The following is a 72,089-nucleotide window of genomic DNA, read 5'->3' as shown; positions in this document are numbered from 1 at the left end:
TTCAGAATGCATTGTTAAGGTCACGCTCTGAGATTAGTGTCTCTCTTTAGGGCTCCCATCTCTCTCATTCATCGACACAGTGAGGTTACCTTATTCTCCCTGGGTAGTATCTTAGAATTTCCGTGGCAAAGATTCCAGTGAGACAAACACACCTGTGTTTTAATTGTGTGTTTGCTTCAAGAACAGCAAGGAAGAAAAGTTTTTGTTTAACACTCCCAGGGTCAATCATTGGCAAAGGAGAAAAATGATATAAAAGGTGAAAGTTGTTGGCCTTGTAGTCTCGGTATTCACACTGAAAAACAAACAAGAATTGCAGCCAGTTTCCGCCCTCCCCTGCTTTCACTGACCCAACCATAATCTTCGCATTGCAGAGTATTTAATGGCTCATAGTAAACTTGCTGTTGGGAGTCAAGAGGTTGATCTGGCAAAGAGTGTTTGTATCACATGCGAAAACTCTGATCTCAGACACACTGGAGTCGTGAAGAAAGATATATTCCTGAATAACAAAGTCAAAGCAGGGTGAAGAAATGCTAGGGAACACTATTACGAATGGGGAAGTCTTAATTAACTTAGGAAAAATTTTGTCTGGCTTGGTTGGAAAATGGCACAGGCCACTCAATGAAGCATTTATTTAATAGAGAGCTTGTCTAGTGATTAAGAGGATGGACTGAAGAGCTTAAGTGCCAGGTTCAAATCTTGACCATGCCTTTTGGTAGTTGTATGATCCTGGGTAATTTATTAAACCTCTCTCTGCCTCCATTGTCTGTAAAATGGGGATACTCTTAGGGATGTGATGAGGATTTTAAAAAAATAACATACATAAAAGCTTAAAAGAGTACATGACACTAAGCAGTAACTATAGTAATAACTAACTTACTCAATGACTATTAGGTATTAATATTATTATTATTATTTTAATCATGTTTTTCAAGGAATAAAAATATAACAATTTCCATTGAACGTGATTTAATCTTTCCTGGATAAGGCATGCAGAGGCTTGCAATACTTCGGTGGCAACACCATAATTCTGTTAGGGAGTCAACATCGATTTACGCTGGATCTCACTGCATGATAGGAATCAGGACTCTTAAGTCCCTACATCATTCAGTGGTCGTCCAACCAATATAAGGTGAAGCTGTACCTGAAAGTCAATCTACTAATTTATAATGAGTCATAATTTACCACCAAATTGAATGACCTATTTGCTTGATTCCATCAATGTATTCCCTTCTTTTATCAGGAAGCCAGATTAGGATTCTATGGCTGGCTTATGGAACACAGGGAGCTGAGTGATCTCTAGGTCATTTCCATGCATTGGTGGTGACTTACTGAAGTACCTGCATGTACTTGGCAAACATCATAACACTTTCAGCATTCCAGTGAGCTTTATCTTTGCACTGGAGAAGAAGCAATTAAAAATGTCTTACTCTCCAACTCTTCGTTGCTAGATTCCTTTTAGAGCCATGCCTCTCAGGTCCATTGCCATGGCAATTCCTTATCACATGGTTCTCAAATCGGTTAACATTTCAAGTGTACACTGACTAAATTTTCACTTCCTAATAACATCTAAAGGGGCCTCTTAATTCCAGTATTAAAATGCCCCAGAATCACACCCTGAAGTCCTACAATAAAGAGAGTTTTCTTCTCTTCAACGAGTGTCACTTTCTGATGTTTCCTGACTCAGAGCAACCATTTTGGTTGCCATCTGACTTTTTGACTTATCATCTACTGCTCTCTCTATCATAATTGTAAGTACCAACTATCATGTTGCTGGTAAACTCAGAAGTGCCATTTACTAGATAATTTTGGTCAATAAAATGTTAGATAGACTAGATTTACTATATCTTTTAAACTACTAGTCAATAAAATAAAATCCTCTAAGCCAGACCAGAAAATGGCTTCCTAAAGAAACAGATCTATGAAAGTAAAAAGGGGCACTGTGCCATTCTTAAGGTAACTTGGGTGTGTATATTATTCCATTTACGTTGATTTCAGCAAACAAACATCATAAGCTCTATGCCCCCCTTTTTTTTAAAAAAGGTGCCTTACTCCAGAAGATTTTTTTCAAAAAGAATATAGCCAAACTTGGGATTTTAACAATATTTGTATCATAAAGTGTTTCATTTTTTATTAAAATGTATCACACTTGAGAAATGATTGAACAACTGGCTGAAAGTCACAAAAATATTAACTATAACGTGCTCATTTAAATAGAGACAGACGTGCAACCCCACTGGCTGTCAAAAGTTTTCAAAGACAGTTTCTCTGGAGTAAGCAGGGTCCTGTAGACTATGTCCATCTGTCTTCATGAAAGAGCATTTTATACGTTATGGAAGGAGGTGGTCCTGTGAAAACACCACTTGGAATTACTCAGCTCTTGATCATTTGTAGATCTTAGTGGGAAATCAGAACAGCAATGTGCTCAGACAGGAGTCGCCAAGGCCAAGAACGTTTTTTTTTTTTTTAATTTGGATTAATAGGTGGCTGGCATGAACATAAAATCACATTTATTAATGAGGGAACATGTTTTGCTCTTCTCTTTGGATCACTTAATGGGATTGTTCTGGTTTTCTCAAAGCCCTCCTTGGTCTTCCCTCATCCAAGTGAAAGAAATAGAAAAGTAAACTGTACTCCTTATACTTGCCCCTCTGTTCCCAGTTCCTAAATTCCTGGTCTCAGCTCCTGAGGATGCCTACTCTCAACTAAACTCGTAGTGGGGCTCTAAGATGTAAAATCTATGCTCTTGCTTAATTGTCACTGGTGATTTAGAGAAAGTACCATGACTCTAAGGGCAATTGTAAGATGTTTGATGACACAATGCGTGTTATGTTCCTACTATTTCCTTAAACCCAGATCATAGAATTCCAGTGAAGGAAGGGAGCTTAAGTACCAAATTTATCCCTTCCTCATTTTGCATAGAAGTTAAGGCCCAGATAAGTGCTCACTTTTTCTTTAGGAAAAAATGTCTTAATTTAGTGATGTGGAAGTCTGACTTTGCAAAATAAATAAAATATAAAGAGTTTGGTTTTAAGCCTACTGAAAAGCAACCTAGTGTGTTATTTTTCAGAATCTTCTTTGTGGTTATATATAGGTCTTCATTATCTAGGGGCACTCATAAATATTCGATGAGTAATTAAACAAATGAAAGAATGTGTTCCATATCAGTATTACATATAAGTTCATGGGTAATGGTGGTACATAATTCATGAAAATGTGTGAAATAATGTTAAATTTCAGAAGAAAAAGACAAGGTTGTCTGTGTCCAACAATTATAACTGTGTACAAATGTATTTTTGAATGTTACAGAAGCCCCAAAAAGAACGTAAAGTGATGTATGATTTAAGGTTTTCTGAAATGTTATTTAAATTTATGTTACAATGAATTTGGTTTCAGGATTAAGTTCTTCCTTGGCTTAACTGTGTGACCTTTTTTTTTTTCCCACATCTTGCTTTGCATTTTGCTTTACAGGTATGTGATGAGGGAAAATAATCTAACTGGGACAAACTTTGCTCCCTGTTTCTTTTGAGGCATGTAGGAGTAATTCCTGTGCAGAACACAGCTTCCTATGTTCATCTTATATCCATGTTCACCACCAAAGAAATACACGGGTCTGGCTTCCTAGCTGATTCTCTTCCCTGTGAAACTCCCAGGAATGGCTCCTACTACAAGGCATGTCACACATCATTTCTGCTGGGTCAGCTCAGAGCTGTAAGTAGCATGTGAATAAGAGTGCCATCTGTGGTAAACATAACTGATACCTCTATCAGCCCGGATCACTTCCTGGGTACTGCCCACAGGGGGCCAGGTAGTGCTTTCTTCTTATCCCAGGTTCTGTTTATCTCACCTGTTCAAAGACACTTTCGTAGCCAGCTCTCCTCCCAATTCAGATGCTAATCTAGCACGAAAAATAAAATGAGCCTTACTTAAAACGAGCCATAGCTAAGAAGTCTTGTTAAACAAAGCAAAAAGCACTTTGAAAAAATTAGCAATTGGTGGAGAGGAAAGAAATGTTCAGTTTCTGGTTTTTTCTGCTTGTCAGAGGGCTGTCTATGTAATAAGGACGAAATGGGTTTTAGAGGGTAAAGACCCAACAATGCTTGAGAGGTTGGCTGGGGGAACAGCCTCCAAGGCAGAGCCATTCAACTGCCTTCAGTCACTTCCTATTTTTAATATTAAAGGAATATGGAGAGAAACAGGACAGAACATAGTGTTCTGGGAAACCAGTAATCAAATGGCCTAAAGCTAATGTTTACTTTTTGGAATGTTTTAGGAAGGCAATACTTGGAGATGCAGAAAAGAGAAAGAGCACCTAATAATAGCCTTTCAGTGGCGGAAATAGAAAAGCAGCACAGACATGATAATTGAATTTGGTTTGGATGGTCAAAATCTGTGTGATCCTACAGCTGTATTTTCTAAACCAACCGCCTGACTTTTAATACATGTTCTACGTTTTGTTTCCTTTGCCCATTGCTGCATTTGAAAATTGCTAATTACCTTACAAGCCTGTTCAATTTTCCTTTGCTACAATTTTTTTTTTCCTTCCCTCTTACAGATGAAGATGTTTTGCCTTCTTTACTTTTCAGTCCTCAGTTCTCTCACCTAGCCCTCAAAGCAGGTCAACAGGGGATTTGGGTCAAAGCAGATACTGAAGTTATCTTCATGGGAAAAACATGAGAGAAAAATCAATAAATCCAGCTCAATCCCCCAGGATCACGACTTGATGTCTACTTGCACTTTGTCCTTCGTGATTCAACTTGGTGCACACAACAGGCAAACAAAGGAATGGGAGAGTTTTTGTTGCACTTACTTCAGGATTAAGTATCATTTGAATTAAAGCCTGGGTTCCAAAGTGGTAATATAATTCTACTTACATATTCTGAGTTCTTATTCTGTTTTGTGTAAACATTTATTTCCCCAAACCCTTTTTGGAATCTTCCAAGTGAAGAATCTCCATGTGTCCCAGTATATGTTTATTTGACCTTGGGTTGCTATAAAGAGCAGTGCCATGTCCTTGCTATAATTTAATATCACTCTCTAATGTTTATATTATGAGTTCTGGACATCTGGGAGCTCTTAGGATGACTCTGGAATTCGAACAGTAGTCCCATATATGTGGACTTGCATAGACTTGCAATAAAGAAAATAAGAAAATAAAAGATCTGTTATAGTTGGGCTCAGAAAAATTATTAGACTATGTTTGTCTTCTTTACTCTTTGTTTCTTGGTAGCCCAGAATAATAACCTTTGACATTTGAATAAAATGTTCATAAAGTATTTCCAAATATCTTCTCCCATTTGATCTACATAATGAATTAGAGCACTGTCTCTGCAGAACCCTGAGGCTCAGGTAGGGGAACTGAGCTACTCAAGGTAAAATTGCTAATAAGGGGTAGAGCTGGGACAAAGTGCCACTCATTCGCTCCTTCACTCATGTGTTCACCAGTACTTACTGAGCACCAATTATGTACCAGGTACGATGTTAGGTGCTGAAAATAAAACCCAATTCTGGCCCTCAAGGAGTTTATCATCCAGTGGAGATGACAGATATACACTAAAATTAAACAACTATTTAACTGCAGTTGTGATATATACTATGAAGGAAAAGTATAGTGAACAATAGGGGTACAGAACAGGAGATCTGTATTACTCAGTTAATTGCAAGAAACAGGATCTGCTCTAGCTAGACTAAGAAGAAAAGGAGTTTTAGAGAATAAGAAGTTTACAGAAACTTCAGGAGGGACAAGTAAACAAGCTAGGATGGAACCATCAGGAATTAGGGCAGCCAGAAGAAACATCCAGTCTCCTACTGGACGGCTCTAGTGGAAATCTCACTGCTGCCTCCTCTTGTTACTCATCACAAGGTTCCTCTGATGTTAGGGATACTCAAACCCTGACCAGAACCGCAACCACAAAAGGACCAAATGTCTCTGCCGTCGTGCTTGCAGAAAGAGCTAACAAACCCAGTGCCCTTCATCTGCCCCGCCGCAGCCCCTGCCAGCACTGCTTTTCACGGCTCACTTCTGCCAAGTCTGTTGCTGACGCATCTACTCGGCAGAACACAGACTATGTCCAGACCTTGTTGCAAGAGTTTAGAAAATATATTTTTGTTTGCTTGCTTAGCTTTCTAACATTTGTAACATTTCTAACATTACCATGACACCAAAACCAGACAGAGACTACAAAAAAGGAAAATTACAGGCCAATGTCTCTGATGAATATAGATGCAAAAATCCTCAACAAAATATCTGCAACTGAATTCAACAATATATAAAAAGGATCATAAACCATGACCAGGTGGGGCTTATTCCAGGGATGCACGGATGGTTCAATATTCATGAATGTGATACACCACATTAATAAAAGGAAGGATAAAAATCACATTATTATCTCAATAGACACAAAAGAGCATTTGATGAAATTCAATACCAATTCTCATCCAAGTTGGTATAGAGGGAACATATCTCAACAGAATAAAAGCTATTTATGACAGACTCACAGCGAACATCATACTCTTTGTCTTGTTCCTGATTTTAGAGGAAAGGCTTTCAAGTTTTCACCATTGAGTATCACCCCTGAGAGGTTAAAGTGCCAAATGAGGGAGTCAGTCCCTTGCTTTCCCTCAGCCTGCAACTCTCTAAGATAGTTGTTCGAACTAACTTCTAGAATAGCTCACTTTCTCTCAAAAGAGTCTGGCAATGAACTTAGAGATTATCGATACCGTAAGATCACAAAATCCACGAGGAAGAGTGGAAAGACCAATAGAGTAAGACTGAGGAGCGCGGTCACTCTCATGATTAGAATCCACTAATGGTTTCCCACTGACTTTAGGAAGCAATCCAAATGACTTAATTTGTTCCCAAAGTCCTTTCTGACCCCTGTCTACCTCCCTTGATACACTCCGACGGCACTGGGCTTCCTTCAGTAACTTCAGTGCATACAGCTCTGTCCTGCACTGGGACCTTCCAATAGGCTGTCCCCAGCACATGAAATGTTTTTTCCTCCATACCTTCCTCCCTTCGCCTACCTATCTCAAACTCCTCCACATTCTTCCAATGTCGGCTGAGCTCAGCCTGGCGGAAGCCAACCATAACCCCCAAACTGGATTAGGGTTTTGAAGCAGTACTGTGGGTTGGCTGCCTAGCAACCAGCCCAAACCCCACCTAGGGGTCCTTCCTGTATACAAATTTATAATCTTATTCCCCTTTTAAAGAGTTATGGTATATATTAATATCGGGAGAAATTCTACAGCCACAAAAAGGAAAGCAAACATAAACAACAACAGCAAACATGAACTTTAATTTAGTAGTTCTCAAACCTGATTGAAATTGTAAATCTGTATTTCATAGAACATGTAATGATTAACATCTAATGGACATAATTTGATAAATGTTCTTCTGCAATAGGGTAACATTTTACCACAAAATCACAAAATCTTAGTAACTAGAGGAACCTCGGGAGAATCACAACTTAGCCATTTTTTGCAGAGGAGAATATATCCTATTTCCAAGCATGATCAGTTCATTTTGGGGGGAGTAATACATTCCATATTTAACAGTTTTCTCCATCACAACGTTCTCTGTTGGAGTAAACCTAAATGCTTCTTCCTCCTTTTCTCTCTTTCTCTCTCTCTCCCCACCCTCAACCCGACGCATGGAGTTTGGAAACAACTCCATGTGCTGTTGTAACAAAGAGCTCCTTCTTGGGAACAGCAGACATCTCTGGGGATGGCTTACAGGGTACCCCTCTCCTCTGGCAACTACTCCTAAAATATAGGAGCTGATGCCCTGCTGCCATGTCTGTATTGTGTCCCTATTCCTGCTCTTGGTCTCACAATCAATGCAGGGCTGCTCGTAGACCCAACAGATTCTTTCTCCCTGGGGCAAGAGAGACATGCCTGAGAACAGAAGACTTGAGTCTCCTTGACTCAAGTCAGGGCCTTGGAGAGAAGGTTTACGGGTCTTGCCCTTACCCAAAATTGTTTGATTTGATTTGGTTACTTCAGCTTTCTTACTGCATTTAATAAGTTACCCCAGTCCCTGCAAGTACGCTCCCTTTCAGCCAAAGTCAGGTTTTGTTACTTACTTTCCAGAGAACCTGAACTAGTGTGCTGGGAGAGACCCAATATCTTATCTGCCTTCTGGCACTGTACGGTGGAAAATGGAGCAAATATTAGCCAAATTCTCCAACTACCTGCAGAAAAGTACTAGGGGTTTGAGGATCCATCACCAGGAGATTAAGTACAAAATTGGATTCATGCTCTGGTCCTTCCCACTAGCTCACTTCAAGTTACTTACTCCTGCACCCGCTTCCCTCTGGCTTCTAGGGGTCTCGTGCAGGTTTTTGTTTAAATCCACCCAAGAAGAGACTTTATTTTCACTCAGTTCTCTTCTATAAATAGAATGGTCTTATCTAGTCATTTTCTCTTATAATACTTCTTTCCTAACTTTTTAGCCATTTCCACCTTCTCTGAAATTCTCTCCCAGGCACTTCACATCACACTAACTACTTTAGGAAGTGACTTAGTCATGTAGAGATGTGTACGCAGTTCTCCAGTATGGAGTCCAGGAAAGGCCTTAATTTTATCTCAACATCTGGATAGGCGCATTTAACTAAACTATGCATTCTGGAATTGTTCCAAAGCACCTGAGGGTAGTTGCAGTACCTTCGAGGTTTGCAGTAATGCAAAGATTTATATGCAGCATTTACCCCATGCTGGTTCAGAGTGCTATTCTTTTTCATCATTTGATTTATATACCTGCTCCAAGTTTTTTCAATTGTAGATGAAATCTCCGTGTCAGCCTCTGAACACAAGCCGCCCAGAAGACACATCTTGTCTACACAGCCCTGCAGGATCCAGCACAAAGCCAGGCACAGAACTAGGCATAAGGAACTATCTCCAAAATAGTCACTGTATTTGCAAAGACTAAAACATAGCAGCCAGGTACCACTACCCAAGGGTCCTGATGCATTGTGTTATCAAGCATCTTGGGGCTTCACCATTCTCAAAAGAAAAATACATACATTCACACGCATATTAGATACATCCAAAGCTTTATAAGGAGAAATTATAAAAAATCTAAATAATGTTGATGCAGGTTTTTCCAACTCCCATTGTAAAGCTCAGATTTGCCCTTCTGTCCTGGAACGCATCTTCCTTCAGCCACCCCCACAGCCAGACGAAGTGGATTCATGTTTCGGGCAACGCTGGCAGGTCCTGGCCCTGCATTCCCCTCTGTGCCTCTCCATCTGATTCTCACTTCTGATCCTCCACCAGAGTAAACAGAGGAAGCCTCATAATCCTGTCAAGGATTTCATATTTTGAAACTTTGTGGGAAATTACCAGTAGCATTTATTTCGTATTTAAAGCTTGCTTAAGTACCTAAGTGGGAGGAAATTATACAAATAGGACAAGACAAATGGTCAAGGAACTTTGGGGAAATTTTCACTCTTTAATATGAATGGAGCTCGGTCACAGGATGGCTTGGTTGATGGGCTTGGCCAGGTGTCTTCAGTACCATTCATGTGCCGTCCGCATGGCAACCTGAATGCTGGGGTGGGACACTTGCAGCCTCAACCTGCAACCCTTTGTGCAAGGCTGATAGTACTCTGTGCCCTACGTGGAACTTGTGCACTTGTTGGTCTTCCTGACTTGACACTGAGCCCTTTGTAGAAAGGACTGTGAATTCTTTGTATGACTAGTGTCTAGCTTAGGTAGGCATTCAATAATCATTGGTTGAATTTTGGCCTTTTTGGGTATACTCACACGGCTCCATCATTTAGCTTTATTTATTATTTGGAATTGGATTACTGCTTGTGCCACTCAGTAAAGAAAAAACTTCCTCACATGCTATGTGTGCACCAGAATAGCTGCTCTTTTTATCCTTAAGAGCCACTAGGGACTAAGCTGCAGAAAGAGAGAGAGGATCAGATTATGAGTAACAAGCATCCCAGCTGGTGGCTTATACCTGAAAGCTGTTCTTTCATGGTCCATTAGGCTCTGGCCTTGAACTGGTGGCATCTCTTTGATATTAAGGGCGGAACTGAAAAAAATGAAAAAGGAAACTCACCAAGGTTTCCTATGGAAGTGATGTAGTAGAGACAGTCCTGGACTCCCAATTTAACCATTTTTAGGACAGCTATTATATCGAATATATTGAGTGTTTGCTAGGTACCAGGCAAAGGGTTAATCACCTTATAACGATTGTCTCATTTAATCCTAATAAACCTCTGAAATTATTATTATCTTTCTTTTACAGATAAAGTAACTGAGGCTAAGGAAGAATAAGAAATATCTCCAAGGTGGCCCAGTATTATATCTCTATCCCAGAGCTAGGATACAGATGTAAGAATGAACTGCAACACACATGGTTTAAGTCCTGATCCATAAACCTTTTATGGCAAAGGATGGTAACTTATAAGTTATATGATGTTGGCCAGGCAATTTAACCCCTCTGAGACTTAGTTTACCGGAAAAATTTAGAAATGGCAATGTCTATCTCGTAGGATTATTATGAGGCTTAAATGGAATGATAATACAAGAAGGCAGAAGCATGATCCTGGCACACAGAAGGCATTAAATATTTCTTTTTCTCCTCCTTAGGGCTGAACACATCTTAGGCACGCAGAAAACTGACTGAGTGATAAATGTGCTGGCAGGAGACAGAGGTGGCATGATGGTCCTGGTCCCTGTGGAGCTGGCACGGGCATGGAGACGGCTCTTCCTGACGCTTGAGGCAGGGGGCTCCGGTGCACCCACAGGTAGATCAGAGGGTCTATGACTATAGAGCCATCGCTCCACACCTGCCTCGCCCACTCACAAATCCGCTGCTAGGGTAGAATGGATATGTATGTGTAACTAAATGCACGCTCAGGCACGCGCGCGTGTGTGTGTGATACAGTTTTCCATCATTATTGCCAAGACGCCCTCACTGGAGATATTTTATAGCTTTCATGCCACTGAGCTCATTACCACCTTCTGCTAAACATGAATTCTGCACAATTTTTAAAAATTAATTCAAGTTCAAACAGAGGAAAACCCTGATTTCACTTTCACCTTCACCTAGGGACTATGAATGAGTAGACAGGACAAGTTAACCCACTGTTCTGCTATCACCTAGAACTCCCTGGTAGAATAAGCGATTCTTATTTCTTCTGCTCCTGAGGCACTTTTTATCTGCCTCTCTTCTAGTACTTGGTTCTGTTATTGATGATGCTGTGATGATCTTACACTGGTTTCTTCCACTTAACCATTACCTCCTAGAGGGCAGGGAGCCTCTTTGTTTTTCCATTCCCTAGGGCAATACCTACAGATACTTACAGGAACTGTTTGTTGAATGACTAAGTGAAAAAAAAGATAGCTGCAAAGAGTCAATGAAATTCAATGGAAAATGAAAAGGATAGGGAATATGATCTAAGAAAAGATGTGGAACAAAAAAAAAAGATGTGGAACAAGTTAGATAAGCCAAGTGGATACATCTATTGATGTTCTTTGTTCACAGAATCTGATGAAAAGAACACATATCCTAAAGAAGAATTCCTCTTTGCTCTGTACCAAAAAAAATGCCAAAAAATAACTCATGGCTTAGAAAAGCTAATTACAGGCCAGTCACAAATATAGTCGTGGTTTTATAATTCAGACTCACCCTTAAAAGAGGAGACAAAGGAGAGGGAAATTAGGCCTTGAGCCCCTCTCTTGTTATCAAGGAAGAAAAAGGCTGAAATGTTGGTAAATACAGAGGATCTGGGAAGAGTGGAAAATACGTTAAATAAAGGAACCAACTTCTATTCAGGATTTTCGGAGCGATGATTAGACAAATAATTGTAATATTTAAAGCTGTGTGAGGTGTACAGGATGTGGTGCTATGTCCATTTATCTCCTTCCTCTTCCCAGATTCTACAACTCAGAGTGGTGCTAGTTTCTGGAGAGGCCAATACCTGTGGTGAATGTGAGCTGACTCAAGTCTCCAGAGCCTTGGAAGCTGTTGTGGTTTGTTCACGTTGGCTCAGAAACCCAGGCGTAAGGGTGAGTTCTTAGGCCCCAGGTAGGACCCTCTAGGACTAAAGGAAGACACACGGTAGACCAGATGTCCAAACATCATTGCACACAGGCTTGATGTGGGATTGACTGAACTCTCACATGGACTCACATCAAAGGCAAATTCTGAAAGGCAGCTCAAAGCTGAGCAGATCCTAATGTGTCCATATATCTTTGAGATGTGACTCTTCCTCAGCTTTCTGGCAGTCTGCCCAGTTCTCTGAGGGAAACTCAGTTGGCCAGAGTTCACCTGAGTTTATCAGTCTCCCAGGGGAATCTGTTTTCTCTGTGTGCTTCTTTTGTTATTCTGCGGGAACTGGGTCAGCTTTTCAAGAGTGGAAATGTCAGAGGAATAAAGAGGCTCCCTTGAAAAGATCTTTTCCACCACAGAAAGGAAACATCTCAGCATATCCCTTAAATAACAACATACAGTGTGACAGCCTTGCTTCCGACCCAAAGAAAGAAAAGAGGCCGAGAACACTGGGTAACATTTACACACACACCCCTTTGCTTGGGAGACAGCTGGGCTGAGGCTGTGTCATCCCAAACACTGAATTAAAGAAACGGAAACATCAACTCTGTGGAATCTTTTGGATGGCAAACTAGGCTAGAAAGCAGACAAAGGAAGGCTTTCAGCAAAAGCCTAGTTTTTATATTGTAGCACACTTGGAACGTAAGGCTGCTGCCCTGAGAAGCAGGAATCTGTGACTTCTGGGGAGAAGCCCATCCAGGCCGCCATCTCCCGCAGACCCCAGCACAAACAGAAGGTCCCTGTGGAGGGCAGCGAGCTGTGGCTGCACCGGTCCGTCCAGTTGTTCTAGAAAGATGCCACCACTGGTGAGATAGAGTTCGCCATATTCATTGGGCAGTTAGGAAGATAGATAGCGCAACAGTCTGGCTGAAAGAATCCTAGGAGACACTGACCGTGAGTTCACCTGCGCTGTGGGAATGGGCGTTAAAAAGACTTAAGCCCAATTCACAAACTCATATATGCTGAGCTCCTTCCAAATTACAAAACCATTCACAATGCCCCCAAGTTTAGCAGCACCGTCAGCCAAGTATACCATCACCCAAATGATCGACACGGCCGTAATAAGCAGGATCGACGGTTATTAAGAAACAAGGGGAGGGCATGCCAGTGGTGTTGCTTTCAGGGTCTCAGCCAGTGTTTGTTTTTCCTCTTACGAACCTTGATATTTTATGAAATGCAGTATCAGCAAGTCTTCAAAAGCCCCTGTGTGTCAGGATTCTTCTGCTTTGGCAGCAGGGGTTGTACTCAAAAAACTATCCATGTCCACCCACAATGTCCAGTGTAAATACAGTGGAAATGAACACCAAGGTTTCACAGAGCGAGCAAATAAGGGAAAACGAAGGAATCTTAACTCCAACTAAGTTCTCTAGGATAAAAAGGGATTATAGGAGGTCATACCAAACCCTGGCCACACCTGGGAGGCAGATCCGGGATGTCTGTTACAGACCTGTGCCCCCTGGGCTTTTGTATCCTCATTTTAGTACCTCCTTTCAAGGTACCTTCATCATTGCCCATCCTTAATCCAAGTTTTATTAATGATGCATGATGTGCTGTTACCTCAAGAACTGACCCTCTGAGCATCTAAAGAGTATTTCTCAAACCTAGATTCATGTAAGAACTGGCTGAGGAGCTTTTTAAAAGTAAAGATTCTGGGCTACAACTTCACGATGGGGTAGGATCTGTACTTCTCAGAAGGTCTAGATGTTTGGGAAATTTTGCTGAGTAGCAAGGATGCATTAGAATCGTATCAGATCCCGGGACAACAGGAGGGGTGGGACATGGGACAAGGCAGAGGTGATGGTGGTGGTGGTGGTGATGGTGATGTGACGCTTCAAAAAGAATTCCATGTGATTCTGATATGCAATTCTTCTCCTGCAATCCCCCCTCTATTTGAGGGCTACTAGCATTTTGTTTGGGTTAAAGATGCCTTGGACTCCTCCAGACTGCCACTCATGAGCCCCTAGGCTATCACTTTAGGGTCCTAGATGTCACTTTGTAAAATAAGAGCATTTGTCAGTTCAGTGGTTGCCAACTGTCACTGAGCCTCAGAATAAGCGGGGAGTATTTGTAACACACCAGTGCCTGGGCCCCGCCCACCCAGTGTGACCCTCACGTGGGTCCCTGGCTTTGGTTATTTAAAGCTCCCCAGGGGATGCCTCTATGGGCACAGCTCTGGAGCTGACTGCTTATCTGGAGCCCTCCACCAATGATTAGCAGCCCTCCATGTGACGTGTCTGCAAGGCTGTTTTACACGCCACGTGAAGAAGAAAGTAAGCAGCCAGTGCTTCAGTTGCCATTTGAGAAGCTAATGTCAAAAGGAAAACAGCAGTTGCTTTACTGGATGAAGGATGAAGCAACAAGGTGCTGCATGGAGTTTTCTGAGCCACGTTAACATAGTAACGATTCACGAGCAGGGTGGCTTTTCCCAGGCCTTTCTCATAGGATAACTAAGTCATTCTGATTCTAAATCGATTTCTTTTCAGAGAGTGGGTGGGTATCACAACTAAAATTTGTTATCCTGTGTGTGTGTGTGTGTGTGTGTGTGTGTGAGAGAGAGAGAGAGAGAGAGAGAGACAGACAGACAGACAGACAGACAGAGAGAGAGAGAGAGAGAGAGAGAGAGAGAGGGATTGATTTTCTTGCTGCAGAATAAGCTAACTCATAGGGACTAGAGTTCCGGCAGGGCCTTAGTATCTTATGTAGCCGTGGTTTCCTGTTAGGACACTAGCAGAGAGTTACTGAGTCCTTAATATGAGCTGTGCAGGGCTCTAAGTGCTTCAACCACCTCTCTTATTTTCACAACAACTCTATATGGTATATACTACTAATAGTCCCATTTTACAGATGAGGAACCTGAAAATAACATTTTCAGGTTCACATTTAACACATTTAAATAACTTGACCGAAGTTATTTAACTTCGTAAACTCTAGAGGCAGGATTTGCCCTCAGGCATTTTGGCTCCTGAACCTTTATTACTAAAAGAAGATTACTTCCCATGTAATCAGTAGTTCAATATTTGTACTAGAAAGCTGGTAACAAATGCACAATTTGTCATCACTTTCCTATATCTTGCTTACTCTGAGCAGTTTTCAGTAGATGAAAATCCCAAGGCTTTTTAACAACCAGTGTTGTCCTTGATTTTGTGAAGAGTGGAACGAGATGCACCAGCTGTGGTTGAGAACCTTTTGTGCCTGTGTACTTGCAAATTTATCACCACTTTCCTGTTTCTATGTGAAACCTGAACCAGACTGCAGAACAGCTGATCCGCTCTTTGCAGCCTCCTTCACAAATCACACCTGTTTTGGAGGCTGCTGGATCCCGCCTTGGACTCCATCCATCCCAACGTGACTGCTGTGGTGACTCAGCCTTACTGAAATCTGGGTCTTCTGGTTGTACTTCTGCTGCTGGAAAGCCAAGACAAGAAGGTTCACACACCTTTGTTCACTGATGGAAGCTGTGCTGTTACATTATTTTTCAGTTCAGAGAACTTTAGACTTTAAGGAGCAAAGTGACAATACATACACATCCCTTGTTTCATGAGGTTTTGCTCCATTCTTTGCACTGTGGACCCAAACACAGCCAGCGGCAGCACTAAGTGCACAATTATGCATTTCCTTCTTCTTCTTTTTTTTCTTGTTAATGACACCATTCCCTGTATGTCCCATTAAGTTAAAAACTCCATATTATGCACATTATAATTTTAAATCTGCATGTTTTTCTTGTTTTTTTATTGTACAAGTCATAAAATGTGAAGGTGGGTTCTCACTCATACTGAAAGTACTTTTACAGTGTGTAGGGTTGAGCCAGGGTAAGCTGGTTACTGGATGATGTGGGGCGTGGGCTCGCGTGGGCTCGCTCGGTGAGGGGGCAGCTAAAAGAACTTTGCACCATAAAAGTGAATGACAAAAAGTCAAGAGTTAGGCATGTGATTAAGTGTAAACCTTGATGAAATGTGTATTAATTTCTCTCTTGAGTTTAAGCATCATTCAGTGTAGAGAGCAGCTGTAGAAGAAATTCACTTCCTATTACCCCCACATTTGCCACTCTTCCTCCTAAATACAGATCCGCTTCCTAATATATATCCTCAAATGACTGAGAGTTTACTATGTTGGGTAAGTTTATTAGATGCCTTGGAGAGACTTCCCTGGGGAAGAAAACATGTATAAACATATAATCCAGGCAGATATTCCTCATAGCATTGTATAAAGTTTATTGCATATTCTTTGTATATTATATTACATATTACATGTATAGTTATGGCAGAGAAGTAACAGAGGAAAAGTTTACACTTTCCCAATTTGCCTTTATCTTAGGGTTTTTGCATTGGTAATTTCCCCGAATTGGAATGCTATCTTCTCCCTGGAAGTTCGGATCATGGATTCCTCCTCTGCCTTTTAGATCATAGATTAAATGTTATCTCCTCAAAGAGGGCTTCCCACCACCCGATTAAGATGAAAGTACTTATGAGTACTCCTCAACACATTCATTATCCACAATCCGCTATCGCATATCTTGAGTGATCATTTTCTCATTTATTTAATAGTTTATTGTCTGTCTCCACCTTCTAGACTGTAAATTCCAAAAGAACCAAGACCCTGTACATCTTATTTACTCCTGTAACCCAGTTCCTTAAAGAATGAGTGCAAGACTGAATCAGGAAGAAACAGAAAATATGAACAGACCAATCACAAGCACTGAAATTGAAACTGTGATTAAAAATCTTCCAACAAACAAAAGCCCAGGACCAGATGGCTTCACAGGTGAATTCTATCAAACATTTAGAGAAGAGCTAACACCTATCCTTCTCAAACTCTTCCAAAATATAGGAGAGGGAGGAACACTCCCAAACTCATTCTACGAGGCCACCATCACCCTGATACCAAAACCAGACAAGGATGTCACAAAGAAAGAAAACTACAGGCCAGTATCACTGATGAACATAGATGCAAAAATCCTCAACAAGTGAAGCTGAAACTAACATACCATTGTAAAGCAATTATGCTCCAATAAAGATGTTTAAAAAAAAAAAAAAAAAATCCTCAACAAAATACTAGCAAACAGAATCCAACAGCACATTAAACGGATCATACACCATGATCAAGTGGGATTTATTCCAGGAATGCAAGGATTCTTCAATATACGCAAATCAATCAACGTGATACACCATATTAACAAATGGAAGGAGAAAAACCATATGATCATCTCAATCGATTCAGAGAAAGCTTTTGACAAAATTCAACACCCATTTATGATAAAAACCCTGCAGAAAGTAGGCATAGAGGGAACTTTCCTCAACATAATAAAGGCCATATATGACAAACCCACAGCCAACATCGTCCTCAATGGTGAAAAACTGAAAGCATTTCCACTAAGATCAGGAACAAGACAAGGTTGCCCACTCTCACCACTATTATTCAACATAGTTTTGGAAGTTTTAGCCTAGCAATCAGAGAAGAAAAGGAATCCTAATTGGAAAAGTAGAGGTAAAGCTGTCACTGTTTGCAGATGACATGATACTATACATAGAGAACCCTAAAGATGCTACCAGAAAACTACTAGAGCTAATCAATGAATTTGGTAAAGTAGCAGGATACAAAATTAATGCACAGAAATCTCTTGCATTCCTATACATCAATGATGAAAAATCTGAAAGTGAAATCAAGAAAACACTCCCATTTACCACTGCAACAAAAAGAATAAACTACCTAGGAATAAACCTACCTAAGGAGACAAAAGACCTGTATGCAGAAAAGTATAAGACACTGATGAAAGAAATTAAAGATGATACAAATAGATGGAGAGATATACCATGTTCTTGGATTGGAAGAATCAACATTGTGAAAATGACTCTACTATGCAAAGTAATCTACAGATTCAATACAATCCCTATCAAACTACCACTGGCATTTTTCACAGAACTAGAACAAAAAATTTCACAATTTGTATGGAAACACAAAACACCCCGAATAGCCAAAGCAATCTTGAGAACGAAAAACGGAGCTGGAGGAATCAGGCTCCCTGACTTCAGACTATACTACAAAGCTACAGTTATCAAGACAGTATGGTACTGGCATAAAAACAGAAAGATAGATCAATGGAACAGGATAGAAAGCCCAGAGATAAACCCACACACATATGGTCACCTTATCTTCGATAAAGGAGGCAGGAATGTACAGTGGAGAAAGGACAGCCACTTCAATAAGTGGTGCTGGGCAAACTGGACAGGTATATTTAAAAGTATGAGATTAGATCACTCCCTAACACCATACACAAAAATAAGCTTAAAATGTATTAAATACCTAAATGTAAGGCCAGAAACTATCAAACTCTTAGAGGAAAATATAGGCAGGACACTCTATGACATAAATCACAGCCAGATCCTTTTTGACCCACCTCCTAGAGGAATGGAAATGAAAAAAATAAACAAATGGGACCTAATGAAACTTCAAACCTTTTGCACAGCAAAGGAAACCATAAACAAGACCAAAAGACAACCATCAGAATGGGACAAAATATTTGCAAATGAAGCAACTGACAAAGGATTAATCTCCAAAATTTATAAGCAGCTCATGCAGCTTAATAACAAAAAAACAAACAACCCAATCCAAAAATGGGCAGAAGACCTAAATAGACATTTGTTCAAAGAAGATATACAGACTGCCAACAAACACATGAAAGGATGCTCAACATCACTAATCATTAGAGAAATGCAAATCAAAACTACAATGAGGTATCATCTCACACCAGTCAGAATGGCCATCATCAAAAAATCTAGAAACAATAAATGCTGGAGAGGGTGTGGAGAAAAGGGAACCCTCTTGCACTGTTGGTGGGAATGTAAATTGATACAGCCACTGTGGAGAACAGTATGGAGGTTCCTTAAAAAACTACAAATAGAACTACCATATGACCCAGCAATCCCACTACTGGGCATATACCCTGAGAAAACCATAATTCAAAAAGAGTCATGTACCAAAATGTTCATTGCAGCTCTATTTACAATAGCCAGGACATGGAAACAACCTAAGTGTCCATCATCGGATGAACGGCTAAAGAAGATGTGGCACTTATATACAATGGAATATTACTCAGCCATAAAAAGAAACGAAATTGAGCTATTTGCAATGAGGTGGACAGACCTAGAGTCTGTCATACAGAGTGAAGTAAGTCAGAAAGAGAGAGACAAATACCGTATGCTAACACATATATATGGAATTTAAGGGAAAAAACGTCATGAAGAACCTAGGGATAAGACAGGAATAAAGACACAGACCTACTAGAGAATGGACTTGAGGATATGGGGAGGGGGAAGGGTAAGTTGTGACAAAGCGAGAGAGAGGCATGGACATATATACACTACCAAACGTAAAGTAGATAGCTAGTGGAAAGCAGCCGCATAGCACAGGGAAATCAGCTTGGTGCTTTGTGACCACCTAGAGGGGTGGGATAGTGAGGGTGGGAGGGAGGGAGATGCAAGAGGGAAGAGATATGGGAACATATGTATATGTATAACTGATTCATTTTGTTGTAAAGCACAAGCTAACATACCATTGTAAAGCAATTATACTCCAATAAAGATGTTAAAAAAAAAAAAAAGAATGAGTGCCTGGTGTACAGTAAGATCTCATTAAATATTTGCCGGAAGGGAAGGGAAAGGAAGGGAAAGGAAGGGAAGGAAGGAAAGGAGGGAGGGAGGGAGGGAGGGAGGAAGGAAGGAAAGGAGAGGCTGAGAGCTGAGCTTAGATATTAGTGCTGACTTGCACAGTCAGGGCAAACTAAGAGATTTGACTTGAGTTACACCTTAAAAGATGTCAGAGGTGTGGTTTCACGGCTGGTAGGAGAAAGAGAAGCAGATTTTCTAGTCAGAACCTCTGAACAATCAGTTATACTGGAGAGAGTATACCCATTGGGTGTTACCCCAAGTTCAGAAGAGCTGTTACAGGCAGTGGATCTGGGGAAGTGGTAGGTTGAGGGGCTTTGGGAAAAGAAACTCAGGGCTTGTGTGAAATTGTAGGGACCAGTGTGAGATGAGGAAGGGGGTGGATTAGGAAGCAAACTGAAGGAGGGATACAGTGGGTGACTGCTGAATTCCCAAGAGGGTTGGAGGTGGCTCTCAGTTACTTGCCTAACACCATATTGCAAAGCAGATTGACAGACGGACAGAAACTCAGAGTTGTCTACTACAGATTTAGTGGAAAACGGGCTCTCACGTCCCAGGCTGAGAAGAGACTATTCTCTTGTATTCTCTGACAAGACCAGGGTGTGCGCAGGGCCTGCACTCCTCTGATCTCATCTCAGGGGGTCTCCTAATCTTGACGAGCTTCTCGGGGCCTCTTGAATCTCCCTCAGGTCATTTCGTGGCTGCTCCTCCCTTGATTAGCAACTGTTCGAATCCACCCTTTGGAACTCAGGGAAGGTCATGGAGGCTGGAGTCTTGCCTACAAGGAATGGGGGACAAAAAAAGACCTCCATGCCCGGGAGCCCCATAGGGCCCCACTCAGTTTCAGTAGCTCTTGATCATTTGAAAACTGAGGCGGAGAACGGGAAAGCCCTTGAAAGTTTAGATGAACAGTCATGAACTGTTCAAAAATACAGATCTTTACAGAACCTGAGGTTGCTTTCAAACTCTTGTCAGCTCCTTTAGGAACCAGGGGTGGTGGTAGGGACCTGCCATTACGGTTAAAAGGTACATGCTCACAGTGGGGTGGGTTTTTATTTTATTTTTTTTGAATTTTATTTTATTTAGATTTTATACAGCAGGTTCTTATCAGTTATCTATTTGATACATATTAGTGTATGCATGTCAATCCCAATCGCCCAATTCATCCCACCACCCCCACCCCCGCCACTTCCCCCCTTGGTGTCCGTACGTTTGCTCTCTACATCTGTGTCTCTGTTTCTGTGTGGTGGGTTTTTAGAAGTTGTCCTCCTGCTGATTCTCATCTTCAAATCCAGACTTAGCTATTAACTTCTTACCCAAGAAACAGGCCTCCATTTCTTAATCTCTTTGATTCTCAATACTCTCTAAGCAACTGGCCTTCTCCATTGGATTCTGAATTGCCCTCTCCATTGATTCCTCTGTCCCAACTATTTCCTAGCTCATCTGGAACATGAGTCTACCCTGGACCATCATTCAGCTACCAGCAGCTCGGGGATATCCCTTAGAATCTCCCCATGTGTACCCTGACTTGGCTCTTCATCTAAACTTGGCAGTTGAGATAGTCATTCAAGTCACATAGTCACCTGACTGTCAATTCCTTCACACATTTCTTTCTGAACCCAGTTTATTCAGGCTACCGCCATTTATAGAGTCTATTCTTGTTTCCTTTGTCACACTCCCCTGGACACACAGGGGCCTCTTTTGTTAACAATAGCAAATATCAGCATTGTGTCCTGAACCAGTATCGTCCTTTCTTTATCCCTGCTGTGCAAACCCAGGAAGAGAAAGAGGAAAAAGAACTTTCAAAAAATTCATGATCATAGCAGCCGTTTCTCTCCCTTTTTGTTCTAAGTTTGAAGCTTGCTGCTACCTCACTTGGATTAGAATAAAATTATTTACACTAGCTATATTATATCCTCCAAACTAGGCAATGGTAAATGTCATTTGTGACATGAAAAGTTAATTTTGTGTTCTTCTGAAGCTATCTGGCCTGCTAACCATTGTGCAGGGTACCACTGGCACTGGCTCTGGGTGGGGGGAGGGGAAGCCATACTGCCTCCCACGTTTGGGCCTTGGCAGGTTGCACGGTAGTGTGCACAAGGAAACTGAACCACATCTGCATGGCTCACTGCTTATCAGGAGCACACACTGGCTGCCATGCTGTAGGGCAGCAAAGGAAAACAAAACAACAATAAAGGGAGGCCTTTGTCATGGATTAAAAGGGTTTAGAAACATCTGAGCCATGCAGTTTTCGAACACCAACACTGCCAATGACTTTATGACAGAATGTTACAAAATGTGCTAACTGGGTTAGATAGAGTTGGTGGGGCCGCCAACGCTGGTGCTTTGTTAACGGCTTCTTATCTGTGTGAGTGTGTGGATGCACAATTCACGAATAAAGTGACCTTTTGCAGAGTGAGAAGAATAAGGTTAATGACAATTACATATTGCTGCTTGTGATTGCAGCTAAGGGTGTCCCTAAAGACTGTCATTACTGGACAAATTCTTCTTTTTACATGTTGGTTAGTTTCATGTATATTCTCAACGTGTTTCATTAGAAAATTCATCACTGACACTAACAGAAGGGTCCAATCTTTATGCAGAAGTAGAGTAGTTGTTACCTATCTGAATGTGCTTCAGGGCTCAGCAATGATTTCCTCCCATGCCTTCAATTCTATACCAAGCAATTCATTCCTTTGTGTTAATTGATGTCCCACTCCCAAAATTCTTTCTTTAAAAATATAATTATGTGGTCCTCTTCTTTAATTTTGTTACTCAATTTGCCTCTAAGTGTCTCTAGCTGGATTTATTTCAAAATAGAGATACCAATGTCTGTCTCTCAATAATTGATAAAATAATTGGACTGAAAATCAGTAAAGATATTAAAAATTTGAACAACACTATCAACCAACTTGATCTAACTGACATTTGTAGAAAATTCTCAACAAGAGCAGAATAAACATTCTTTTCATGTACACATGGAACACTTACTGTAATGGACTATATTCTGGGCCATAAGACAGGACTCAATAAATATAAAAGAATTCAAGTCATACTATGAGCATTTTCTAATTGCAATGGAATTAAATTAGAAATCATTGACAGAAAGTTCTCTAGAAAATCCTCAAATATTTGGAAATTAAGTAACATATCTCTAAATAATCTAATGGGTCAAAGGAGAAATCACAAGGGAAAGTAGTAATCATTTTGAACTGAATAAAACAAATATACAACATATCAGAACTGGTGAGTGAGATGTCCCTAAAGCAGTAATTAAGGAGAAATTTATAACACTAAATGCCCGTGTTAGAAAAAGAAGAAAGGCCTCAAATGAATGATCTCAGTTTCTTTCTTTAAAAACTAGAAAGAGAAGAACACCTGAAAACCAAAGTAGAAGAAAGGAAATAATAAAGACCAAAGTAGAAATAAAGAAATAGAAAAAGAAAATATAGGGAAAAAGTTAATTAACCCCAAAACTAGATCTTTGAATGAATTTTTTTTAATTGAGAAAGTTCTAACCAGATTTATTGGGCAAAAAGAGTAATGACACAAATTATCAATAATAGGAATGAGAGTTGATATCTATATAGAATCTACAAATATTAAAAGGATAAGAGAATCTTATAAACTATTTTATGTCAATACATTCGACAACTTAGATAAAATGAACAGATTCCTTGAAAGACACAAACTACCAAAGCTCATTTAAGAAAAAAATAGGTAACTTGACTAGTCCTACATGTATTAAATACCTAGAATTTGCAGTTAAAAACCAACTTTCAAAGAAATTCCAGTCCCTATGACTTCACTGGTGAATTTACCAAACATTTAAGGAAGAAATATCACCAATTCCACAAAAGTATTACAGAAAGTTGAGGAAAAGGGACTATTTTTCAACTCATTCTGTGAGGCCAGCATTACCTGGTATCAAAATCAGATAGACATACAAGGGGAAAGAAAAGGTCAATATCATTCATAAACATAAATGCAAAAATTCTAGACAGCGTTTTAGAAAATTGAATCCAACATGTAAAAAGCATCATGATAAAGTGGGGTTTATCCCAGGAATGTAAGGGCAGATTAATATTTAAAACTCAATATAATTCACTGTATTAACAAACCGAAAAAGAAAAACTATAGTGTCTCCTCAATAGACACAGAAAAAGCATTTTACCAAAACCAACATCCATTCCCAATAAGGACTCTTATCAAACTAGAAATAGAAAGTAACTTTCTCAACCTGACAAAGGCCATCTACAAAAAACTTATAGAAAATAGTATACTTAATGGTAAAAGATGAATGTTTTCCCTCTACCATTAGGATCAGTGCAAGGAGGCCTGCTTTACCACCTATATTCATCACTGTAGAATAGAATATTTCTCTATTTTATCTAAGGAAATAAGCAAGAAAAGAAATAAAATCATCCACACTCAGAAGGAAGAAGTAAAATTGTCTTATTCATGGATGATGTGATTGTCTAAATAGGAAATATGATGCGACCTAAAAAAATGTTACTAAGAACTAATAAGTGAGTTTAATAAGGTTGCAGGAGGTAAGATCAATGTACAAAAATCAAATGTATATCTATACTAGCAATGAACAATCTGAAATTGAAATTGAAAACAATCTGAAGGGACAGGTGGCTAAGATAGCTGCCCTGAGCTCACCTCCTTCCATGGGCACACCAAAATTACAACAATTTACAAAGCAACTATTGATGAGAACAACCTGAAGACTAGTAGAAAAGATCTTCTACAACTAAAAATATAAAGAAGGAACCAACCACAACAGGACAGGTAGGAGTGGTGGAGATCTGGTATAGTCAAGACCCACAAACCCAGGTAGGCAACCCACAAATAGGAAGATAAATATAATTGTAGAAGTTCTCCCAAAGGAGCGAGGGGTCTGAGGCCCATAATGGGCTACCCAGCCCAGGGGTCCTTCACTGGGAAGATGAGCTCCCAGAATGTTTGGCTTTGGAGGCTGTGGGGCTTGCTTTCAGGGGAGCTAGAGGGCTATAGGAGATAGAGACACTACTCTCAAAGGGCTCACACAAAATCTCACATGCTCCGAGACCTAGAACAGAAGCAGTAATTTGAAAGAAACCCGGGTCAAACCCACTTGCTGATGTTGGAGAGCCTCCTGAAGATGCAGGAGGCAACTGGAGCTCACCCTGGGGACATAAATGTTGGCAGCAACCATTTCGGGGAGCTCATCCTACTATGAGAACACTGGGGCTGACAAATGCCCTTTTGGAAACCTCCCCTCCAGCTTATTAGACCTGGCCCTGCCCACCAGCTGTTTGGCATCAGATCTGGGATGCCTCAGGCCAAGCAGCTCGCTGGAAGGGGGATACACCCCCACCTGCCAGTAGGACTCCCTGAGCCCCCAGCCACCCTGGGGTCCAGCCCTGCCCACCAGAGGGCCCAGGACCCAGCCCCACTAACCAGCAGGCCAACACCAGATCAGTACCCCAGATCCTGATAGTCAGAAACCCAGGACCTGGCTCCACCCACCAGTGGGCCAGCACCAGCCTTAGGATGCCTTGATAACTGAGCCTGCCTATCACAGGCAAACACCAGCTCTGGGAACACCAAGACCCTGCAACAAGAGACTCTGGGAATCAGCTTTGCCCACCAGTTGGGCCTCACTGGCCCCAGAACCCCCTAGGCCCTGGCCCCAACAATCAATGGGCTGACACCAGTTCCGGGACAACTGGCTCTGCAGCCAGCCACCCTGGGACATGGCTCTGCCAACAAATGGGTCAGCACTAGACACAGGTGCCCCAGGGCTCTGTAGCCAGCTACATCATGACCCAGCCCCGTGTACCAGTAGGCTGGCACCAGGACTAGGACTCCCCTGGTCACGCAGTCAACCATGCCAAGACCTGGCCCAGCCCACCAATGTACAGCAACCTCCACACAAGGCAGGGCCAGGCAATCAACCGGACAGGGAACCAGCCACACCTGCTGTCATATCCATAGTAGTCAGCCTGTCACAACAGAAGGACCCAGGCAACCCACATAGAGGGCACCCCCAGAGCACACAGCTGTGGTGACCAGAGGGGAGTGTGCTGCTGGCCACCATAAGATGCCTCCTAAATAAGGCCACTTCTCCAAGGTCAGGAAATGTAACAAACCTACCAAATATATAGAAATAAAAACAGCAAATGAGGCAAAATGAGGTGATAGAAGAATATGCTCCAAATGAAGGAACAAGATAAAACCCTAGAAAGAGAACAAAGTGAAGCTGAGATAAGAAATCTACTGGATGAAACGCTCAAAGAAGAACTCAGGAGAAGAATGGATGAAGATGGTGAGAAGGTAAACAAAGAGTTATAAAATGTAAAGAAGAACTAGACAGAGTTGAAGAATACAACAACTGAAATTTAAAAATACACTAGAACAAATCAACAGTACCTTAGAAGATACAGAAGAATGGATCAGTGAACTGGAAGACAGAATAGTGGAAATCACTCAAGCTGAGGAGGAAAAAGGAAAAAGGATTTTAAAAATGAAGACGGTTTAAGAAACTTCTGGGACAGCATCAAGCATACTAACACTTGCACTATAGGGGTCACAGACTGAGAAGAGAGAACGTGTTTGAAGACACAAGAGCTAAAAACTTCCCTAGCCTGGGAAAGGAAACAGATATCCAGGTCTAGAAAGCACAGAAAATCCCAAATAGTATCAACCCAAAGAGGATCACACCAAGGTATCTTGTAATTAAAATGGCAAAAATTAAAGAGAAAGAGCAAAATATTGAAAGTAGGTAGGAAAAAGCAACAAGTTACTTACAAAGGAACTCCCATAAGATAATCAGTTGACTTTTCAGCAAAAACTCTGCAGGCCAGAAGGGAATGGAATAATATATTTAAGAGAGAAAAGGGAAAAACATACAACCAAGAATACTCTACCTGGCAAGGCTATCATTTAGATTTGAAAGACAGATCAAAAGTTTTGCAGACAAGCAATACCACACATACACACACACACACACACACACACACACATATATCAATGAAATTGACTTGGTTCTTTGAAAAGATTAAAAAAAAATTTGATAAATCTTAGGCAGACTCATCAAGAAAGAAACAGAGCCCAAATCAATCAAATCAGAAACGAAAGAAGTTACAACTGACACCACAGAAATACAAAGTGAAATAAGTCAGTCAGATACTGTATGATTTCACTTATACGTGGAATCTAAAAAACAAAAGAAATGAACAAACGTAACAAAACAGAAACAGAGTCATAGATACAGAAAACAAAGAGTGCAGGTGGTTGCTGGGATGGCGGGCAGTGGCAGTGGGGGAATGAGTAAAATAGGTGAGGGAGATTAAGAGGTGCAAACTGCTAGTTACAAAATAAATGAGTCATGGGGATGATACGTACAGTGTGGGGCATATGGTCTATAATAATATGATATCTTTGCATGGTCACGAAGGTGATTAAAATGTACAAACTTCCAGCTATAAGATAAATAAGTACTAGGGAAGTAATATACAGCATGATTAATATAATTAACACTTTTGAAAGTTATGAGTTCTCATCACAAGGAAAAATATTTTTTTCTTTTCTTTTGTTTCTACATGAGATGATGTATGTTCACTAAACTTACTGTGATAATCATCTCATGATGTACGTAGGTCATATCATTATGGTGTATGCCTTAAACTTGGTCAGTGCTGTATGGCAATTATATCTCAATAGAACTGGAAGAACATAAATAAATAATTTTTTTTTTAAGTATTAGATAATGATTGACATGAAGAACCAACAAAAATTATCCAACATGAGGATAATCAGCTACCCTGTAGCAGAAAAATAAAACAAATGAATAACAAGTATAGTATGCTCCAAATGTTTTGAAATTATTTCTGTTTATCAGGACCATTTGTGTGTTACATATAAGACAGATGTCTGGAATGACAGGCATGAAATGTCAGTCAGCTATTTCTGGGTGTTTGGATTTGAGGTCTTTTGTTGATTTCTTTATTATACTTCTTATACTTCAGGTTGCTTAGTTTTAAAAAAGAAGCATGAATAATCTTTTAAAACTATGGTAATTTTTTTTAATTTAAAAATTTCTAAAAGAAATTACAGTTAGTGAAAAAGATTTAAAATAATTATAAACAATGATGATGTATTTAATTTATACATTGTATATTTGAATTCTAATTAGTAAAAATAGTTTATCTTTTTTATTTCTAGGAACTCATTATGAGATATTACGGAGGTTTATTTTCATTGTCTATGGTTTAAACTTATACCAGTTTCACCTAAAACCTTATAATTTTCTTTCTGTTACTATACATTGTATCTGTTGATTGTGAGTCCAGTTGATTTTAAATACATCCCTGTGTCTGCAAAGAAATTTAGTTATCAATCATTCCAATGAGGAAGAGCCACTTTGGCACAGACAATCAGATAGGACAGTAATATAGTCCAATTGCAAGATGGACCATCGGGAAAGAGAGTTGTGCCACCGTTCTGACAACTTGTTGCTGGAAATTGTGCATAATGCAGACTGAGAGCACATCACTACACTGAAAACTGTGAAGTTAAAAATCAGAAGTTAGATGAGCAGATCAAAGATCAATGATCCTACTCCTCACTGGGGCAGGATCAAAGCCCAAAATATTTATCTAAATAGTGAAGATTAGCTAAATACGAGGCAGAAGACCCACAGCAATATACAATTATCATGTAGCAACTGCATGCTTCTCCCCTTAGTGGGGCTCTTCTCCTCGGCACTTTGTAAACATCTGGGATCTTAGTTAAACATTTCAGGCCCACAGAAACTAAACATAAAAAAGGCTAGGAACACCTAGCTTAGAAGCTTTCAAATGTAGACTGGTATAGATATTTAGTATAACTGTTTCAAATTTAACGGGAAAGAACAAATGAGTAGTAGAATAACAAATCACTCAATCACTTGGATTTGCTTCAAGAGTTTATAGTAATTAGACAAAGGCAGAATGAAAAGCCTGGGTGGGAGCTGTCATCATTACACTTTCGGCATTAGTAACATATCATCGTAGTGCTAAATCCAGCTAGTTCACTCATTCCCAAGTATCTCTAGCTATCCGTATGTACATGTACATCTATATCTATATATAAATATTAACGTCAATTCAGCAGAATAAGAAAATTTGTCTCAGTGGTTGGTTAGTACCTTGTAGACAAATCAAATGATTGAGTATTTCACAGTTCAACCAGCAGTTGAAGATACAGGAGAGAGTTAGAGAAACAGAAAGACATACACACAGTCAGAATTGTCTACTTCTCTCTCGCAAGCAGCCCAAGATGTCTTGATAAATCTAGCAGTTTCGTTCAGCTTTAGAAAAAATAGTTGGAGAAAGAAAAGTGTTGGGCTGAACAAATCCTACAAAGACTACCTAGAGTGGCCATGGAAAGTAAAGCCAGACTACAGAATCCCCGGCCATGAGGCTCCCAGAAGAAAGGATCATGGACACAGAAGGGCTGTGGAAGTGCTCTGATTCCCTTCTAATCTGGCTTCTGGTCATGCTCAGGTCCTTGTCCATGTAATAGTGAAGGTACTGTGATCCCACCTGCACTTAGTGAAGAATCCTAAAAATTTGCTTGAAAACTTGAGATAAATTTGACAGCTTGCTTCTCAATCTTCAAAGACAACATAACTAAAAACACAATAAACTACAAGTTAACGTCTAGAACCAAGATACTGATACAAGTACTGAGTCTGGGATTTGATGGAAAAAAGTAGGCTTTGTTGTTTCATGTGTGTGTGTGTGGTACGTGGGCCTCTCACTGTTGTGGACTCTCCCGCTGCGGAGCACAGGCTCCGGACGCGCAGGCTCAGCGGCCATGGCACACGGGCCCAGCCGCTCTGCAGCATGTGGGATCCTCCCGGACCGGGGCACGAACCTGCGTCCCCTGCATCGGCAGGCGGACTCTCAACCACTGCGCCACCAGGGAAGCCCTAGACTTTGTTTTACATTTTGAGAATTCTCTTTGTGAAAGATGGCTTGTCCTAAGACCACACCAGGGATCTGAGAAGGAACCTGGTGTGGGCAAAAAAGACAGAGAGCACTAAGTCACTCGTGGTCCCTGATGTAGACTTACAACTCATGTCAGTAGGGAGACGGTATTTTCCAATATTGGCAATTTAGCCAGTGTTCTAATATGAGCTAATTTTCAGGAGAATGTATTCATTGTTTCAAGCTACTTTTGGATCACAGTGAATTAACATTCCGTTTTCATTTCCAAGAATACAAGGTACAATGTTAGGCTGTCTGGGAACTGTCTTCTCATTTCTGAATGATGCCTAAGATTCCACCATTAGAGCACTTTCTCTCTTTTATAATGCTTTGGTCTCTATTGAAATTAGGATATCACTTTAAATATTATATTTCTAAAAAGTGAACCTGACGTTATGTTCTAGCACTTAAAATTCTTCATTTGCTCCTTATTCTTTATGATGTCTAAAATCTTATACAAGTCATGTGAGGATCTTTCTGATTACAGCCCATGCCTGAGTCCTTACCTTTTCTTACCAGACCTTCCCTTTGGTTTAATACCTTATTCTCCAGTCATTCTGTACTACAAGAATTTTCCTGAATGGATCAAGTTGTTCCAACCCTCTCGTTTTCTCACTTTCTAGTCACTCTGCCTGGAGTTCCCTCATTCCTCTTTGCCTAAAATCTCCTGCCTCAGTAGTTGTATTGTGCTCTCTTTTTGGTGATCATTCCCTGACTCCTTCAGGGAGATTTAGGAACTCCTTTCTCTACTTCTGTCCTTTGTATATCACCTTCGTGATTTTTTAATATTGTATACCACATATGCTAGTCCACTTCTTATTTCTCCTAAGAAAAATATTAAATTCCATGAAAACAAAATCATGTTGTTACATTTAAGAATTAAAACAAGTAAAAATGAAATATAAACTATAATAAAATGGATCTTTAGAAACATGTAACAAAAATAAGTTAATCATGAAAAGTATAAAATTGTTTCTATTAGTCAAGAATAAGGGATATTTGACTCCATATGTCTTCGTTTAAGGTGAAGATGAGATGAGTAAGGTAACTTTAGACTTTTATGTTAAGCACATCCCAGCTCCCATGTATCTATAATCAAAAAAAGAAAGATATTTAATTGATGTGAATAGTCTAGGTGGGGGTTTTAGTTGCAAACAACAGAATTCACTGTGGCTACTCTAAGCAGACAAGGAATTTATTAAAGGGTTTTGAGTAACTCACAGAAGCTCATTAGGGCCAGAAAGCCAGACTTTGAGGCTATACAGCCATGAATAAATACCCAACCACACTAAGGTATCTCTTGTAAAAAAATTACCACTGTTGCTGAGCAAACATGACTCTTAACACTGGGTACTGGTGCTTCAGAAGCAACAACACTCCTTGTCCCTGAGCTGGGCAGAGGTTGATACTTCTATGCAGCCACTTCTTCATGATGGTTACTCCTGAACTGAAGTCTCTCATGGATGTTCTAATTGGCTGACCCAGGTCAATCTTTATACCCTAGCTACAAGGCATTCTGGGAATGTGAATTCTACAGAACTTCCACCTATGCAGAAAATTAACAAAATATGAGAAGCACACAAAAATGTTGGCAGCCAAAAATGACAAATGTTTGCAGCATTAATCAAATGTTTCCAGGTGACTTTTTTCCAAGGAGTTATTCAAAGTGATCTCCAGCATCTATTCTTCCAGAAGGTATCAAATTATCTGGTAATATCTATGAAGTAGGAGGGAAAGTGTTGCTTATCTAATTTTCTCTGCCATTAGACTGGATTGGGAAAATACTCATGAAGATCTTTCATCTGATCCTTCAAGGCTTTCTTAACAAGGTTTAACACATTTCCAACAAATATGACAGATGAGGATATAACCAGGAGATTCAGACCATGGAAATTGCCCAACTAACCTCCCTAGAGTGTATAGCCCACAGCTCCAGGTTAGAATTACTGTGTTTACTTTGACTTACACTTGGAATACTGAAGGGAGCTTACTTTGTAAGGATAGGCAAAAGATGCTAATTTGAAAAGCCATGTTAAATCATGTTATGCCATCCCCAGATTGAAGGTTCCATCCAGGATCACTTGAAGTTTTTACTGTGACTCAGTAAAGTGAATGAGAAATTTTCTTGGCAATAAGCATCAATATGAGACAATATGTTTTTACAGACACTGCTCATCTCCTCGCCTAGTTGAAAAAATAATTCAACATGTCAGTAGGTTGCCCTAAACTGATTCACCATTTTAATAGCTTTGTTAAGTGTTCTTTTTAAATCTTCATGAACGTCTCAGGTGACAAGGACTTCCCTGTTCATTCAAAAGATTTTGCTTCTGGGACACATCTATAATGCCTGAAACAAATCCTCATTTTGAACCAACATAGCATGAGTCATGTTTCTCATCTATGTTATTTTTCCTGTTATTATTTTGTTCATTATGTTATTCCTATTATTCCTATTTTCCTATGTTATTATTTTGTTCATATGATTTTTCACTAAGTTATCAATATCACCCAGTTTCAATTTCTGTATAGTTATCATCTTATAAAACCATAGTATATTTGTCAAAACTAAATTCTTACATTTTTATTAACTGAACTCCCAACTTTATTTGGATTTCATGCGTTTTTCTACTAAGCCCTTTTTCTGTTTCAGGATCCCATCAGAGAAACCACATTGCATTTACTCTTCAAGTCTCCTTTGCTCTGTGACAATTTCTTTGTCCTTGTTTTCATGATCTTGACTGGTCACATGTTTTATAGAATGTGCATCAATTTGGGTTTGATGTTTTTCTCATGATAAGATTGGGGTTGTGTTTTGGAAAGAATACCACAGGGTGAGATGCCCTTCTCATCACATTGTATCAGGGAGTATATGATATCAACATGTCATCACTGGTGAGGTTAAAATTGGTCAATTAAAGCCTCTCCGTTATAAATTTACTATTTTCCGCTTTCCAAACTCTATTCTTTGGAAGTATTAAGTCCAGCCTACTGCCACCTAGAGGGGGTGCACTACACATATGATCTGGAAGTTTTTGTAGGGAAAATTTCTCTTCTCCCCCATTTATTTATTTATTTATTTACTAGCTCATCTATTTGTATCAGCATGAAATGATGTATATTTATTTTATACTTTGGATTGTAATCCAATACAATGCTAGTTATTCTACTGCTCAAATTCGTCTTACTTTGGCCATCTCCCTTTGACATGCTTCCACTATTTTGGTTTTTTGTGCACTACCTTAATTTCTGGCATTAGACCTGCTCCAAGCTCATTTTGTATTTTCCTTGACACAGCTCTAGAATCAGCCATTTCACCGATGAGCCATGGTTCTTTTTATTGGAAACTGGTGTTTACAAACCAAGATATGGGTGCTGGGCATGTCAATATGTTTTTGAAACACACAGAACAAAATTATACAGAACACCATGTTTTCTTAGACTTTCTAAATTATCAGACAAACACCAAGAGATTAGCCAAGTTCAAAGTAATTTTGAATTCATCAGTTTACATCCTCTTGGTTGTACTTGGGATAATTGTCACTACTTATGTTTTTTGTGATGAATAGTTTTATTTCATAGAGACCAGAGGTTAATGGGAAGCAAGGGGCAGAGTATGAGAACTCTGGGCCTCAAGGGGAGGGGAAATAGAGTAACCAAAGTCCAAGGAGAAAAGGTACAGTCCATGGGAAGAGTGGGGTTGCCACCTATAGCCTTCATGCGTATTTCATTTGTTAGATAGGGCTAGCACTCATCACTGCTGTAAGGATATTTGCAGACAATTCTAGGCTTGTCCAAGGAAAGTAATCAATTCAGGTTTGGGGTTTTAGTCTGTTTTAAATTATTGGTTATTTTTCATTAGGATCAGGTAGTTAAGACTTTAACTTTAATCCTTTAATAAAGGATCACTTTATTATTAAAGAGCAAATTATCCTTATTTTAGCTCTAACATGAGGGTCTTTTTTGTCTCCAGCAAGTCTCTTAATCATCCAGCATTCCTGGTGTCACAGTAACATACTATATATGTTGGCCTGTGACTTGAAAGACCACATCACATAGTGTCCAGCAGGACAAAGCAGGCTCTGCAATTTGCACAGTGTGTGACCTTGAGTAAGTTACAACTCTTTTTAAATGCTCAGATTCCCTACCTGTAAAAAAGATGAAAATAACAATAAGACCCAGCTCCTAGAATTGTTGTGGGGATTAAACTGGCGAATGTTTGTAAGCACTTAGTACAATATTGGGCATGTAGTAAATACTCAATAAAACCCGACAGCTGTTATTATTAAGGTTTTTTTTTTTTTTTTTTCCATTTTAGGAGTCCGTGTTATACAGCAGAGTGAGAGGCAGTGCTCACTCCCTCCTGCGTGGATGCGGTGGAGGCTCTGGGCCTTCCGGTGGACTCTCTCATGTTTTTTGCCTCTCCCTGCTAAGAGCGGCCAAGTGGCGAGTGTTGAGTTCTCCAATCAGTCAAATACAGAACCTGAATTTTATGCAGAAAATATCAGCTGACCCTTCATGATGCGTTACTTTACATCCTTAAAAATATCATGTGACTATGCTTAAAAATTCAGCCCACTGTTCCATAAGAGTGATTTCTAAGTGGGTGGGGGTTATCTAGGTGGTCATTTTGAGCTGCTGCAGTTCTAATGTTTATGTAGTGAAGCTATATGGATTTTCTCTGTTATGAAATAACTTACTATGGTAATAAATAAAAAGAAGTATCTGTTGCTTTTTTCCCCATTGCACCTGAAAGGTTAGGGATTACTTTTGACGGTATGTGTTCCCTGTGTGTATAGGTGTGAGCATGCCTGTGTGTGCGTATTGCAACATTTTCTAGTCCACTCTTAAGATCTTTCCATATTTTGTCTTAAGAACATTGGCTAACGTTTCAGCTTTCAAGTGGTAAGGGTCAGGGGGCCTGAAATATCTGCAGTGTCCTCAGGTAGGTCTGCTCTGGCCAGCTCTTACACATATTAAGAGTGCCTTGAATCCTGAGAGCAAACTAATTCAAAAAGCAGCTATCCCAGCCACATTCCATCTGATAGTGTTTTACTTTAAAATGTTAGTTTCAAAGAAACAACTGCTCTCTGGTCTAGACAATGTCAAATAAATTATACTCTTGAACTTGCCACTTATCAACAGCTCACTTTGGTACTGTACAAGTTCAGCCATATAATTTTGAGGAGAACAAGCACTTTGAATTCATCCTTCACTTCTAGGAGGGCACTAGTGGGTGTCCTTTCTGAAAACAAGGAAGAAATACCATTCCACTCACTATCGTCCAGGTTTCCTCTTTAATCTAGACTTATGCCGGATTCTAAGAGGAAATCACTAGTTGCCTTCTAGGTTACTGATTGAAAGAAATGTTTCCAAAGTCTACAACCGAACTGGCTTAAACAGGCAAAACTAATATATGATATTAGAGGTCAAGATAGTGGTTAGCCTTTGGGGGCCATTGACTGAAATCAGATACCGGGGGCTTCTGTGCTGAAATGGTTTGTTTCTGGATCTGGGGTGCTGGTGTGTTTATTTTATGAAAATTCATCAAGCTCTGCATTAATGATTTGTGTTCTTTACTGTAGGTATGTCATGCTTTATTAAAAATCTTACTTTCTGTGGTACATCCAGACAATGGAATATTATTCAGCACTAAAAAGAAATGAGCTACCAAGCCAGGAAAAGACATGAAGGAAACTTCAATGCATCTTACAAAGTGAAAGAAGCCAAGTGAAAAAGGCTATATATTGTATGATTCTAACTATATGACATTCTAGAGAAGGCAAAAACAAAACAAAACGACACTGCAGAGACCGTAAAAATAGCTGCTGTTACCAGGAGTTAGGGGGCAGGGAGGGATGAATAGGTGGACACAGAGGGCTTTTAAAGCAGTGAAACTATTCTGTATGTGGATACGTGTCATTACGCATCGGTCAAAACCTGTAGACTGTGCAACACCGAGAGTGAACCCTCATGTAAACTAGGGACCTTGGGTGATAATGCTTTATCGACGTAGGTTCATCTACTAATATAAGTGCCACTCTGGTGGGAGATGTTGATAATGGAGAGGCTCTACATGTGAGAGGCAGGTGGTACATGGGAAATTTCTGTACTTTCTACTCAAGTCTGCTGTGAACCTAAAACTGCTCTAAATATAAAATCTTTCGTTTGTTTAAATCATACACTTATATAGCAAATTTCCTTCTAAACAAGAGCCTTTCTTTTTCATATTGAATCTCACAGACACTTAGGCCATGTGGTACAAAGTTGTGTGAAAGTGATCACAGCAAAAGGATCTTAAAGCCAATTCCTTCCTCTTTATGAAGGGCTGGCGTATTAGAAGTGAACAAACATCTTTTAAAATAAGAATCATTTTACCATTGAGTTATTTATTAATACTCATCATTCAGAGCAGCAAACAGAAGACTGGGATAAATCAACACTTCTCTGTATACATTATTGGTTACAGAATCCTTAGACTTTTGCTTGTTTTATAATGATTTAACATAGTTTTAAAATACCTGGAAAAGAAAGTAGATAGGAAAGTCACCCACTATGCACAGAAGCAGATCAATAACAGCAGTAGAGCATGACACATGCTACGACAGGACAGGGTGTTGTAAGAGCTCCTGGGGGCCCTGAACTAAGCCGAGAGAGAGGTCTTGAGAGGCCTCTTGGGGGTGACGGCACCTGCCATGGCCTTTTGCACAAGAGTTGTAGACTGTTCTCTCAAAACACAGTAACAGAGACTGTGGTGACCCTGTATGCACACAGTGGGTCAGAAAGCATCTCTATGTCCCCTGTGTGCAATTCTAGTTGGTTTCAAGAAAGATATAGAAAAGTTGGAGACATTGCGGTGATGCGGAGAAGAGTAACAAAAAGAGATTAACTTCCATGTGGGGACACCTGTGTTCCCATGTATGAGTCAATGTCATGAACACATCTCTTAATATTTGGGCCCTCAGCACCACTTTCTTCCCTCCCCACCCCAATCACCAACTGGTGCTGCCTCAATTACTGATGGATAAAAATTGGCAAGCTGCAATTTTGTTTATGCAACATTCTGGAAGAAGACATCCACACAAGGTGGCCTTAGGGGCAAGACTACTATTGATCTATGTAGTGAATAGAAGCTAAAATATGAATTTTCAGGTTTGAGAATTTATGTCTATATAAATATACCTTATGTCTTACGATGTTGTGATAGAGTAAAAAGAAATTCAGACTGTTCTTAATCTGAAGCATTTAAAATAAATGTTTGAGGAGAAGATTTGGTTAAATTTTATAAAAATCATGAAAACCAGAATTGACCTGTCTTTCCATGTCGCGTAACTCCAGGGGTGCCATGCATCATTTGCACTGTGTTCAGTACCCCCTGGGGCTCTGCAGTGTGGAGACCCTGGAGATGGCATACATTTGTACGATAAACCTCAGAGTCCTTCAACTATGGGGCAACCATTGAAGCTGGAAAAATATAAATTTAAGACAAATTAAATAATTTCTATCTAGCACAGCTGATAAGAAAATCCTAAATCTTAATTTCTTAAAAAATTGTGCAGGCTGAAAATATAAAAAATAAATAATATAGTATTGGAATATAGTCCAAAGAATAAAATGAATATCTATGAGTCTATAATGATAACAACAAATGATGGACTAGATACATAAATAGGGAAAAAGAGACAAATTTTCCTCACAGAAGAATTCTGAATACTATATGTTAATACTTTCCCTCCGGAAAAGGGAGCTTAATTACCTTCCTCTGAAGTGTGGCATGGACTTAGTGACTCATTTCCAAAGAATAGAACATGGGGAATGGAAAAGAGAAACTTTACAGTGGTGAAACCTGGCAGACACAACCTTTAAGTGGTCAAGGTCAACCTCAGCAGTGACAAGCCATGTTGACATCATGTACCCCTAATATCATGTGATGAAACGGGCACCTTATCCTTTGTTTTTCTTTCCCAAAACTTACAACCTTAGTCTAATAATGTAAGAAATATCAGATAAACTCAAATTGAGGATCATTCTACCAAATACCTGACCAGTGCCCTTCAAAACTGCCAAACTCATGGAAAACAAGGCGAGTCTGAGAAACTCACAGACCAGAGGAGACTAAGATGACATGTCAACTCAATGCAATGTGGTCTCTCTAATGGGATCCTGGGACAGAAGAAAAACTGGTGAAATCCAAATAAAGTTGGGAGTTCAGATAATAGTTTTGCAGCAATGTTAATTTATTAGTTTTGACAACTATGTTTCAGTTATATAAGACATTAAAATTAAGGGAAGCTGAATGATTATACAGGAATACTCTGTGCTATCTTTACAACTTTTCCATAAATCTTAAATTATTCCAAAATAAAAAGTGTATTTAAAAATATATAAATATATTCTAGAAGTATTTATTTAGGTTAATAAATGATAGACACACCATGTGATGTTACAGGAAGCCAGAGATATAAGATGCAAATCTTTTATCTTTGGGGTATTTGTCAAGGAGGGAAATCAACCCAGTCTATCACTTATTAACTGTAAGATCTTTCAAAATTTGTATTCTCTTTCCATGACTTCAATTTCTACGTCTTTAAAAACCGGGATGCTACAGTCTACTTTACAGGATTATTAAGTGAATCAAATGAGATAAGACATATAAAATGCACAGTGCCTGGCATATAGAAGGCAATTAATAAACAGTGCTTTCCTTATTTTTCATAATACCTATCCTGAACTATCACTATCAGACAGGGTATTGTTTTTCATGTCATGAAACTAACCCCAACTGACAGTTTTTATAGACGAATATTTTAAGTCTAATAAGAAAGATCAATACAAAGAAATTCAGTTCTTGAAAGAACTGTTCTAGTAAGACAGACTGAATATACACGAAAATTTCATTTAAAAATAAGTGGAAAAGAAAACCTCTTTAAAAAAGTGGAAATGAATCCAAAATCAACCGAGTGATTAAATGTCAAGGACAGGCAGTGAAAAGTAGAATAAGTCAAAGAAGACTTCCTGGAGGAGGTGAGACTGGGAAAGAGAAAAGGGGGATGTGTGGCAGGTTTGGGGAGGATTACATTAGAGGATGGCAAGTTGCTTCTGAAGCAAGGAAGCTTAGAGGCTTGGGCCAACAACCCATGGGCAAAACTGTGTAAAGTTCAGTGTGACCTCAGTTTTCTCCTTCTCTCCTTTGAGAAGGGCTCTTAATCCCTCCTGGTTTAGCCTTTCTCTCTCCCCTTAGCTTGAAGATCCCTCATGTCACCTCCCAGCTGTTGAGGACCATGCCATGTGGGATGTTATCTAGACTTGCTCATGGACTTCCCAGACCTCTGGCCATTTATCACAAATTATCATCCAGGTATCCCATTCCTGGTGGCTCTTACAGACTTTAGAAGCTAATCTTCATTGTGAATGCCTGAGAATGAATTACTATGCTTTCCTTCCCAGAGAGCATTTATGTTTAAATATTTGGTAGAGCCAAAAAGACAAATAATTTTACATAGGGGCCAAATGTGTAGGTACGTAGGTTGGCTCAAGCCTGGATCAGAGAATGGAAAAGCGATATGGTTAAAGACAAGAGAAGCCAGGAAATGAAGAGAGCAGGGGTAGGAAGGTACCGGAAACATTAAAAGTTGGGCAAGGTAGTTCATCCAGAAGGGGCTTTCTCCGCCTCAGCACTACTGACATTTGGGGCTGGGGACGTCTTCAAGGCGGGGGCTGTCCTGAGACCGTAGGACATTTAGCAGCATCCCTGGCCTCTACCCATCATACGCCAATAGCACCTTCCTCCTTGCGACTACTGGGAATGTCTCCGTACATTGCCAAATGTCCACTGGAGGCAAAACTACCCTTGGTTGAGAACCACTGGGTTAGAGAGTCAGGCTGTTATCAATGTGGATGTTTCTCTATTTGTTGTGTGGGAGACATGGAGTTAATTTCTGGATGATTTCAGAATATCCTGCTCGGACAGTAGTTTGAATCAAATACTCCTAGTTGATTTTTTGCTCTTGTTTTTCCAGGTAGGATCAGTTGATAGAGAGCAGTGAGGTCTTCCATTGGGAGTGTGCAAATTTTCCACACTAACGGGAAGTAGTCACACAGCACCTCTCATTTTTTTCATCAAAAGCGGCAGCTTCTGGGTGCTCTGTGGGTGTAGTAGAGCTCTAGGTGGAAGGGAGTGGAGACAAGTTCTGGCAAAGCAGATTTTTACATGTGGAGGGGGAGATTCCTGAAAAGCATGCAGTACATCTTCAAGGAGGATGATGAAAGCACAGATGTCATCTTTTAACTCCAGGAGGAAAACATATTTGCAATTAATAAGCAGTTTGGATTGGGCGACCAGTATATTTTAGGGAAATATTGGTTCTTAGGTAGTGTGATCATAATACTCTCACAAGAGACAGACTCTCTTCTGCATGGGGGACAGGATGGGACAGTAAAAGGTGTGGAGGCAGGCCAGTGTCCCTCTGTAGGTTTTCTCTTGCAAGGTGTCACCTCTTCTTTTCTTTCATTCCCACCCATATGTGGGAGACCTGTCTTTGAGGTGGCGTATGAAAAAGCAGCACAACAGTTTGAGATCTGGGGAAGAATTTTCAACTTATTCTAATTCTTGGCAGGTCATAAGTGTGATGATACAACTCCCCCTACCCCACCCCCTAATGACCTCTGTCCACATTTTATTCCTTTTTTCTGCCCATTCCCTGGGAATTCTTTATATATTGTCACATTATTCTTTATATATTTCTTTTCTTTATATATTGTCACATTATTTATTCAAGAGATAATTATTGCGTATTTATTATGTGCAGAGCCTGTCAGGCCAAGGACTGCTGGTACCTAGAGACCCCATGCTGCCCTCAAGCCACCAGGCAGTACAAGTGGCCTGGGCAGGTAGCAGCAGTAGGAGAGGGAGGGGTCTGGGAGAGGCAGGCGGGATGCCCAGAGCAGGCTGGCAGCTGGAGATGGGCAGAAGTCCCAGCCTCACTTCTCTAGCTGAATTGGGGTCAGGAATCTAGTCCCCTACTGAAAAAAAAGACCTGACAGGGAACTCTCCTGAAAGAACTGGGGCCCTAGGCAACTTATCCATACAGAGACTGAGAAGAATAAGCCAGAGGCCAGTGACAGGAACTGGACGGGGCCAGTCCCCAGCTGGCCACGACCCCAGCTCCTTCCTAAGGGCAGGGACACTCTGATCAGAGGTAAACACCTCTGCTGCTTCTGCTACTGCTCACTGGCTGTAAGGTAAGGCTGATTGCTTCCGAGCTACCTCAGCTTCTGATCTCTGCTTCCAACATTCCAGTGGTCCAGGAGCAGGACTGGTCTCAAGCCTCCCAGAACCCAACATCCAAGTATATCCATGTCCTCAATGTCGAAAAGGCAAGCAGTATAGAACAAAAGAGGAAAGAGAAAGGAGAATGCGGATGGCTTATGATTCTCAGAACTCTGCTTTCTCAATCACCTGTATCCTTGCATAAGAGTGCCTGGATTATCATTGTGTGTGTGTGCTTGTGTGTGTGTGTGAAAGAAGAACAAGTGATTTCTTTTCTGATATCACATAAAGTCTCACAATATACCTGTTCTCTGAAATAAGTGTTCTTGACCTGAGCTCCACGGCTGGGTTTCAGGAAATCTGTGACTCTGAAATTGTAAGCACTAGTACATTTTTTTTCTTAGCAGGGAGGTCCTCAGCTGTCTTCAGATCCCCAACGAATCTGTGACCCATGTAGCTTAAAAATAGCTGTGATGTGAGTAGCAGGATCCTGGGAGCCTGATATGTGATAGAGAAAGACTTCTCTATTCATGTCACCACCCCTTCTTTTCCTCATTTTCCTCTCTTTTTAAAAGCTCCCCTCCTGAATTTGAATAGTCTCTCAAAAATCCACTTTAGAACACAGAGGAGTATATATCAATAATATAGAGTCTGATTCCATCCAAACAACTCTGAACACTAGCATACCATACCAATGGCTTTCATTTACATTATCTTAATTCTCACAACTATTCTAAGAACTAGATGTTAAGTGACTTGCTTAAAGACACACAGCAAGTAAATATTGTGCTGAGACACAAAACCTTTTCCTCTGATCCTGAGAACAGCAAGCTATCTTTTCAACTACCCCATAATCCTGCCAGGCTGGAGCATGAAGACAAAGATCACAGTGATCAGAGATTTACCAGGTCTGTTATATACCACTAATAATTCTTCATAACCACATAGTCTCTACATCATACCATGCAGTTGCATTTAACTAATACAGAAACTGAGGCCAAGAACGGTCTTCGTCAGCAATGTCAAAAGTGCAGGGGACTAGATTTCTTAATTGTTGTTTCTCCTGAGGCCTTTAAACAAATGACAACAATGGAGAACTGTCACTAAAAGTTAAAATTCAGTGTACAGAAATCTGTGTTGATAATCTCAGAGTTGGACTGTCTTGAATCTCTTTGGACTTGTAGGGACCCAAATGGGCAGGTCTACCCAGCTGAGAACTGCCGCCATTAATCAGATTATTCAAGGTGAAAAAACACTATTGCTTCTATTACCTGGAGACTTCAGACATTTTGTTTTTCTTAAGAGAAGTTTCCTTTGGTCTGGCTTATCTGGATAATCCCCTGGTTCTTAGCTTTGTTTTGCTTGATGCCACTGTGATCATAAAGGATTTGATATTTTTGGAGCAAAACTATTTACAAATATTATGGAAATACTGCTATGAAAAACCATTTTCAGCAGGGCAAGGGCTTCTGTTAAATAGGCTTCTCAAACACACACACACACACACACACACACACACACACACACACACACTATTAGGGATTCTTTTCCTGTGTGGAAAGAACACCTTTATTTTATCCATAGCCTTCTAAAGCTCCCTTCGCCTCACGTGGGATGCTGCATAATATAAACATAGATCATGTTTATGATCAGCTAATTTTTCCTCTGTTCAGTGATCTCCCTCCCTCTTTCTCTCTCTCCCTTCCTTCATTTCTTTTTGCCAGTTCAGTGCTTCTAAAAGCCCCAGCAAATATCTGAAGAGCTGCAATACCCACTGTAAGTCCTCGTTGTGTTATGAGCTTGTAAGACACACAATGCCAACCCTGCTCGGTAATCTCGTCAAGCCTGCCTCTCCACCTTCCCATCCTCATTCCAGGAGCCTATTAAATTAATGAGATAGAAGTCCGCGCTACAGCGGTCGACATGTTACTGGTGTAGAGCGTCGGTGCTGTTACAGTGCGCCTGTTTTCTCTCCTGGGACGTTTAATTTCCGCTTCTCAAATGAGCTGCGAAGCCGTGAGCCCTGGCAGTGTTCGTTCTCGGCGCTCCGTGATGCAGATAATGAGGGTACTGATAGGTGCCTAGGAGACTGTGATGGCTCCAAGCGCAGCCATGGTCTGATAATGCTTTATGCCAGCAGTGTCACAGCGGAACCGCTATCATCCCTTAAGGAATGGTTCATCTTTATGTGTAATACAGCAGCTGTCATCTAAATGGGTAATGGGGAAGCAAAGTAGAACCAGAGAGCTAGTAATCTTTGTCACTTAATAATTTTAAAGTTATCAGACTTCAGTGGCTCCTGCAAGTTCCAATAAAAGTGCACTTGCCGATTTTATGCTATTTGTGGTGGCTTAACTGTAAATTGAGAGATCCGTGGTGCTGTTCTGTGCAGATCTAATTTAGTATAATTTGAATAGCCAAGTAATTAAAATGTATTATAGGTATAAGATGCTGGGATGGTGGAGTGCTTGCATTTAAGAGGAAGATTTATTGGGCTTGCAGCATCCACTGTGAACCTTCTACAACGACATTAGCTAACATCTGTTGGAAAATGTCGAGATGCAGGGCAGAAGACATGCACACAGAATGTATGCTTTCGTGAGTTGGAACAACTAACCAGAAACATGGGGTAGCACTTGCAATTTAATTAGTAATGGGACCTGTGTCTGCACAGGCACACACATGCATGGGTGAGGGGTATACGGGTGTGTGAAGGGGCATGTGTATGTACTCATAGGTACATACAAACACGCATCCTTTCTAATTGACTTCCAACTACAGAGAGGGAAGTGAAGTCTGATTGGATTTCAGGAGCAGGGTAATAATACTGGAACAGTTAATACAAAGGATGTCTGTGTTGACACTGTCCCATTAGTATTTCCTGGCAGATTAGTTTGTTTGCTCTGCCTAAATGCACAAGATTATAGGAGGTGAGTTAGTAGGCTAGGGCACTGGATTCTGAAGGAAAGCCAAGCTAATTTCAATCACACCTACAAACCAGAATTAATCTTTGAGGAGTTACGGCACCTGCACTGGCAAAGGTTGAGAGGCGAGAGATTCTAGAAGGCACAGATAGAGCAATTGTCCAGGGGAAGAGGTAGCAAAAGAATGGACCCATAATACTCTTAGGGAATAAATTAACGGACATTTTGAAATCTGAGAACTATTCTCGTAGAGAAGTGTGAGGTATGCCGCCCAAACAAATATAAAACATGTCCCAAGGAAATACTGACCAGGAGACAGTCAAGGGGCTTGGTAACAGATGAGAGAGAGTCAAATGCGTGTGAAATACATTGAAGCAGCACTACATAGTACATCCTTCTCTTTTCGTCACTGAGTGGTTTGGGCCTACTGTCAAATGTGAGTCCCACTAGGAGAAAAATAACTGGGATGGGATGGAGGAACTGAGGTTCTGGATGGCATTCGACATCTTCACTTCATCTCTGCCTTCCGGATCATTCTGCTATTCTCCTTCTAAATCTCTGGTCAAACGTGAGCAAAGCTAATGAGAAATTTCAATTCTGTAATCAGCTTCCCTCCAAAGACTGCGCTTCTCCTGCTGAACTCACTTACTGGAGGACCTCAGGCAGTCATGCACCGGGGGTCCGAAGGTATAAACGTTTAGCTCAAGTCCCTTAAGTCCCCACCTTATTTACAGCACATCTGAGACGATGCAGTCATAGCTGACTGTTTTGAATAAATACATAGATTTTAAACAAGGTTTTTAGAAGCACTCTCAGGTTTGTGATATCTGAGCCAAAACCAGGTATCGACACGAGTGTTGGAAGCATTTACTAACACCTGCAGTCTCCTCAGTCGTGTGTCTCTTGGCAAGTAAGAAAAGAAACGCAGATACAACAGAGTCATCAAAAAAAATTAGACGGGTAATAGAAAAATAAAGAAGTTTGCATTTGCCTAATAGAATAATAACACGATGTTCAACATATATCAAAATTGGTAAAAGTTTCTTCAGTATTCATTAGAAGATTGTTCATCACCATGAGCTCCTTATGGATCCTTATGGATGTGATTAATAAGCTCTATGCAAAATCCATTCAACTTCAGCCTTCTTTAAAGTGCACTTAATATAAAATGTCATATTTTAGGTCAGATCTTCATTTCATTGTCATTTCAATGGGAAGCACTATATTTGTGATTTGAAAATCACAGGAAAGATGTTTTTTCTGAGGTAGGAGTTTGAAAGTCAATATTACCAGCATTTTAAAAAAAAGGAAGCTAACATCTCAAATGTCTTACTTTTCTCATTGATTCAAACCAGGTTTGAATCCTTTCTGTTTCTGAAAAAACAAAGGTTTTGCTCCACACAGGGCGCAGAGGTAATGATTGTGCATCTGTTGCTGGAATACAGCAAACTGGGAAGAACTAACTACGTGCAATTCAATAAAGTATATTTAGCATATTTTCATTGCACCAAATATCAGCTGATCCACCTCTTATTAGTATAAATGGCATAGATTAGTGTCAGGCATTTTCAACAGTGAAGAAATTACAGGAGTCTGCAAGGCTCATTAGGCTCTGGCTGCATGGTAACGAGGGGCCAGGCCTTATTAATAAGACGAGGAAAAGATAAAACTAAGCTGCGAGGAAAAAAAGGAACAAAATACTCCTTTAAAAATTCTCCAGTATTTAAAAAGTAAGATGACGGCACTGGGTGATTCTTTTCCTTCCTGATTTTCTAGACATTTGTGAAGATCTGCACTGCCCTTTATTTATTTTTTTGCCTTAATGTAAAAAACATTATCCTGGTTCAGTTAATGTCAAATAAATAACAGAAACCGTGTTATTCTAGGCGAGTGAGATGGTTGTCAACTTATGCTTTTGATTAGCCATTCTGGAGTCAAGTTCAGGTTGTGCATTCACACCTCTACTTTCTCCCACCACAATCAGGTAAGGAAGATGGGGAAATAACCTGCCTCGGCTTTCAGAAATAAGAGGATTTCTGACTCCCCCCAGCTTCCACGCCTCACTGTGTTTGACTATCTCGGTGGCAATATTCGAAGAGCAATCCTTCCTTAGAAAGGAAGGTAAAGAAGAGGCTTTGCATAGTGTCACATCCAATGAGGACTTTCTCTGTTAACCCAAAGGTCACTGTGATGAATTCTGATTGGAGAAAAACAACTTCATAATTGGCATTTTGCTTAAATTTTGAGAAATTAATAAAGCCTGACACCAGAGTACAGGGAAAATAAGAGCTACACACAAAACAGTAAAAATAAGGATCTTGGCTAGAGGCCGTGTTGATTCGCAATTGTGTCAAAAGGCAAAGAACTGAGAGCAAAGGAAAACGCTCCAGGCTCAGTACACGCTATGAGATGCTTTTCAAAAAGGGAAAGAGAAAAAAGTTACGTATCTGTCAAGAGTATTAAAATACACACACATTCACATACATGCATATACACACATACACACCCTCACAGTGGAGCAATTTTATTGCACAGCTTTTAAAAGCAACACCAAAATAAATGTAAATGATCAACTTTTAATGTAAAACTTAAAACCGCTCACACTGCACTTCTGCAGAGCCTTTCATCTAAGAATATTTCAATGTTTCTTTTAGGCTACATTGTTATAAAAAGATAAGCTTTACGTTAAAGGAAAGATAACTGTGTTAAAGTAATAGTCTATTGTTGAACAGTCAACGGTAATTAATTTAGAGTTTCAGGATGTTTTGAATCATCCTTCATTAATGTTTATAATATTATCCTAAAAGCTTAAAAATCACATTTCTTTTCTACCCATTTCCCTCCATTCTAATTCATCTATCGATTTCTCCCAACTGTGTTCAAAGTGAGAGTGAAATGGCCATGACTCTTGAGGTTTGTTTTGAACGAGCATTATCACTGGCATCCTTCCAGTTCCAAAACACTGCCATGTTTGGTAGGTGACAAGTGTAAGGTGAGATGGGCAGTTCTCGGCACCAGGCCCGTTTTGTATTTGCAGCATGTCTGCACCCTGCGTGCCAACATGGAAATGCGTGGATTCTGGGACGTAGAGAGGTGGGTGGGTATTCAATGCCTTCTAACTTCCACTGCCTCAAATTGTTTGGATGATTGAGGCAGTGGTAATTGGCATCTTAATCTGCATTAAGTTTTTTTTTTTTTAAGCTTCTTTTCTTTTTTCTACTTCACATGGCTTGTTTTCACAGACCAATAATCGGTTGCAAATTATTGCAGATCTGCAAGAATACATTTAGAAGTATTTCCTCCCAGTAAAATTTTGTGTACATACAAAATTATACCCTCAACATATTTGAATATATGCTTATATAAACACTGTGGTTTTTAGGTACTGGATAAGGCATTTTCTGAGATAGTCAACTCAAATATCTGGGAAGGCAAATTTTAAAAAAATAAGAACTACATGAATGTGTCCATTTTAATCATACCAGTTTCATCAAGGCAACTTCTGTGAAATAACTCCACGAAAGTTTCTCAGAGTCAACGTGAAGGAAGCAGTTGTCTCTCTTTTCTTTTTAATCTTTAATATGGAAACATAGAAATATTTTCTGACCATCATTTTTCCAAGCAGGTTTTACCAACAGAATTGGAATCCGGCTCATGGAAACTTTGAAAATCTCAAACCTCCCAAATCCCCATCGTGAAAGATCGTGTGTATTACTTGATTTTCTAAAGTGAGAAGACATACATTAAAAAAATATTTCTCTTATTGTTACATTTCAGGCACGTTTACTGTTAGCTGCTTGGCTTCATTATGTATCATAGTCTGAATCTACAAATCAAGTATAATTAGACTTAGCAAACTGATTGGATTTCTAATTAAGCTACATTGGAAACAATGCACAATCAGTAAATACTCTGACTAGGTACATTTTAAAGAGCAACTCTTGGGCTTTTTGCTGATGACTAGACACCAGTGTCATTAAATTTGTTGGTGGCAAGCAAATTTTAAAGCTAAAATAGAGGCAATTAGTAAAGATCTTGAAATATTTAATCACGTTTGTCCAATTAGTATGCAATTAGGCAGTGGTGTGGCGTGGGACAGGCATTCTGTTCTGTGCTTGGTGCAGAAGGATCCCTTTGAAATTTTGCTGTTTAGTTTATTGATATATAAAACGGAAGTTATGGTTGTAATTTCCAATTTAAAAAAAATACTGTGCAGATGGTCTGACTATATATTTAACAATGTTAAACAAATCCAAACAAGGGAAGCATGTTACCTGAAATTACACAGCTGTGATCTGTGAATAAGCTCTGGATCATAGTAGATTACAGCTGTGCTTATCTCAGTCCTTGAAACCGCCAGGCATTTTACACTGGAGAAATCTGGAACCCGATAAGCTAGCCCAACAGGCCTTAAAATGATTGGCATCTCCTTACTTGAGCAGATGCGCCCTTCCTGGTGGTTAGCTCCGCTCCTAGGTCTGCACCTCTGAGTTCCAGTGGGTTAAATTTTATGCAGAGGGAGGGATGGGAAGAGATCCTGCAAGAAGTTGATCTGGGAGGTATCAATAAGCTGGACAGCAATGTTACTTGATGTTCTCGTTGCAAACCAAGAGCTCCTATCTACTTAGCTATATCCTTGGGATGGGGCAATGTCAGTGGGAGGTTTGGCATGCCCACTGCAAAAGGAAAGAAGAATGTCCCTTGTTTTAAACACTTAATTTGCATTGCCCTGCCACAAAATAGAGTACTAGTCTCTTTAGTTTTGCTGGAAAGCCAAGGGCATTTTCCTGACATTCTTGTTTGGATGATCTTTGGAAAGGCAATACCATTTCCATTTTAAGAGAAGGCTATGGAAAGGTCACAAGGCCATATGTATCTCAGGCAGCAGTTAGACCCAGGGCTGACTGACCTCAAAGACACCTGGGAAGTGCCATTCCATGGAGTTGTCAGATAAGACAATGAGGTGATTGTAAGAGAAAACGAGGAACATAAACAGTGGGAAGGGCTGGTTGGGAGTAGGAAGGGGGGCTGGGAGGAGTGGAGGGATGTACTAAGAAGAGTTCACTATGTACCCAGGTATTCTGTGGAACTTACTCTAGACAAAGGAATGTCTCCCATTTTCTTCTGGGATATTGACTTCATGCTTAGTCAGATTTAACAATCTAAATACCATCTTAACTGGGAAATGAAAAGATGTTTATGGATAAATAAATTTGTCTTTCTAAACCCTGGTAACCTAATAGGGTAAAATATGTTGAATCTCAGGAATCTAAGGAGGGATCTGTGGACGTAGACCCAGTTCTCCTAGGTGCACCGACATTTCATGTTACCAGATGTGAAATAGTCTGTTGGATAACTTGGAAACCAATGGGAGGAAAACCTCCTAGGTACTTACAAATGTAAAGGGAAGAGTTCAAAAGAAAAGTAAAATAAAAAATGTCCTTGAAAAAAAATGACAGGTGAATTTATGTGGAGGATGGGATTAGAGTACCTAGGAATGTAAGCCTTTATAATAGGTTTGCTGGGAATTTAGTTTAGGAAGCCTGTATCATATTTATCTACATATCTACCTTCTTTCTCTAATTCTGAAGGCATTTTTTTTTCCGTCTAACTTTCTGGAAGCAGGTTACAATTATCATAAGTCAAAGCCAGACATTTTGAAAGCTTTGAGTATAATTAAATTTTATACTGAGATTTAATTACATTCTTAATTAATTCTATATTTAGAATTTTCATAAATTTATAATTCTAAATATAGGGAATTCTAAATTTAAAAATTTAGAACATTAGTGAATAAGTTAGCCATGCATTGTACTTCTGTCTTGCTCTTGCCTGAGCAGGAATGGGATTCTAGACTGAAGATGTCTGCTGCTGGGCATGGTCCCAGTGAAGTCTTGAGGGCTAATGTATTCTCAGGCCCTTCCGCCACCTAAGCTGATAAGGTAGGGAAGATTATGTTGATTTTTACAAAGATGTGGAAGAACGGTACTTGAGCGAGTTTGACAAGGCAAGTAATCTTGTGCTCGGCATAGCCCTTCTTTGCTTTGTGGTCTTTCTACAGTATTCCTCGTGCCCCCCCCCTCGGGGTCTCTATGTTTCTCTCTGTGGTTTTTCTACACCCCACTCCTACAACCTGCTCTTGGAAAGCCTTCTGGATAGGACTGACCAAGTTCAGCAAATAAAAACACAGGATGCCCCGTTAACTTTGAATTTCAGATAAAGCCATGAATAATCTTTTTTGGTATACAATGGGGCCCATATATTACATGGAATATACTTATACTAAAAATTATTTGATTATCTGAAATTCAAATTTAGCCAGGAGTCCTGTATTCAATCTGGCAATCCTACTTCTGGAACACATTCACACTAAGATATAAGTAATAAAGAAAAGCATCATCTTTCTCCCAAGGACAAGTCTTTGTGTGTGTGTCAATCAGAAACTTAGGCTATAGGTGGATAGCCTAATGTTGAAATTTTAGGCATCCATTAAGGTACTGGTTCTCAATTTTGGTTGCATATTATAATCACCTGGGGAGCTTTTAAAAACTCAGGCCAAAACCCAAAACAATTAAGTCAAAATCTCCAAGGGTGAGACCCAGCCATCAGTATTGTTTAAAGCTCCCTAGTGATTCCAAAGTACAGCCAAATTTATAAACTATTGAACTAAGGAAGGGTTCTCAAGACTGCTCATTAGAACCACTGAGAGAACTAAAAAAAAAAATGCTTATGTCTGGACCCCAACCCCAGAGAGTCTGACTTAACTGGTCTGGGTGGGGGTCTGGCATCCACAGTTTTTAAACCTCCCTGTGAGATAATCACTGAGTTAGAAGACATGCAAAAGGGTCTTTTGAGGAGCAATGGGTCATCCTAGCACTTTATAAATCACACCAGAGTCCTAACGTGCCTGTATATAAAGCTATATGTGATGCTTGGTTCCTGCAGGAAAAGATCCCATCTCTCTCCACAGGATCAAATGTATCTGCTGCCCAATGTAAATCAGGGTCTTATAGTTTGGAGACACTTAGGATGCCCCTGACAGTTGCCTTGGGAAAAAAAATCAGATGTGACTGTACAGTATTGAAGGCAATTAAAAAAAAAAAAAAGAATAAAACTGTATCCTGCTGAGCCAGATGGGTAGATGAGGGAGTTGCCATGGGATAAATGATTATCAGGAGATCTAGACAACCAAAGCGAGAAAGAGGTTGGACATGAAAAAAATGGACAAAGGAAAAAAAAGATTCCACAAAAAGAGTGGGATGGGAATGAAAATATTAAGAAGGATTAATTGAACCCAAATGAAGCTTAGCTTGGTAGGAGATATTTTTGTTTTGTTGTATTTTATTTCTGCCACAAACCAAAACAAACCCTAAGGATGTGATGTGTGTGAGTGACAAGCAGCAACGAGGAGGGACTAGTGACAAAATTGGCTGAAATCATACTAACATATGCTGTTGAGTAAACTCACTCTAGACAGTTGATAGACGTCAGATCCGTATTACTTGTGACCCAATGTGCCCTTACAGCAAAACGTATTTGTCCATCTGTCATAGATTGCACAGTCCAGAAAATGAGAATTCCTCCAAGGCACTGGCCCTGACAAGAGAGTAGCTAGGCTAAAAACAGATGCGGGGGAGGATCCAGAGCAGGTACCAAAGCCCCCTAAGAAGAGTGTGAGCAGATCCAGAGCTGGGTTGAGGTCAGGGACTGATGGAGAAGAGCAGAGGCTTACCCCAATGTGTGCACATGAGTACATGTGTGTATTTTGAGGATGATCCCTGGTGACACTCAGCAGGCATTGAGGAGCAGGTAAAAGAAGAAGAAATTGGAAATGTATGCTAAAATTCCAGAGGAAGTTGCTGGGCGGCTTTCTGCTGAATTGAAGCCTCCTTCCAGGCCCCTGTGACCCTCCTCTGAGAGTATGGTCCCACTGCTAGATACAGACGCGGGTCTAGAGGTGCGCCAGGATGATCTGCAATGCCTGCCTTGGACAGAGACTCTTTGAATGGAAGTTGACTTCTTCAGAGCCACTGCAGAAGGAGCAGCCTCCAGGCCCATGTTTTGTACCATAACCCTAACCCTTACCCACACTGCCTGTCTCACAGCTAATTGGGACAGGTGTGGGTATCCTACTGCAGAGCAGAAAACTCTCAAATTGGACAGCACCTATAACTCTTCAGAAAAACTTCAAACCGAGTCAATCAGATTTTCTCTCTTGGAAATACAAACTAAGACATTGTAACAAGTATGTTCAAATGGTGGGAAGGGGGACTGCTTGGGGTAGAGCTGGGGCAGGAGACGCCCAGGTGGGTCATGTTTAGGGGGATTGGAAACCTTGACGAAGCAAAGGCAACAAATAATAGAAAAGAAATAGCAAAAGAGATGGCAGAGATGTGTTGAGAAATGACGAGACGTGGGCAGAAACAGATGATACTGCCTTTCAACGGAGGAGTAGCTGATCCCTGGAGCCTCACTGATTTCTAAAGCGTTTTGCAGTTCACTGTCCAGTTCCAGTCTGTGGGTATCCCTACAACAACACTCTGTCCCCTTTTCTTGTATTCTGAATGGGGCTCTTTTGCCCTAACCACAGGAATCCAACTAAAACAGAAGGGCACCAACTAGTTTGTAGCCCCCAGGGGGAAGAGCTACTAGTAAACAGGCACATGAGAAGAATCCCCCCTCTTCTCAACACCCTTAATGGGTCCCCATCGGACAGGTCCCGAGTGCTATATAGTGGGGCTCTGGGCATCTTCTCAGGACTACTTGTTCTTTAGTTCTTCAGAGACCCCCTCCCACCATCCTGGCTTGACAGTGCTCTACCAGCTTTCCCCAGGCTTCCAACTACAGGTTGCTATAATTTATAGTCTCACAATAATATTTTAAGCCATTGCTCATTTCAGCCCCAGTCCCGAGTAGAACACCTATCCTGAAGGTCTTAGTAGCTGCAGAGCTGACTCTTGGTTTGACAGGAAAAAAGAAGCTGTCCTCTTGGACTTAACCCTCCCTGTGCCTCACATTCCTTATTTGTAAAATGGGAATCGTAACCATAATTATGAGAAATTAAATGAATTAACACATGCAAAGCATTTAGGAGCGTATCCAGGAAATATTAAACTCAATAGACATAAGTGACTGTGTCCTACGTTCCGTTCTTCCCTCAGGGACTTCCATTCTTTTTATAAACCCACCTATCTCCACTTCCCTAACTTGAACGCCCATCAGAGGTGAAGCTGTCTCTTTACGGTTGGCCTAATTGTCACCAGCAAAGCCTATTAACAATTCCCGGCAAGTAAAATTACAATCTGGGTAATAAAGTCTAACCTGTTTTTTTCTTTTCCTTTGTCCTTCTGGTTTAACTTGCTTACAGGGTGCCGCCCGCAGAGGCCTCGCACCTGGCACTTCAGACCGGCAGTTCCTAGCGCAAAATGGCTGCACCAGACACAGCTCAGCGGGCCGTGTGCAGAAGTGCTGCACGGGACACCTCAATGCAAGACGGCGGCGAGGGGCCGTGTGCAGAGACGCTGCTCCCGCACTGCGATCTGCACTGCGATCTGCCCCACCTCCCGCTGCCGGGAGCCCTATAAAGCAGCCCCGCCCACGGCCTGTGGGCGGAGCATGCGCTCTAGAGCTGAGCGCGCACTTCTCCATTCTTGGATTCGAGAATGAAGCTTTTCTTTGCTTCTGAAACAACTCGGTCTCGTTCTGTTGGCTCCAGCAACACCAGGCAGGAGGAGCCTTGTTGGGGACTAGGAGGCTCTGGAACATGTCTTTGACCAAACACCCTCATTATGCTGCCTACTTCCTCCTTCCCTTGCTTTGTCTCAGGTGTGGAAAGCACTTTAATGTGCTAATGGAGACGATATCCCACCTTTGTTAATCAACCCATTTGGAATTCCAATGAAGGGAAGTTCAGGCTGCTCAGAGTGGGATTATTTTAGGCGTGAGTATTCGAAATGATCATAGAGCTTCACCCCCCATTTAACCTGATGGGAGACTAGAAAGCATGGCCATTGTGTCAGCATCAGAGCTCAGATGGAAGCAGTGTTGATCGGTGTCTCCTATGGTTATTATCTGGGCTGCTAAAAAGAGCAAAAAGCTAAACATAGCAAAATGACTAATCATGACTGAATAACATCAACAGAATCGTAATGACCATTTACTATCCACACCCACCAAAAATAAGGCATTATGCTGACCAGTGTATGCAAATGATCACCCTTAGTCCTTCAACAAGTCTGTGAGGTGTATAAATGTTTTCAACTGTATTTTTATCAATGGGAAAACTAAAGCCTCAAGAGGTTAAATGACTTTTCCAACAACATAGCTAGCAAGGGATAAAGCCAAGGTCTGAAACCCAGTCTGCGCACCTGTAAAGCCCAAGTTCTTGGCCTCCATACTGCACGGGACATGATAACCCAAGTGGTTATGACTTGGTGCTGGTTGCAGAATCTCCACCCTGCGTGTGATCGTGTCCCACGCGGGGGGCCTTAGAATGCACGATAAGGAGAAAAACAGACTTCAGGAATAAACAGAAGTATGTTGAGCTCATCTGCACCTTTTTTTTTTTAATGTTCTGTTTTTAAGGACAGCAATAAACAATTGAGCAGATTCTCCTTTTTGGACAGACTGATTCTAAGCTGAAACATTTTGTATATTCTGGGGAAATCCAAAAGGTTCAGAGCAGAGATTTAAAAACAAAGCAGGTCATTGATCAGAAATATACTTAGCTACATTTCATGTGAATTTTATTTGGCTTTGAGAATTCTCTGTGAATTTCCAGAGGCCTCTTCAAGTAAGTGATGGCCCTCTGGAGAGTCATGAAAACAGTCAGGGAATCTTTGTCTCTCCTCCCCCAACCTCTCCACCCCCAGTTGGTACTCCTGTCTTTGCTACACACTTTGGGAAGGGAGAGAGTGATCACGTGCAGTTTAAATTTTATTCATGGAAAAGTATAGTTAAGAAGTAGGTAGCTTCCCTCCTAAGTGTGATGCTTTGTGTAGCTCTGTGGTTTAGTCACCAGGCTTCTTTAGTGAGATCTTCCCAGAGGACTGAACACGGTACCCACGAGAGCTGTATTTTTTGCTGGTCCAAAACTTTTTGGTGGGGAGATATTTGTGCATCAAACGCAATCTCTCCTGCAGACTACAGTTGCCTGCCCATCTGCGCAGCTGGTGCAGGACTCAGCTACTTTGAAAGAGGAAGGAAGATGGCTTTCTCCTTGCAGCCTCCTCCCCCCAGCCCCCCTCCTCCTGGTGATACTGCTCCCCCTCCCCGCATATTGTACAAAACCACGTGGATTTGCTGAACAGGTCTGTAAAATTAATTATACTGTGAGTGCTTGGTAACCAATGAATTGTAAATTGTACATTATTAAAACAGCATCAGAGCTCTGACTGATCTATTATTCTTCGGGGAATGAACAAAGATAAGAGCTCTATGTGCTGTAGAGGTCTTTCTTGCCACCTTCCAGCAGGCATGGAGAGGAAATATCAAGTATTTTTGTTTTGTTTTGTTTTTCTGCCTGCTGAATTAAATAGAAAGTATCTTTTTTTTTCTGCCTGTTATTAAATTGTTATATGTGTCCTCACAGTTCTGTTTGTAGCCTCTAATGAGGTAGTGGGCACTCAATAAATACTATTCCCCAGCAATTGTGATAATATGTATCCATATATGCTCCTACACAAAAGCAGTGCCATGTCAACCTACTGTGAACAGAAGATATACGATATGACATGGCATCGTAATGGAATAAATTGTTGATATAGTGCTTTTCGGCAACAGCTCAGGAAGAATTCAGAGTAAACAGTAGGAGACATAAAAAACATCGCTGAGTATTTGCCAGGGGCCTTGTGGCTTCAGTTGAAAAGGAAGAATCTGGAAGAAACGGTTTTTCTTGTCTCTCCCTTCTAGGCACAATAGGATGACCCCTGGGAGTTTTTTGTGAACTCTCTTTTTACTGAACTATCTCCCTGATGCAGAATTTCTCAGCATCTTTCTCCCTGCCATGATGATTCCTTCCAGGTGCATCACACAGTTCTCCATGGAAACTTTCTCTTTCCACAACTGACCAAGCCTGCTGGCCCTGGGAGTGGAACTACCACTCAGCCTCGCAGCATTACCCTTCCAAGTGGGCGTTCTAGCTAAGAGAACTGATGCAGGTACAAGGCAAAGCTCATGTCATTCCACCCCCCAAATAAACCAAAATGTTTCTCAACCCACCATTTCAGGAGGAAATAGGATGCCTCAGAACTAGGCTGTGCAGGACCAGATATGCAATTGGTAGGGCCAAAAGAAAATGTCGGCCCCATGCTCAAAAATTCTGAAGAATTTCAAGACAGTGATAGCAAAGCATTAAACTAAGTGTAGGCTCTTCTAAGGGCAGAACCCTGAACAACCCCACAGGCTGCACACCCAGGAAGCCAGCCCTGGTGCAGAGGGACGTTTGCTCAATGTTTTGTGAGGGCTTCTGAATGTTTGGTGCACTTTACTGTTCTAGTGGCCTGATTGGGCCATCAGACAAATTGAGGATTTCTTCTGGCTGGGGGAATATACTATTATCCATTCCTTTTCCCACCTGGAGCTACAGTAGGGTCACTTCTCCTATCTCCATGGTCAGAGGGCAGCCATTCTCAATATGAGACTGCCATGGCAAAGAGGTTGAAGGGGAAAGATGTTTTATGATCAAATCTGAAAAGGCTATGGGGGTGGGGGGGGGAGCTCAGAAAAGCATGAGAGAGACAGAGAAAGACAGAGACAGAGAGACAGAGGGATTGCCATAGAAGAGTAGACAGAAATCAACTTCCTGATAGAACATTTATCCTTAGACATAGTTTCTCATGATTTTTCTGAGCACTACATTGTTGCCATCTCCTTGCTCTCCAAAGAACTCCTGTGATTTTGAAGGAAAAGATGGCAATCATTTCTTTTGTTTTATTTTCAGTGAGCATATTCTCACCTATCCCTTCATATTTAGTTTGGCACAAGGAAGCAGGAGAGATGACCAAGAGACATGAGGACAGAGTGGTGACATGCTAACAGAGAGGATTGGGGGAAGAAACCATTATACAAATGGCTTGAGGGAATGATGTAATCACAGCGGAGAGCAGCTGGTGGACAGGTAGGAGGGGGACAGGATGAAGGTGGTATTAATGAGCTGTACCCAGCCCAGCAGGTCTACCTTCCTTCAAGACCTTCTGATTTCTCTGTGACCCCGTCGCCTTTGTGAGGACATCAACCTGGCTATTGTCCTAGAAGGACAGACGTGTTCAGCTGGACAGGCATATGGAATGTATTCAGGCATATGTCTTCCTTTCAGTATCCTTATAGCCAGAATTGTATGTGAGTACTATCGGGGAATAAATAGATCAGCCCCGAGGGACACTGGTCCAGGTGATAAATTCAGTTAAGATAAGAAAAGAAAACCAAACAGAGCAATAGCATATCTTATTCATTTGCTGCTTTTGTTGTAGAAAATGGTTTTTGCTGTCGCCACAGAAGAAAACCAGCCGAAGTGGTTAAAGTACTATTCTAGCCGCACTGGAACAGCCCTCGCTGGTCATCAGAAAACTAAGCCAGAAGGTTGCACCTTCCCCTAGACAGGCAGAAGAGGTTCCTGCAGGCGATAGGCCCTATTTATGAGTGTAGTGTGCCTTAAAATTCAAAAGAGGGCAGCAGATAACTGACACTGCCTGTAGGACCAGGAAAGTGTGTAACCTGAGGAATGTCAGCAGGAAAATCTGCTGGTTTATCAAAACTCACGTCCTGCAAGGGTTAGCTGAGCCAGAAATTTGTGTTTCTGGAACTGTGTGTTTAACGTCGAAGCAAATATTTGATTCATGGGATCTAATGAGCTTTGGTGATGTTGAGGGCAAGTGTGGGCCTATTGCCCACCACGGCAGCCTCATACCACGTTATTTAGTGGTTTAAAACCTGTGATGCCGATGTCAGCAGAGTCAATGCCGAAGTACAGGAGAAATGGCCATGAGGGTGAGGTGGAGAGACTGCCTGTATGCTTTTGCTGCCTTGTAAGTACTTTTGCTGATATTCTGAAATGAGCAGGACGGAGTGTACACAGTCTCTCCCTACCTGGTAAATTCCACGGGGACTGAGATTCCCAGAGTATGGAAGAAAGTGATTCTCTTATTCTCTTTGAGATTTTCCAGTGCTTCCAGAAGAAAGTGTATGATGGGAAGGACAGGCCCCAGCTCCCGGGAGATTGGGGTTTCAGGGAGGCTGGGGGCAGGTGTGGTGGAGAAGGAGAAAACATTGAGGAAGGGGAAGAGGCTGGAAGCACTTGGATTAAAAGCAAAGCACAGTCCTCAACCCAATCCTGCAGAGTTAAAGTGTTAGGATTTCATCCCTAGGATCATTTCTTTGTGATCCTGTTTCCTAAAAAGAGTGAGAATCAGGTGTTGATTCCAAACACAGCCTCCCAGAGAAATTCTTCTGTGTCATTTGGCAGGGACAAACAGTGAACAGAAAGGAATCTTCTTTTTAAGATCAACCGTGAAATGATATTGCAAGGCTCATAATAGTCTTTTAAAAACATTTGACCTGGCTTTAAGTAATTATTTTCATTCTTGATCTTTTTTTTTACGAAAAGCATTTTAAAATCATGTCATCTACCAAGAAAGCATCAAATACGTAAAGAATTTAGAAGATGTTGCCTTTTAAAAGTTGAACCTTCTTTATTTTGAGCACATTTTTGATTTCTAGAAAGCATTAAAGGTTTTTTACTCCATCAGCAAGTTAGATTACACTGTGAAGAATGTCCATTGAGACTTGGGAAAATGCACATTATTTTTTTGTCCATAACCTAAAATTAACAGCTGCTATACTGTCTAGGTACACAACTGATGCTAGACAAAGGGTTTCTGAAACACATGCCCTAAAATTGTGGACTGATTTAATATTAAACGATTACTATGGAGCTGAGGAAATCAGCCCCTTTACAGATGTTGGCAAACAGAGGATTCTCTTCATCTGTATTATAATAAAAACCAGACTTGGCAAGTGCTAACTGGTCTACAGTGATTGTGTATTTCTTTGTATTCTTTAAAATATTGAGGCAGGAGATTATTTTTTACTAGTGTTTCACATGTCATGGAATTAGAGCTGCAAATTGATAAACAAATTGATAGGGTCTCTAGTGCCCCATAGGGTCATTAAGGACTTCTGGGGCTTTTGTAGGTATCCTTGGAGTCTACTTGTAGAATAATATAATCCAGAGTAATCATGAGATCTTTCACCTCAAAATAACTCTAGGCAAAATGATACATTTCTCTTTTCCAGAGAAGTCATCTCTAGAATTTCAGAAAAATAGTTTTGTTCTCCTGAACATAGCTCTCTCAGGAATGACTCCAGTCAATCCCCAAATTATAAATGCAAAAGAGACCCAACAACAACAACTGATGGGAACATACTGTATAGCACAGGGAACTCTACTTAATGCACTGTGCTGTCCTAAATGGGAGGGAAATCCAAAAGGGAGGGGTATATGTATATGTATGGCTGATTCATTTTGCTGTTCAGTAGAAGCTAACACAACATTGTAAAGCAACTATACTCCAGTAAAAATTAATTAACAAAAAATGCAAAAAGAAAATGGCTGTATTTACAAAATTTTCATAGGAAGAAAATGATCCACAAGAAAAAAGAAATACACGTATCACAACAAATAAGAACCTGATAATATAAATAACCATAAATCTATTGAACTTAATAAAGTTAAGGAGACTGCAGTTTGGAAGTCCTGAATTTTGCTGGCAGCTCTGACCTTCCACTAGGTCATCTTACAAAAGGCACATTTTTACATTTCAGATCCTCGGTTTCCTTTTTGGTAAAGTAAGGACATTTGAATTTACTTAAAAATTCTTATCTTATGATTCACTGAAGTATTGCAGTTGACCCTGATTTCTTTCCCTTGTTGAATTAATCTTGGCTTTAGTTTATGACAAAGCATAGCTACCAGAAATCATGTTAAGCATACATTATAAAGATAGACTTTTCTAAGCTATGAAGAAATAGACAAAGTTTAATGCTGCTTTTAACTCTTAAATACCACCTGGAATCCCGTGTACCACTCCAGTGTTATGTCTTTGGTTTTCAAAGTTGTTTCTCTACCAGGAGAATATTATTAGGGTGCCAGATTATTGAGCCCTGAGCATGGGAGTTTATGTGTGGAGTTCCTCCCTCTGCCCCCATCCTCAGCATCTCTCTCAGTCCTGTAGCACTTAGCTATCTACCAGAAAATAGATCAAAAAGCAAACAAGCCTTCCGCCTGACCATGCTAACAGCAAAATCAACAGCTATGAGGCCACCATTTTAATTTCCTGTAAACCATCATCTATCTTTTTCACTATCTGCAGTGCCTTCTCACCACTGCAGCTCCTTCTTGCTTTTCAGACTCCCACTTTTTCTCAAATCCTTCTTCATCCATCCACATTTATGTCTTCTATATGCAGAGTACCCCCGGGTTATTCTGGAGAAAACGAAATGACAAAGAAAGCAGTTTCTGCACTTAAAAGGTTTAAAATCTTGGTCTCCCTGAAAGGTTTGTGCGTTGTTGAAATCTTTGTCCTCCCTACTGAGGACCCAAGTGCGCACACCTCCCTTGCTCCTGCATGCTTGATAACCCCATTTTCATACTGGAAGAGGGCAAGTACATTTTTAGGCCTTAGAATATGAATAGGGGCAAGAATGATTAGAAGAAAGGAACTAACATATACTGAAGAGTTTATATGGCTGACACTATGTTAGGGGCTTTGCACACATGATCCTCATAAAAACTCTTACTGCTAACTATTGTAACCCCATTATAAAAGAAAGCTTTAATAAGGCTCAGAGAGGTTAAGTATCTTGCCTAAGGCCACACAGTAAGTGCTAGAGTTCAGAATCTAATTCCACAGACTTGCTAGTGTTTCCTTTTATAAAGTTCTTATTCACAATTTTGAAAAAAGGAAGCTAGTGTCTCTACGCTTTTAAATTCATAAAAATTGTGTATAATTTTAGCAAGAAGAAATCTATTACATGAAATGAAGGTACAATTGTATCGTATCCCAATTTTACACGCATATGGTATTTTAACATTTGCTAGCTATGAATTAGGACAGTTCCAAGGCAAAAACAACAGATTGGGGCAAGCCCAATTAGACTGTTTTTCTGCATCATGTTAAAGGCAGTCCCTTAGGATGATGTAATATACTAGGAGAAATGAAATATTTTTTTCTAAATTTGTTTATCCAGAAGAATCTCTTTACCATTAAAGTAATACTGCTCATTGTTGCCTGTGCAGGCACACCTTCTCCAAACATTTTTTGGGTCATCACATAGATATAATGACAGAATGTAATGATTTAGAATGATGTATAAGAGGGTAGAAACTGACCTCTTTCTTTTATGTCTTTCCTTAGAAATTTTAAGAGTTAATGGAATGGGTAAAGCAAAGTAGGTTATTATGAGTGCCTTGAGTCATGGACAGACTGGAATGAGAACCAAGGTGAAGGAGGACTCAGCATCTTGCCTGTAGTCTTGTCCCAGCAGCCGCAATCCACAGTCTCACTTTTGAAGCTCTCTCTCCTATGCATCCCCTGCTAGTAAGAACTTCCCTTCTCCCACTAGATAGTATTCCCATGACCTTTTGTTGATATTGTATTACCCTGTCCTCTTTACTTGATCAGAGCTCCTGGAAAATTGGAAAGTAGTGAAAAAGAAGGAGAAACACACCACGCGTGTCATGACAACAATAGCCGAAACCTACATAACATTTTACAGCTTACAAAATACTGTTTCTCAAAATGGGGTTCCTGGGGGACTTGTCTTAGATTCCCAGGGAAAAGCTAAAATGCAGATTCCTTGTTCCCCCCCTATACCTGATGAATCAGAATCTCAGTGGAGGGGAGGGAGGGATGGGTGGAACTCAGGAATCTAAAACTTAAAACTCTCTTCCGATGATTTTTTAATATATACCAAAATTATAACCATTGTCTTATAAAATATTTTCATATATGTTACTGTTTTGTATCGTTCAAGAGCCCTCTGTGCTAGGTCAATATTAATATATACCCATTTTACAGTTGAGGTGATTGGAACGTGCAAAAGTTACTTGCCTGAGGAGACACAGCTAATTAGCTGTAGAGCTCTGAGTAGCACCCAAGTCTTTTGCCTTGGCCACATAGTCTGTGACCCCTCCCCACACCATGAGGCCTCTGTTGAATGGATTTAACAGAGGATATAACAGTGGAGGATAATACAGGGTTCAAATTCTTTCATGCTTTTGGTTTTGGACTTAAAAATTCATCACCAAACCTGAAGTCACATAGATTGCCTCCTATGTTTTCTTCCAGAAGTTTTACAGTTTTCCATGTTACATTTAGGTCTATGATCCATTTTGAATTAATCTTTGTGAAAAGTGTAAGCTCTGAGTCCAAGTTCATTTTTTGGTACATGGACATCCAATTGTCTCAGTGTCATCTGTGGAAAAGACTATCCCTTCTTCACAGAATTGCCTTTGCTCCTTTGTCAAAGAGCTTTGATCCTTGTTGTAAAAGTACTTTACTTCTATTCTCCTTTTTAAAAGGCAGCCAGGGGCTTCCCTGGTGGCGCAGTGGTTGAGCGTCCGCCTGCCGATGCGGGGGATGCGGGTTCGTGCCCCGGTCCGGAAAGATCCCTACATGCCGCGGAGTGGCTGGGCCCGTGAGCCATGGCCGCTGAGCCTGTGCGTCCGGAGCCTGTGCTCCGCAACGGGAGAGGCCACAACGGTGAGAGGCCCGCGTACCGCAAAAAAAGGCAGCCAGGTCAGTCCTAAATGTAATGACTATTTGTTTAGGATTAGGACCCCATCCTTTTAGGAAGGAACATGAGGTAAGTTGTAGATGAGAATATGACCTAAACCCCCTAAGAGTGAATTGGAACAGAATCCATCCATACTGAGGTTTGTGGCCCTGGATTAGAGATAGAAAAACCAGGTTCTAGACCTGACTCCACCATTCACATTTTGGGCTTGTCTCCTTCACTGGAAAACTGGGGGGATATTACAAGACATATGCTTACTTATCATATGATTAGTAAGGTAATTACTAATAAGGTTACTCATCATAGGATTCTGCTTCGAGGGCCCCAGATCATAATAAGGGTAGTGAAACTTCCATCTGGAAAAGGGTTTCCCATTCTGGCAGCAAGCTTGTTCTTTCAGAACTGACTCATGAGGATTCACTGCATTTCTTGCGGCTGATCTATGATACCCACGTCACTTCACCAGTCCCAGAGAGCAGAGGCCTAAGACACATGCAGAGACCTGATCATGCAATCTTCCTGAATACCCCCTGCCTGCGGCTTACGTCCCAGACCCATCACATCCTGAGCCTGTGTAGCCATCCCTCCTAGCCCCATGTTTTCATTTCTGACACTGAGGTGTCTTTGTTTACTTATCCCAGCTGGGATCAGGAATGTTCCTTTCTTTCTTGGAGATACAGGATCCGTTCAGCCTCTCTTCTCTCCTTCTCAATCTCTCCTTCCAACTCCCTCTGCCCAAGGCTGACCACACTCCCTCACTCTCAAGAACACACAGCTTATCTATTTTCCATGTTTAAGGCAGCCAAAGGCTTTAAAAGATAATGAAAATCTCTCAACTGCACTGTTGAGTTGCAAAGAATTTGCTAGATTTGCTGGCACAGAGAGTTACAGGAATGTTCTTCTAGTACTTTGTGGTCTGGAATCCCTGGAGGGTCAGGAAGCTACAGGAAACACAGACATGTGAAAATAATTATACTATAGCAAGGGGTGTGTTGGCTCTTTGGGGAATGAGGGGGAGAGGCATCATATACTTCTTGCAGAAGAGGGGACAGTTGGGTCTCACAGGATGGTGAGGAGGTCAACAACAGGCCTAGACTGGGAGTGGGGGCGAAGGGATCCAGGCAGGGGTAGCACCAGGTACAGAGGAAGGGAAGCATAAAAAAGCGTGCCATTTTGGATGTGGACAGATCAGCCCTACCCACAGATGGGCAAGTTGACTTAGCTGGTTTGGCTGGCTGGGCAGGTGCCCCTCCCCCCACCACCACCATGTTCCACGTGTGTCCTTCCTGAGCCTGCTCTCTTCTTAACACTCAGGAAATCAATCATACTCTGTCAAGACTAGAGAGATAAGCATGCTTTGCCGTCTAGCACCAGCAGGACGAGACCTTCAGTGCAGCTGAAGCATAGACTGTGTTTAAGGGCAGCCAGAAGTAAGGGAGAGAAAGGACTGGTGGGAAATGAAAGTTGAAGGATCCTTCCACCCAGGTCATGGGGGCAGGAAAAGGACCTTGCCTAGCCCTGGGTTCTTCTTCTATCTTACGGCGCAGCTCCAAGGAGGAAGCCACGCACCCCGTGTGCTGGGGGGATCTGAAGGAAGCACGTGGATTGCTGCGCTCATCCAGCGATGGCAGTGACTTTTAGGAACCGAATGGCTGGCACCCTGATCTTGGATTTCCCAGCCTCCAGAACTGGGAGAAATCAGTGTTTGTCATTTAAGCCACCCAGTCTATGGTACTTTGCTATGGCAGCCCCAATTCACTAAGACAATAAGGAATTCGGAAAGAGTGACGTGTTTGCAGAAACCATAAAATGCTGTTTCAAATCTACTGCACTTGAGAGGCAGAGAGGACAAGAAGGCAGTTGGATATATTGGGCTGAAGCTCAGCTGTGAGTCAGTGTAGATGAAGGGGCAAATGAGTCACTGAGCGCTCTGGGAAGATAGATACGCTGTTAAGGGGATATTCTTAATGCAGAGCAACAAATATTTTACCATGCCCTGGTTAAGCACTGTAGGGCATGCAAAGATGAATTCTGCATAGGCTTCTATCTTAAGGAGCCTACTTTGTTTTAATTATGGCCATGGACTCAGGTCCAATATGTACAAAAAGTATTTCTAAGAAGTATTGCTGAAGTAAGGTGTAAAATTAATGTCTACAAGTTTAGGTCTGTTTCCCTGGCTTTCTCTGAGGTTTGACATATAAGTACGTACCCCTTTTGTTTTCATTCTTTTTCTTTCTTCGGATTACTTATGAGATTAAACCAAATTCTAGGATATGATAAACATGAAAATTGATTTACTTGCTCTTTATTTTCTATCTTACTTTATGCTTAAACATAACATGGCTAAATCATAGCTGTGCAAAAAATGAAGGGTGCATCTTTACGAAAATCTCCAATCTCAGGAATTAAAGTGGAGAGAGAATGGAGGAAGGTTAACACAGTTGACTTACTTTTTAGAGCAAAACACCTTTTAAAAAGATATTTTCCTGTATGTTGGTTAACTATTTTTAGGTAAACACACACACACAGAGACACACACGCAGCTACAGTCTCTCAATTGACTGCTAAAGCTTATGAAATGTGCAGTAAATATTTAAGAAAATGCTTAAAATATTTAAGAAAATATTTAAACATTTAAGTAAATATTTAAGGAATATTCTAAAATATATGAATTTGCATGAAGGACAACTGCAGGACTGCTGTACGCTCCTTTAGAAATTAAACTTTGGAATAAAAGATAAAATTTTAGAATTTGAATTTAATAGGCATGCTAAAAGTGCTGATATGCACTTTATAGCATCACAAATTGAGAAACGGTAATTTAAAGCAAGTAATGGTATCTTGTTTCACCAGAAATTTGTATATTTTGCCAATACTTTTGTAATATCTTAGAAAATCTCTTTCTAAAGTATGAGATTTCTTATTGAAAAAAATTCAGATACAGTGGATTCATATAGAAAATTTGTCTTTGGTCTCTTTATTTAAACATTTTAATTCCTCTTTAATCACATTTTAGCCTGTGGCATACACGTAACACATTTTGTTCTTCCCCCAGAAACTGATGTGTTTACTCTTTTATGGACTCAAAGGGGCTTTTCAAATTAACTTCAATTTTTATGGCCCCTTTTTCATATCCCATGTGTGAATTTACTGTGCAGACTTGTGAATGATGGAACCACCTTCAGCAGCTGACTATCGAATTGCTTTGCTTGGGTGAGTATAGAAAACCTTTGGCAATGTGGTTCGGACCCGAGTTTAGCACTTAAGCGAAACTTTTTAGAACTGGCCAGGATATAAATCAATATGAAGGAGGCACCTGAACGCAAAAACACATTTTTAAAAATTCATTAAAAATTATTTTCAATTAAGTTTCTACAACCGAAGTTCATCTCTCTTGAACAAATTAGTTCCCTTTTTAAGTTTTATCTTTTCAAGTATCTATTGTGTCAGTGCTCAAGGTAGAACTCTAAGTAAAATTACAATTTTAAAACCTTTTGGGCAATGATTCCAATTAATATAATTAATATTTTAGCAAAATGTCATGGGCTGTAATTGAAAGAAATCATCTGGGTCTGAAGAGTACCTACTGAGGGCAGCCCTATTAAGATTAATTCTGAGGTGGGTAAATTAATTTCCTGGACTTGCAAAGCAGCAAAGGGAAGCTTTTCCCTCTTCAGAAACCTGGAGGGGTTGGTCTTTGGCCCTGTTGAGGCCCAAGGACTATCTGGGCTGATTACCATACATATAATTAAAGTGCATCAGCTAGAAAGGCAGAGCCAGTTCTATTTGGCTCCGAACTACTGTGAAATAGTGTGTGTGTGTGTGTGTGTGTGTGTGTGTGTGTGTGTGTGTGTGTGTGTGGCGGAGGGGAGTCTAGTTTCCCTTAATATCATTCCGCTGCCTTCTTGGGATTCGTGCTTCCTCTCCTAGCAGACACCAGAGTAGACAAGATTTCCCTAGCATTCAAACTAGATTTTCTTTCCGTTCATATCACCATTTTCAAGACACGTTTTTCATCACCTGGTAAGAAACACTGTAAATAATTGAGGTGATCCATCAAGAGACCCATTCTTGATAATGAAAAATTGCATAACTCAGTAGAAGTCAATTTTAAAAACCACGAACTTCACAACCCTTTGCTCAGTGAAGATTTATTATTATAGAGGCATTTAATACAATCGATTATGGGGTCAAATTTTTTTTAAGTTCTAAAAAGTCAGTTAAATCTTGACAATAAACTTAAGATTTACACAATATCAAAGTATATTAGTTCTTCAAAATGAAAAGTTTTTTCTTTTCCCTCCTTTAACACAAAATGTCTGAGATGTTCAGGATTTTAAAACCACACGAGAAACAACAATCCACGGCGAGATTTTTTTTTTCCTTTGTAGGTTTTAAATGATTCTTACTCTTTGGTGGTGCCTATACAATGAAAAGTAGACAACAAATTAAATGAGGTAAGTCAGGATATTTTTCTCTGTTAAACCAAGTATCTGAATAATTAGAACTACCTACAAAATGACTCAAAATGTTTTTGTTACCTGGTTACTTGGTTAGGACACAGCCAAAATTTAATAGAATGAACTATCTTATACAACTGCATATAATTAAGAAAAAATAAACAGTGACTTTGTTTCTTTAGAGACATCCAATGCTGTGTGAGTGGCCAAGGGGAAAATGCCAAGTCTCTCAAATATAACATGCATAATACTTTTCTTGCCTTTTAGTGGTTTTCCATGGCCCACATATGAAATTAATTAAGGAGCAACACCTATCTTCAAAAATCAAAAATACTTATTTTGAGGTACCTAGTCTCCCAGCATAAGTTTAAAGTGTGCTTAGATTTAGGTGTGATATGGTACTCAGGCCTGACAGACGCCTAACTCCAGCCAACAGAGCACATGTGACTTGCTTCCTACTGAAATTAAACTGCCAAATAAAAAGGAGGGATTGTCCCCTTTCTTAATAACAACGAATGCAATCGTTAGAATTCTTCAGGTTTGGAATTCGAGCACAGCTCTTGTGTTTTCCTCTTGATGTGTGACAAGAATGAGTAATATCAAAAATAAAAATAAACCTCATTTAAACAAGCAGTCCTCTGACTTTATAAGCCTCAACATCAAATACATCAAATTCTAAAACTACCTAAGACCCGTGAAATGTCAAAGCTGAGGGGATGACACGCTGGAGACAGGGGACAGACTTTTTAAATCTTTCAATTTTTTTGAAACTATTAGCATTAACTTTGTTCATTTCTGTTGAGATACTGCCACTTCAACTGACTACGAGAAGCCACATTTCATATTCATATAAATATTTGACTTTGACCTCATAAAAAGTCCCTTGGGTCTATAATACTTTTATTCTTGTATAACCTAAAACAAATCCTTTCCTTTTAAAAATCAAACAGACCACGTTACACACACAGTTGACTATTTACAAAGCACCCAATTAAATCCTACTTAATTCTCTCTCACTCTAAAAATTCCATCTAACTGGTGGGTAGAGTACTGATCACATTAAATGCATAATGCTCACAAGCCCTGAAAGTCCTATCTAACCTAGAAAACACTACCTTCCTTAAAGAGAAAAGAAAGTCTTAAAAATAAGTGTAAGGTTTTGAAGAAATGAGACCAGAAATCACAGTACAAGACAGATAAATCTACTTTAATATTCACATGTAAAAGTTACACATCACAAGAGATTGGACAGTAGTTTAGCAGTTAACTAACATAGCTATAGTGAAAATCATTTTTATAAAAAAATAATCTAGATGCGGTCATCAGAATTTTTGGTCTACTTAAAGTTAATGTTTGAAGATCGACTTTTACCCCTGCTTGAAGGATTTGCCATTATGCCTTTCGAATTTTTTTCTCCCACTGTTGCCTATTAATATTCTTTGGAGGAAGGAAAGCAGAAAGTGTTCATTTCCAAGAGTTTGTCCTTTGGTAGCAAGCAGAGAACATTTTTCATTTCTATGATTTAAATAGTCTGTACAGACATGAAACTTAGTGACATTAAGCTTTAGTGTAAAATGAAGAATGGTAAGTATTTTTTCACTTTGATTAAAACAGTAGATTTCCTAAACTCATAAGGATCCAAGCATTTCCCCATCCTGTAAGCAAAATCATTCAGAATCCATTTTGACCTCAGTTAAAAAACAAAAAACACACACTTACTCTTTATATATTACACTATCAAACCCTGTACTTAAAAACTGATAAAGCATATTATCAACATGTATGCTTCAAATACAAAGATTTCAATCTAGGTTAAAGAAAACACATTTGAATGGACTCAGAACAAGTTTATTTTGTGATTAAACATCTCATGCAGTCATGCAGGACCACTAGCTATAACTGTTACTTCCGAGTCTACAGGACACTGGGCAAAACAAAAACAAATTAAAAGCCAGGCCAAACAGAAAAGACATTCAAGATACCAAGAGCTCTTCAACTGAGCTGGAAAATAATTTTCCAAAAGAAATATTCCCATAGATTAAAAAAAACACACACATAATATTTACAAAAAAATATTTAATTAAAAATATCTTATAATTACAGTAGTCTATTAAAGCATATACTTTCTCACACTTATAGAACATCTCTATATATACACGGTATCAAATGTCACTCAGTTATCTATACAATATGTAACATTCCTGCAGGGAATAGAAAGTTCCCTGCCCCCTTATAATCATCTATTTTAAACAATAGATGTAAAAAAAAAATATCTACAATGCTCTTGTATATTAGTAAAGCTTCAAAACAAAAATTGAGCTCCTTGGTCACAAAGTAGGTTTCTAAAAGTCGGATTTGCTCTTGATCTTTTATCAGTCCTGTCACACTTAAGCTTAAAAGTTTAACTGCACCTCCAAAAAACACAGAAATGTACAATTCACAGCGGTTATAAATGAGACGAAAGAGAATACGTATGTAGAATGTTTATGAACGTGCAAAAAAAAAAAAGGATGAAAGTTTTATTTTTCTTCCCTCTCTCTCTTGGAATGACGAGTGAAACGTTTCTCGGATTTGCTGATGTTTTTTTCCTTTCCTCCGGTGGCTTTTTCTCTAACTTCTGCTCTTCCCCCTCCCTTTCTTGTGCTCCTGGCTCGGGCTCAGGCGGCCGCACACCTGTGGAAGAGGAATGAATAGAGGGGGTGTGTGAACCTTCCCGCTGCAGACTAACTGGCGCCACCGACCAAACTCAAGACATGCTTGATCAACAACCCAAAACAAACCACCGGGTCAGACTACACTCGCAGTCCGCCGCCCGGCCAGGCGCCGAGCAGGCAGCTGCGGGCCCCCGGGAAGCCCGAAGAGGGGATCCGAACTCCCGGGCCCTCCCTGCGTCCTCCTTCGTGGGTGTCAGAGTGCACGGGGGGGGGGGCATCGGGCACCACGCCCACGAGGGTACCCTCCCTCGGCGGGGAGAGGGCAGTAAGAGCCCGCCGGTCGCTGGGGGCGGCACGGGGGGTGGCGGGAGCGTGAGCTGATCCGTCTCCATTTAGAGTGAACCCCCAGCTGCTGAAGCTAAGCTTCACTTACTAACTGGGTGGCAGGGGGGGGGGTGTCCACCTCCTTGGGAATTTGCCCTCAGAAATGCTGGAGGCAAAGAACGCCGCTGTGGAAGGCGCCGGGGACGGGCGTCTCTGGCGACCGGCCACACGAGAAGGGAAACGCGCGCTCACCTGGACAGCTAGGCTCAGCGGCACAAAATGCTGTCGCCCTGCTTGTTCACCGCGCCGGCCTGGAACAGCAACGAACACCAAGGGAAAGGTGAGCAGGCGCGAACAACGCACTCGCCACGGTCTTCCTTGATTCGTTCTCGGAACCCAGGCTGGCCCGCCGACGCCCCCATCCCAGCCTACAGCCCTGGGGACGCCCCCTTCCCCGAGCACAGGCTGGACCTGACAGCCCACGGTGCGCACAGCCCTAGTCCCGCCCCGCGCATTCACCCGGCCTGTGCTCGCTGCACCCAGCCCGCCGCTGGCGGCCCCCGGCGCCGGAGGAGCAGGAGGGTGCAATTGTCATTCTCGCCCCTGCCCCGAGGAAACGGGAGCGCCCGCGTCCCACCACCCCGCCACCGCCCTCCTGGACTCCCACGGGGTCCGCCCCGGGCCGGCAGCCGGCCTCTCACCGGGTCGGTGTTGAGCGCCGTGAGCGGGGTCCGCGGCGGCGCGGCCGGACAGGTCCCGGCCGGGTGGTGCGGCGGCGCCGGCGGCGGCGGCTGCCTCAGCAGAGCCGGGTGCGTCTCCAGCGCCAGCTGCAGGTCCAGGATGTAGTCGATAACGTGCTGCAGGATCTCCACTTTGCTCACTTTCTTGTTGGGCGGGATGGTGGGCACCAGCCTCCGCAGGCGGCTGTAGCAGTCGTTCATATCGCACTGCAGGCAGAGCGCCGGCTCGTCGGCCGCCGCCTCGGCCGCCTTGCAGCGCGCTGCCGCCGCCGCGGCCGCCGCCGCCGCGGAGCCGCCCAGGCTGTGGCCGTGCTCGGCCAGGCAGCGCAGCGCCAGCTCCCCGCCGCCGCAGCCCGACGGCGCCTTACGGCCCGAGGGGCGCACCGGGCTCACCGCCTTCATCGCGCGCGCCCTGCGCGAGCGGACCCGGTGGGGCGAGCGAGGGAGGCAGGCAAGCTCCAGGCCCCCGCCCGCGACCGGCTCCGCTCCTCTTGCCTTTGCGCCCCGCGCGCTCGGTCCGCGCTTGGGGCACCGCGAAGCTCCCGGCGATCCCGCGCCCAACAATTGACAGGAAGGTCGCTCCGGGTTTTGCGAGGGGATCTCTGCTCAATGGGCGACACTCGGCCGAGACCAAAAGGCAAGAAAAATCAAAAGCACCGGAAGGAAAGCAGCCCACCGGGTTCCCTAGTCACTCCCTTCGGACCTCCAACCCGACTGCCGCCACTCCGCTCCCCCAGCCCAAGGTTTCCCCGCTCCGGTAACCGACCCACAACCGCACCTCCGCTACGCTCTCGCACGGCCCGCCGCGCAGCTGTATTTATAAGCCGCGCGCCCCGGGGGCGGGGCCAACGCGTTGGCCGTGTCGCCGGGCGAGGGAGCAGAGCTGGGCTGGGCTCGCGGGCGGGTGCGCGGAGGGAGGCGACGAAGGCTGGGGCTCCGGGAGATGCTGGGGGGCGGGAGCTGGGCAACCCGAGTGGAGGGGTGGGCGGGGTTCTGGAGTGGCCAGCCAATCAGGCGGACGGTGCCACCTCAGGGAATGGCACTCGGGCCAATGGGAAGGGCACTCCATTCCGTCAACGCCGTGGGTGGGGGCTCTGAGAAAAGAGAGCTGGGTGGGAGTCGGGCCAAGCTGGTGAGTGCCTTAGGGAGGGGAAAAGAGAGGGAGAAGTTCCTGCGAAGAAC

The 72,089-nt window shown here is 41.2% G+C and overlaps 1 protein-coding gene across 2 annotated transcripts; it reads right to left on the bottom strand.

The window, feature by feature from the left end:
• Positions 1-68,375: 68,375 nt before the first annotated feature.
• On the bottom strand, positions 68,376-71,787 carry ID4 (inhibitor of DNA binding 4). Of its 2 annotated transcripts, XM_067752098.1 has the most exons (3): positions 70,869-71,785; positions 70,420-70,478; positions 68,376-69,862 (listed from the first exon to the last, which is right to left on the bottom strand). In XM_067752098.1, exons 1-2 carry the CDS (start codon positions 71,307-71,309, stop codon positions 70,434-70,436), a joined length of 486 nt encoding a protein of 161 aa, XP_067608199.1. In that variant the 5' UTR covers positions 71,310-71,785; the 3' UTR covers positions 68,376-69,862; positions 70,420-70,433. The 2 variants fall into 2 exon arrangements, with proteins under 2 accessions (XP_067608199.1, XP_067608198.1); XM_067752097.1 differs by lacking the exon at positions 70,420-70,478 and having other exon boundaries at positions 70,869-71,787.
• Positions 71,788-72,089: the final 302 nt, after the last annotated feature.

The sequence above is a fragment of the Pseudorca crassidens genome, chromosome 10, assembly GCF_039906515.1.
Source record: "Pseudorca crassidens isolate mPseCra1 chromosome 10, mPseCra1.hap1, whole genome shotgun sequence".
In the NCBI taxonomy this organism is placed as follows: domain Eukaryota; kingdom Metazoa; phylum Chordata; class Mammalia; order Artiodactyla; family Delphinidae; genus Pseudorca; species Pseudorca crassidens.
Note: the sequence above shows the minus strand (reverse complement) of the source record. Positions and strands in the feature narration are given on the sequence as shown.

Coding starts and splice junctions, on each gene's coding strand:
- ID4 (XM_067752097.1), bottom strand. CDS start 71,309: ATGAAGGCGGTGAGCCCGGTGCGCCCCTCGGGCCGTAAGGCGCCGTCG. Junction 69,863..70,868: donor CGGCGCTCAACACCGACCCG/GTGAGAGGCCGG, acceptor CCTCTTCCACAG/GTGTGCGGCCGCCTGAGCCC.